This window comes from Pelophylax lessonae (genome assembly GCF_965119305.1).
Source record: "Pelophylax lessonae genome assembly, chromosome: 10".
Taxonomy (NCBI): Eukaryota; Metazoa; Chordata; class Amphibia; order Anura; family Ranidae; genus Pelophylax; species Pelophylax lessonae.
Window position 1 is genome coordinate 168816397 of NC_138777.1, and position 72089 is coordinate 168888485.

The window sequence follows — 72089 nt, forward strand, 5'->3', positions numbered from 1 at the left end:
ACCCCTGGTAATGCACCATCTAATCATTTCTATAACTGAGAAATAATAGCACCGTGTCAGCCTGCCCTTTAGCATTCTTGCAGAGAGTATTCAGTATTGGAAGCCTCCGTGTAAAGGATTATCTATCATAAGAATGACAATTAAGCATTCATTGTGCGACGCTCCACCAGTATTTACTATTTACTCCCAGACTCCCATTGCCTCGGTTTGTCTCGGCCCACTTCCGGGTTGTCATAGAAGCGTCTCAACAATACGTCATCACCCTGCGCTTCTAGCCGCTTAGGAGCCAGTGACGCGTGAGTACGTGGCGCTGACGTCAGCGAAACCCCCGGCACGGACGACGAGGACTGCAAAGGCGACCGGTGAAGCAGGAGGGAGTTGTGATAGATCAGAAAGGACAGTAAGTGTTGATAATGGAAGACTGGCCTGGTTGTTTGTGGCGTTGAACGCGTATCTCGTATGGACACGGTGTGTAGTCTCTGAGAAAACCAGGGGGGTCGTTGTTAAACAAGCGGGTGACGTCATTAGCTAGAGTCGCCGAGGGAGGAGAGACATTGAAAGGGATTAGTGTTGTGTCAGCTGTGGTCACTCCACATGAATGACTGCACTGCCCCTACTTGTTGGTGTGTTATTACTAACCCCCCTCCCCCACCAAAGTGTAAAGCATCAGCTTCATTGTAGAAGTGTCATGGGGGTCTCTAGGAAGAATGTCCCCCATTTCCTGTCTGTCATAATGGAGGTGTTCATTCCAGGTGGTTACTGGCCTCATAGTCCCCTCATGGAATGTTTATATTCCTTGTGAGATGGGGGTCACCAGCTGGAGGAAGGAGGGCCTGGTTCCCCTTTACATATCATTGGTTATCAGTAGAGGGGTCACTGGGAGGAGGGCCTGGTTCCCCTATACATATCATTGGTTATCATTAGGGGGGTCACCAGCTGGAGGAAGGAGGGCCCGGTTCCCCTATACAGATCATTGGTTATCAGTAGAGGGGTCACTGGGAGGAGGGCCTGGTTCCCCTATACATATCATTGGTTATCATTAGGGGGGTCACCAGCAGGAGGAAGGAGGACATGGTTCCCCTATACAGATCATTTGTTATCAGTAGAGGGGTCACCAGCAGGAGGAAGGTGATTCCAGTTCCCCTATACAGATCATTAGCTATCAGAGGGGTCACCAGCAGGAGGAAGGTGATCCCGTTTCCCATATACAGATCATTAGTTATCAGTAGAGGGGCCACCAGCAGGAGGAAGGTGGGCCTGGTTCCCCTATACATATCATTGGTTATCAGTAGAGGGGTCACCGGGAGGAGGGCCTGGTTCCCCTATACATATCATTAGTTATCAGTAGAGGGGTCACCAGCAGAAGGAGGGTCTGGTTCCCCTATACAGATCATTAGTTATCAGTAGAGGGGTCACCAGCAGGAGGAAGGTGGGCCTGGTTCCCCTATACAGATCATTAGTTATCAGTAGAGGGGTCACTAGCAGGTGGAAGGAGGGCCTGGTTCCCCTATACAGATAATTAGTTATCAGTAGGGGGGTCACCAGCAGGAGGAAGGTGATTCCAGTTCCCATATACAGATTATTAGGTATCAGTAGAGGGGTCCCCAGCAGGAGGAAGGTGATCCCGGTTCCCATATACAGATCAGTAGGTATCAGTAGAGGGGTCCCCAGCAGGAGGAAGGCAATCCCGTTTCCCATATACAGATCAGTAGGTATCAGTAGTGGGGTCACCAGCAGGAGGAAGGAAGGCCTGGTTCCCATATACAGATTATTAGGTATCAGTAGAGGGGTCACCAGCAGGAGGAAGGTGATCCCGGTTCCCCTAAAGGTCTTTAGGATGGCTTTACACTGTCTTGTTTGTCAGCACAGTGTACCTCCAGGTTAGCTGCGTTTTGTCTTAGACTTCTATGACATCCTGCAGTTTTCCTGAAAACGCAGCAAAGACACTGGATGCAGGACTTTTGATGCACTTTTGGAAAATGCACCAAAACTGTGGGACAGAATAAAAGTCTATAGGAAAGCGCATTTAAACTGCATCAAAACCAGCGGTACAGAGCGCCACACGTGTCATGTGGCCAGAAGACAGCGGGGCAGTATGAAGACGTCCTTGGACCTTATTTAGAATACTGTGTCCAGTTCTGGAGACCTCATTTACAAATAGATATTGATAAGAATGGGTCCAGAGACAGGCAGCAAAAATAGTGATAGGTCTAAGGGATAAAACGTATCAGGAGAGACTTCAGGAACTTAAAGCGGAACTTCACTCAAAAGGGGAAGTTCAGCTCTTCTCTTACTTCACATTTGGGACTTTACTTTTTTTTTCGGGGGGGGGGGGGGTGGAGCGGTTACCTGGTTTTGTCAGGTACCCACTCCCCCACTTTCGTCCGAATTGCTGCAGAAGGTTAGCCCACCCTGCTTCCCCCGTAGGGGGGAATGATTGCACAGTGAGCAGCCAGCTGTGAAGGTGCAAGTAGTCTTTGCCAGCTTCCCAGTTAGTATGCTGGGGACTGAAGCACGGTGAAGAAACCAGCCGGGTGGTGACAACGCTGGATCCTGGGACAGGTGAGTGTTCAATTAGAAGTCAGCAGATACAGTTTTTGTAACTGCTGACTTTTAATTTATTTAAAAAAATGACAACATCTGCTTTAAAATGTACAGTATGGAGGAATAAAAGGAAATGGGAAACATGCTTGAAACCTCAAAATACGTCGAGGGGGTGAATAGGGTTCAGACAGGAAGTTTTTTTTAATATGAAGCCAAGATCAAGAAGTATTAGTAGAAAGTATTATTTTGCTGAGAGAGTAGTTGATGCTTGGAATAGACCTCCAGCAGATGTAGTGAGGCAGACAACAGTAAGTGGATTAAAAAATACTTGCAACAAACAAATCTACATACTCGGTTAAAAAAAAAACATATATAAATTTAAAAAAAAAAAAAGCTTGATCGACCACTTGGTCTTTTTTTCTGCCATCGTTCTTCTATGTTTCTATGTAAGATTCTTGTCTCCGACAATACTGGGAGGTAATGCTTGATTCATTAGACATTGCTGTCACCACAGAGTATCCTAATTCCAATGAGTCCTTCAATGAGAGAAAGAGAAAATAGAATTCTTGTATCCCTGTGAACAGAGCTCATTGACCTTTGAATCCATTAGATGTGAGGCAGCCACACAAACACGTCTAATAAAACCCAGATTAGCCCTCAATCACACTGACGGCGGGTTTGAAATCGTGTGAGCTCAGCTGAACTCACACGATTTGAAACCCACATGTCAGTGCGAGTTTGGCGGTGATTTGACAGACATCTGTGCTGGTTCCTGCACAGATGTCTATTGAAAACGCCCCCGAAGTCACCAAAAGTAGTGCAGGAACTACGTTTGGGAATCGGTGCAGCGCCACACTGATTCGGACAGTGTTGTTGCCGGCAATAGGCTCTGATTTGTTATGCGGTTTGACACATCAAATTGGCCAGATGTGAATAGGGGCTTAGAAGCAGTCTACTTACTTTGCCCCACCTGCATGTATACTGCACATATTTCTTGGGTATACCTTTTTTAAATCTGCTCCTTTCCTGAGATGACGCTGTTTATTTCAGTCGAGGAAGGCACGTGCGCATCATCAGTTTATCTTGCATTTCATGCTGCAGTCTTTCTGTGGTGACGTAATCCTAGGTCTCTGGCATAGGCGCTTGTTTTTGTGTGTTTGCAGAAAGCTCCTAACTTTCTCACTGCTCCTTACTACCGACTGCACATGCGTGAGATTTTAGGATGACATCTATGAAGGGCGGAAGCAAACTTGAGGACATTTTCAAAAAGGCACCGGCATGAGTGGGGTGAAATGGCAGCAGAGTTGTATAAAGTACTCGAAACCCATACTTGAGTAAAAGTACAAGTGCTCGATCAAAAAGTGACTTGAGTAGAAGTACTAAAGTATTCAACATTTTTTGTACTTAAGTATTGCAAGTAGTTTTTTTAAACATTTTGCTACTCAAGTACTGAAAGTAAAAGTACCAGTAGTTTTGAAAAAAAAAAATTGCTACTCAAGTACTGAAAGTAAAAGTACAAGTACTGTGTTATGTAGGTATTAAAGAAAGAAGTCAAAAGTTTGAACATCATATTTTTTTATTATTGCAGCTTTTATTTATACATACAGTAGCATTTATTTTCGTATGCGCTGATAATACACGTTTTGAGCTTCATGAAACCTGCCATCTACTGTTCTGGCAGTGGTAATTTTTATAATTGTAACGAGTAACTATGCAGCACAAAAAAAAAATATCAGAGTAGAAGTATTGAAATCATTGAAAAAAATGTAGTGAAGTAAAAGTGGAAGTAGGAGAAAAAAATTCTACTCTAGGAAAGTACAGATACCGCCTTTCGGTACTTAAGTACAGTAGTGAAGTAGTTCTACAGTAGAACTACTTCACTACTGTACTTAAGTACCGAAAGGCGGTATCTTTCTACTTAGTTACTATACATCTCTGAATGGCAGGTAGTTGAAGTGTAAAAAAATTACCTACCGCTATGAGTCGCATGGTAAATTTTCTCAATAGAGAACTAGTTGATCTAACGCTTTGTATTACTCAATTTTCCCCTGCCTCTGTGAGTAGTAAAGGGGTCCCGACTCTCCAACAAACCAAACCCCACCCCCCCCTCCGGTAGAGATCGCCCACATCTCCTTCCTCTGTCACAGGCAGCACTGACATCCCCAGTGTTGGAGGCTTAGCGCTGACATGTTACCGATCTGTTAGCATGTTGACAGCTAGACCCTAAAGCCTCGTACACACGCACCGATTGTTGGCCGACCGATCGGCCGTCTTTTGTCCAGTGTTGTTGTGTTGGTTGAAATGTGCTCTAGACTGCACACGAATTTTGTCGGCCAACAACAACCAACTGCAGAAGTGATGTCATGTTCTGGTTTACTTTCCCTGTGTTTTTTTCTTCTCTGAGCATGCCCAGTCTTGCTCATCTGATTTTTTTTGTCTGCCGAAATCTGTACTGACTGACAAACAATCGGCCGTTCTGTTTACGGCCAACAAAAATTTTATAGCATGCACACCAGATTTTGTTCGGCCGAAAAGTCGGTTGTCGGAAGCATCATACTAACAAGCCGGCAATCGGACGATCGGACGTTGGCCGAAAATTCACGGCCAACAATCGGTGCGTGTGTACGAGACTTAACTGTGTCACATGAGAGGAGATCACATAATCCCTCATATCTGGAAGCAACTGGTATTGTCACCAGCTAAAGCCATGAAAGGAGCAGCGGTGGTGAGTTATCGGGAGGATTGGTATTTTGTACACCTTGCCGATTTAGTTTATAAGCGCACTGGTCCCTTCGCACAGGCATCATTTCAGTTACATCTTTTGCTAAGAAAAATTGAGTACTGATTCAGGTTGCTGCAGTTTACACATCTGTCTTCAGTTCAGTTTTCATCAGTTTGTAGTTCAGTTTACACCTATTTTGGAACTTTTTTTTTTTTTTTTAAAGAAACTAATCGTAGGTGAAAAAAGTATAAACCATAAACGGTTTCTAGTCTTATGCCCCGTACACACGTGCAGATTATCTGAAGACTTTTGTCTGTAGACTTACCAAAACCATATAATATGAGGTCAAACCTAAACACTTTCAATTTGTATGCAATCCGGCAGGCCCTTGCACTACATAGAAAAGGTAAGTCTGCAGACAAAAGTCTGCAGATAATCTGCACGTGTGTACGGGGCATAAGGCCCCTTTAACACTTGTGCAACCTGAAAGTTGCGTGACTTTGACGCAACTTGAAGCAATGCCTGTGTAATTTTGAGGTCTATGGATCTCAAGTCCCATCAAAGCCGGACCATAGTGCAGGCACTACTCTGAAGTTGCTACAATTTGAAGTCACACAGATATGGAACTGTACTCATTGGAAATCATGGGGTACTACATGTCATGCAACTTTGTAGTCGCAGGACAAGTCACACAAGTGTCAAAGGGGCCTAAAAAGGATGATATCCGTTCAGAAATCGAAATGAAATCGAAATGGAAAAGGACGCAACCTTGTTTCTTAAAAAAAAAAAAAAACTGACCTGAACGGACACAGATGTAAACAGATGATCATCCATTGGAATAAATTGCTGCACTTTTCTATCTGAAAACAGATGAATATAACACTCTTGTGAAAGGGCACTTATTCTTTTTGCTCCTGTGCCCTGACCAACCTACTCTACATTCCACCTCCACAGTTATTAATATTATACAGCGCCAACAGTCTGCTCAGCGCTTTACTACATGAGGGCAGATAGTACAGTTACAATTCAATACAGGAGGAGTCAGAGGGCCCCGTTCCTTAGAGCTTGCAATCTAAGAGGGAGGGTCAAGTGGTTAATGGTAATAACTGTGGGAGATGAGCTAATAAGGAACATAAAAGTACAGTTGTTAGATGGGGGCAGGATAGGCCTCTGAAGAGAGAGGTGTTAAGATATCATCTTTACATACCTGGATCTAGTGGCTTGTTTGATTATATTCTGGATGCGCCCTTGCATTACACCCCTATACATTTTTATGAGGCTGTATTTCCCACCATCTCCAGCCCCAGACCATAGCTCCATAGAAGTCTGTGGGGATATGTTGTGTGAACATGGCCAGGAAAGTGATACTTGTGGTACTTGATGTAAACAATAATGTAAGGCTATGGCCATCCGATCCGAAGTGAAGTATGCATCTGTGGAGGGGAGGAATGCTTGCTTTAGGTCAGAGCAACAGGGCAAAAATATTAAGTAAGAGTGCACTTATTCTTTAAAGCCCCACTCTAGACAACTCCTTCCAATCTCTCTCTTGCCCATCCCGTCAGGCTCTTTTGTTTCGTACCTCTTGAAGCCAGCTATACTTACCTTAGTCTCTGGTCCAGGTACCTCGCTACTGCTGTTTCCAAGGGTGAGGGACCACTAATCCACCAAAGATCCCCTCTGTTGTTGTCCCTTTTCTGGATCCTTTGAGATCCCTGTGGCTCGAATTCTAAAAGGCAGTGTCCACGCCCGCAGGTAGTGATGTGGACACCTAAGAAGAACCCATTCAGGAAGTAAACAGAAATGAAGAAGGCTCCTTAAGCATCACCTGACTGCAGCTTAAAGTGGAACTAAACCCTCCTGACAATTTTTTTTGTTTTTCAAATGTATAAAAGTAAAGTACAGTACAATGTGGCTGCAGGAGTTCAAATATTCCCAAACGCAGGTATCGGAGTTATAGAATAGCAAATAAACCTCAGGCTAAGCGCATGATAGAGTGACAACTAGGTAGGTCTGCAGTAACAAAATTAGATCACCAGTAGTGCTTCTAGTAGGAGTATGTGAGAGTAGGTGCTCAAATGCAATTCTTGTCCATACTCAGATTCTCAACTGTGAGCTATTGATCGCTGTACCAATTGTAAAAGAGAAATAGGAGATAACAGAAGATAAGAATATGAAAGGAGGGGAGAGAGAAAGGAAAGAGGCCACTTGCTGCATTGCCCAACCAAAATGAGACGACTTTCACTGTGCACCCCACAATGACCATCAACCCGAGCCACCCACAGCAGATCAGGAAGGGGACGTTTCTAGAAGGTCCCGCAATTCCCAGATCCGGTTGTTAATGTCTAGGGAGTTGTTTAAGGAAGCTGTTCAGTGTTTTATTTTCTTTATATTCTTCATCCTTGTGTGCTTTTCCATTTGAATGCGACCAAGTAGCATGCTTTTTAGAGGTTTTGGAGAATTGAGGGGGGGGGGTTCTAGAAGAAAGATTTTGGGGGTTGAAGGGGATCCAGGCTACAAAGATGGAGTGGATTAAGGAAGTGGTCCTCAACTCCGGTCCTCAGGGCCCACTAACAGGCCAGATTTTAAGTTTTACCTTGGGGAGATGCAGACTAGAATACTGCAATCGCTGAGCAGCAAATGAGATCACCTGTGATGTAATTTAGTTATCTTGCAAACCTGGCCTGTTAGTGGGCCCCGAGGACCAGGGTTGATGACCACTGGACTAAGGTATGGACCATCCGCCAGTAGGGGACAATCAGTGAGCATGACCAGTAAATGTGATGCAATGTACCTAGGCCCCGTTTATATCGCCAACCGTGGCTATCAGTATAGGGGTAGGTGAGTGGAGCAGAATTATTATACCATTTAAAATAATTTTGTACTGGTTTTCCTTGTATAGGGAGCCAATCTAGCTTTTAGACGCCTGAGACCAGATTAGTTGCCACGTCTTCAGGGGCAGCTCTTCTCCCAAGATCTGTTCCCACTTTCTCATAGAAGCATAATGAGCTGTGGGTAGAGTGGAAATAGAGACAAGGAGACTATAGACTTGAGAGAGCATACCCTTGGAGGATTCGCCTTTCAAACCTCATCAATTTTGAGAATTGGAGGCTATTCATAAGGGATTGTGTGTAGTGGTGTGAAGGCTTGTCTGGAGGGAGCATAGATGTCCTTTACGTCCTGGAAAGTGAGCAATATTCTAATTATGGCATGCACCAACTGACCAAAGTGAAAAAATGTATTTCTGTTTCGTACACCGCTCTAGAATCTTCATGACCATTAGGTTATGCTGCCCCCTACAGGAGTAAAACACTAGGCAGGAAAAAGCTTTACCATGCCTATGGGGCAGTCCCAGGGGATATACTCCCACTTTCTGCTATACGCACTCAGTTTCTTTTCTGCCTAGTCAGGAGTAAGGACCTAGTCCTTGCTGAGTTCTCTGGTCCTAGCATTTTTTTTTCCTTTTTAAGCAGACTTTTTTTTTTTTTTTGCCCTTGTGGGATCTCAGCTTGGTTGGTACTTCAGTAACCGCCATTCGAAAATATTTGCGAGATTCCTCTGCTTACATTGTCCCAGAAGGTAGCCTTCTTGGTGGCTATTTCTTCTGCACATAGGGTGTCGGAGCTGGCTGCTTTGTCTTGTCGTTCAACTTACTGGTTGTTCACACAGAGATGAAGTGGTGCTTCGTCCTTGTTAGTCGTTTTTCTAAAGTTGTTTCTGGTTTTCATCTGAATGAAGACCCTGTGTTACCTTCCCTGCATCCTAAGGAAATGACCTTGCATTCTCTGGATGTGGTTTGGGCATTCAGGGTGTACCTGGCGGCAACCAAGTCATGTAGGAAATCTGACTCGCTATTTGCCCTTACGGATGGACCTTGCAAGGGTTTGGCCGTGTCTGCCACGACCGTTTCCAGATGGATCAGACTGACGGTGCTGCAGGCCTATTCAATCAAGGGTCAGGTTCTCCTTTTTCCTCTTAAGGTGCATTCTACGTGGGTGCTTAGTGCCTCCTGGGCCTTTCGCCATCAGGCGTCGGTGATGCAAGTTTGCAAGGCGGCCATTTGGTTGTCTGTGCACTTTCACAAAATGAAAGGTGTGAGGACAGAAATAGGGATGAGCAATGTCTCCAAAAAAGGTAGAAAAGCTTGACCAAACTTATGGCCAAACAGCGAGAGTGCTTAAGCCCCATACACACGTACTGATCGTCGGCCGAACGATCGGCCGTCTTTTGTCCAGGGCTGTTGTGTCTGTTGAAAACTGCAAAAGACTGCACACGAATTTTGTCAGGCAACAACAGCTGACTGCAGAAGTGATGTCATGTGATGGTTAACTTTCCTTGTCTTTTCTGAGCATGCCCAGTCTTGCTAATCTGCTGTCTGTCGGCCGAAATCTGTACTGAGTTGACTGGCGAACAATCGGCCGTTCTGGTGACGGACAACAAAAATTTTAAAGTCTGCACGACAGATTCTGTTCGGCCAAAAATGCGCCGTCGTCTGTCGGAAGCATTATACTAACAAGCCTACAATCGGCCGAATATTTACGGCCGACAATCGGTACGTGTGTACGGGGCTATAGCCTCTGTTTGGTCTGCAGTTGCCATGGGGCCTCACCAGTGAGCTATGGCCTGACAGTTTAGTTTAGAGTAGGGATGCACCGAATAATCGGCGGCCGAACATTATTCGGCCGAAAATAGAAAAAATAGCACTTTCGGTGTTCGGCCGAATAAGTCAAAAGGCCGAATAATTTTGTGCCGAATAATAGGGCTGAACGATAGTCGATATGATATTGACCATCGTTCTGTGGCCGTAGGCGATATTCATATCGCCGAGGTCACGATATTTACAGGGGGAAGGGACTCGGAGGAGGACTCACAGACTTCCGTGTTAGGCAGGGGAAGCCCGGACACTTCAGCGATGAGCATACATACATTACTCACTCGTGCACTGCTCCGGCCGCCCCACACATTCAGTGAGTCTTACTCTCCTCCCTAGTTTTTTCAATGGCACATTCAGGAAGCCAATCACGCCGTGATTAGCTGCACAGCGAACCAATCACGCGTGCCTGCACACCTGATTGGTTCCGCTGTGCCGCTACTCACGGCGTGATTGGCTTCCTGAATGTGCCATTGAAAAAACTAGGGAGGAGAGTAAGACTCCCTGAATGTGTGGGGCGGGCTGCAGTGCACGAGTGAGTAATGTATGTATGCGGCTGTGCTCCTTTCCAGCCTCCTACTACCACCACTATGAGACTGTCTGTCACTGTATAATCTGATCGAGTCCACACTGACACTGACTGACTGTCACTGAGTAATTGATGTTACCATATTAACCCTGACCTGCCCAGTGCCCTGTATCTGCAATTAAAATTTACAAGGCTGCCTGCATGCTTCCTGATTTCCATTCCCAGCATCCTTCCCAATCCCTACAGTGTCACTAACATTAACCCTATGGTGCAAGGCTGCAGTGTGCACTGAATCCCATTCCCTACAGTAACATTTAGGGAGAGAGAGAGACATGAGAGGACAAGAGACATGAGAGGACAAGAGACATGAGAGGACAAGAGACATGAGAGGACAAGAGACATGAGAGGACAAGAGACATGAGAGGACAAGAGACATGAGAGGACAAGAGAGAGAGAGAGTGAGGGGACAAGAGAGAGAGAGAGAGAGAGAGACACACGAGAGGACAAGAGAGAGGACAAAAAATTGGCAAAATAAATGGAAAAAATGCAAAACACCGCGTTCGGTATTCGGCCTTCGGCCAAACATTTTATTATTATTCGGCTTCGGCCAAGAATTTCATTTCGGTGCATCCCTAGTTTAGAGCTCACATAGACACACTAGTAACTGTAATGGTTATCATTGAAGGCATCTCTTAAATGTAAGTGTTTTGGGAAACGTCATTTTGTTCAGTTCCACTTTAAGAAAGAGGCATTGTGTTGGGGATTTTTATTACAGCAATCCGTTGGGGAGGAGGGATTTTTCTTTATCCCGGAGATTGGCTGTAAAGTATATCTAAAGCTGCAACATTTTTTATGCTTGTTTTCCAATAGAGCGATTATCTTTCGCTTTCAGTCTTGAAAATGAAACAAGTGATCAAAGGAAAGGTCTGGTAAGTTAGGGGAAATCTCTCTTCCAGACAGTTTTTGGAACTTGTGTCCACATAGGCTGATTTCCTTCTATTTGTGTTCTGGTGACAACTCAAAACTTTAAGGCTTCATGCACATGGGGCATTAGAAAAAAACGTGCTGCAAAGCTAGTTCTGACGCCGGTAAAAAGCAGCTGTAAAAACATGCTTTCAGTTGCTTTTTCCGTTTGCGTTATTGCACGTTTGGCCACGTCGCTTTTAGCAGCGTTTTTTCTGCCTCCATTCAAAATCAGTGGTTCCCTATGGGAGCCTATTGATTTGAATGGAGGGCACCTTCCATTCAAATCAATAGGCTCCCATAGGGAACCATTGATTTTGAATGGAAGAAAAAAAAACGTATAACGTGGCTTAACGCACGTTAAGCAACGTTATAGCAACGTTATTTAGCCTTTAGCAGCGTCAGACATTTTTACAGCTGTAACGCTGGTCCTCAGAATTGCAGGCTGTGGGTTCTTCTTGCAGCTTAAAAACGCCTATGCCACTTACAGCTCAAAAACGCCTGTGTGTGCATGAGGCCATAGAATAACATGGAGGGCGTTTTTAAGCTGCAAAAAAAAAAACGCCTAATGCTACTGCAACAGCAGCTGTAAAAACACGCTGTGTGCATGAGGCCTTATTTTCTTCCTTTCAAGGACTAAAACAATGGCCATTGGAAAAAAAATAGAGAGGGTGAAGTTGCCAGTGGGGACACAGACAGCAATAAAAACCTGATGGTTTTGTTGTTCAAATGCACTATATTACCAAAAGTATTGGGACACCTCCCAGTCTTAGGCCGTAGGGTTCAATATTGAGTTGGCCCACCCTTTGCAGCTATAACAGCTTCAACTCTTCTGGGAAGGCTGTCCACAAGGTTTAGGAGTGTGTCTATGGGAATGTTTGACCATTCTTCCAGAAGCACATTTGTGAGGTCAGGCACTGATGTGGATGAGAAGGCCAGGCTCGCAGTCTCAGCTCGAATTCAGTCCAAAGGTGTTCTGTCGGGTTGAGGTCAGGACTTTGTGCAGGACAGTCAAGTTCCTCCACCCCCAAACTCGCTCATCCATGTCTTTATGACCTTGCTTTGTGCACTGGTCCAAATCATTTGGTGGAGGGGGATTGTGGGGTTGTTTTTCAGGGGTTGGGCTTGGCCCCTTAGTTCCAGTGATGGGAACTCTTAAGGCATCAGCATACCAAGACATTTTAGACAATTTCATGCTCCCAGCTTTGTGGGAACAGTTTGGGGATGGCCCTTTCATGTTCCAACATGACTGCGCACCAGTACACAAAGTGCACAAAAAATGCGCTCAGACGGAAGTTTATTGGCATTTTGAAGCGCCAGAGCCTTGTGACAGTGTGCAAACGCCGTAACTCCCGTTTTTATAAGCATTTCGCTTATAGGTGTTTTTAACGAGGATACATTTCTGACCAGCTTTTAAATGCAAACGCGGCATGTAAACACTGCGAAACTGACGATTTTAACTAGGGATAGACCGATTTATCGGCAAGGCCGATATGCACTTTCCCCCATATATCTGTATCGGTCCCGGACCCGTCTGATTTTGCCGATATTTTTGTGACGTCATTCTGCCTTCCTAGGCTGCCTCCCTCGTCTTGGACAGCCTCGTCTGAAGTCTGCCACAGCCGCTGTGCCAGCCACCCACCCACCACAGGGTCCCAGCCACCCACCACAGGGTGCCAGCAAGCCAGCCATTAAGCATTAAACAAAAATTAACATGTTCAGTACCAGATTTGTGTCAAAAATTTTCTATTTTTTAAAACATTAAATGTACAAAATATCGGCCGATACCGATACGTTGTGACCAAAATATCGGTATCGGCCCTAAAAAAAACATATCGCTCTATCCCTATTTTTAACCGTCGGTTACTAGCTGTCAAGTTCCAGCACTCAGGAGAGGTTTTCAAACGTCCCGTGTACATAAAGCCTTACTGTGGGGGGAGTGGATGCACTAGAGGACAAAAGAGATCTGTGTTTCAGCTGAAACACAAGATCACTCTTTTTTTACTCCCTGACAGAACAGCGGTCTGCCTTGTTTGCAACCATCATGCAGTGATTGTAAAGTCTCTTTTTTTTTTTTTTTTTTTTTTTAATTACCTGCTCTGTGCAGTTGGTTTTATACAGAGTGGCCTCCTCTTCTCTGCTCCTGGCCCCTCCCTCCTGTTAAGTGCCCCCCACAGCAAGCGACTTGCTACGGGGGCACCTGAATGGAGTCACAGCTCCCTGTGTCCATTCAGACACGGAGCCGCAACCGCTCCCGCCCCCTCTCTTGCTCTCCTGATTGGCTGGCTTTGATTGACAGCAGCAGGAGCCAATCACGGCGTGCTGCTGTCTAAGCAAATGAGGAGGGGAGTCCTGGGTAGCTGAGGAACTCCTGCAACATCACTTTACAATCCCTTTACCACTTCCGGATTGCCCACTGTGTATTTATGTCGCTACTTTGACGTTCAATACCGGCAGATAACTGGCATAACCCAGGTATATTTTTTACACACCGGGTGGTCCACTTTAACATTGAAGTGGTCTTAGCAACGGATTTGCCACGGGATCACTTTTATGGGGGGTGGGGGAGGTGCCCGCTTTCCAGTTGTTTACCCTGCTTTACCGGAGCTGTCGGTAGCGGGGAACAAGATCTGATCCCCTCTCCTGTTTGACAGGAAGTCGAGTGAGGGCATGATGGTCCCAACTCGACTCCATGCCCTTGGAGGACCAGAGCAACGTCAAACATCACTTCCGCCCAATGGCCTTTAAAGGGTCGATTTATTTATTTATTTTTGTTAATTTCTTTTAAGTGTTAATAGGAGATCTGAGTTTTTTTTTTTTTTTTTTTGGCCCCAAAGAGGACCTGTCCTGCTTATTATTAATGCAAGGGAAATAAAAAATTAAATCGCCCCAATCCTCTCAGCTTGCGCACAGAAGCGAACGCATACACAAGTCACGCCCACATATGTAAACGGTTTTCTAACCACACATGTGAGGTATTGTTGCGATCGTTAGGGCGAGAGCAATAATTCTAGCATTGGACCTCCTCTGTAACTGTAATCTGGTAACCTGTTAGAAATTTTTAAAGCGTCGCTTATGGGGATTCTTGAGTACCAAAGTTTGTCGCATTCTACAAGCGTGCAAAATTTTAAAGCCTGACATGTTGGGTATCAATTTACTCATCGTAATGTTATCATTTACATTATAGAAAAATTTGGCTAACTCTACTGTTTTGTAATTTTTAAAAGTGAAAAAAAAAATTGCGTTTGTAAGACCGCTGCGCAAATACGATGTGACCTAAAGATCAGCAATGTTCTGCTCTGTAGAGTGAAAATCTACTTATACATACAGTTTGGTAGATATACACACTAAATAGCAGCTAGGCTTTGTTAAACCAGTGGGGTTAATATACTAAAAGAATAGAGGCTGTTCATTTAGCAAAGTGAAGGATAGTAAAAAGGTGAACCAGTGTTCATATTAAATCGCCAGTAGCTTGCAGGAAAAAAAAAATCAGGGTTTTTAGCTAGTACCTAATTGGCAGATTAAAGTGGCCACAGCTTCTTATTTGTTCAGTGAACATTCAGCCCCGTTCACATCGGCACGATTTGACAGGTCAAATTGCAGCCTAATCCTGGCAAAGGTAGAGTCCCAGTCGGTGCAACGACGACTTTGTGGCACCGCACTGATTTCCAAAATTAGTTCCTGCACCACTTTTGGCGACTTTAGGGGCAATTGCAATAGACATCTATGCATGAAGCTGCACAGATATATTTGAAGTCTCCCCCGAAGTTGGACTGAAATGCAGATTTGAAACCCTGGACCCACACAATTTCAAAGCCGCATTCACTGTAAACAAGGGCTCAGTCTTGTTTTTAAAGGACACATACGGGCAAAATCTAAAAAAACATCCCAGCCACGACACTACCTGCCTGCAGTTTGCATGTTCTCCCTGTGCCTGCGTGGGTTTCCTCCCACACTGCAAAGAGATGCTGGTAGGTTAATTGCCTCCTGTCTGTATTGGCCCTAGTATGTGTATGAATGTATGTGAGTTAGGGACATTAGATTGTAAGCTCTTTGAGGGTAAGGGACTGATGTAAATGTACAATATACTGTATATGTGTAAAGCGCTGCATAAATTGATGGCTCTATAGGTACCTGTAATACATTTTTCCAAAACTTGCACATTTCCCCATGTTTTGTCTCTTTAACCACTTTACCACCGGAGGATTTTGCTGTCTTACGTCCAGGCCACTTTTTGCGATTCGGCACTGTGCGACTTTAACTGACAATTGCGCGGTCATGCAACGCCGTGCCCAAACAAAATTTATGTCCTTTTTTTCCCCAGAGCTTTCTTTTGGTGGTATTTGATCATCTCTGCGATTTTTAGTTTTTGCGATAGTAATAAAAAATGCGACAATTTTGAAAAAATAACATTTTTCTACTTTGACAGTTAAAAAATATCCAATATATTACATTTTTGTCATATATTTAGGCCAAAATTTATTTAGCTACATGTCTTTGACAAAAAAATTCTCATTGAGCGTATTTTTAACCACTTTAAGACCGGAAGATTTTACCCCATTCCTGACCAGGCCATATTTTGCGATTCGGCACTGCGTTACTTTAACAGACAATTGCGCGGTCGTGCGACGCTGTACCCAAATTGACGTCCTTTTTTTCCCCACAAATAGACCTTTCTTTTGGTGGTATTTGATCACCTGTGCGATTTTTTTTTTTTACTTTTTGCGCTATAAACAAAAAGCGACAATTTTGAAAAAATAACAATATTTTTCACATTTTTTTATATGAAATTCCCCCCCCCCCCCCCAAAAAGGTAAAAATCTAAATTTTTTATCATTTTAGGCCAATTTGTTTTCTGCTACATATTTTTGGTAAAAAAAAAACGCAATAAGCGTATTTTGATTGGTTTGCGCAAAAGTTATTGCGTTTACTAACTAAGGGAAAGATTTCTGTCATTTTTGGTGTTTTTTTTTTTTTTCTTTTCTTTGCGGGACTGCGACATTGCGGCGGACAGATCAGACCCTTGACTGACATTTTTTACACTTTTGGGGGTACCTGTGACATTACTACAGTAATCAGTGCTATACATATGCACTGTTACTGTAAAAATGACACTGGCAGGGAAGGGGTTAATTTTTATTGGAGAGGGAGGGGTTAATATATGCCTGGTGCTTACTGGCGTATGTGGAAAGAGGTGACTGAGTGACACAGGGAGAGATCGCAGGTTCAGCTATGCTGAACCCTGCAATCTGACCCTGCCTGTCACTTAGGAGATGTGTAAACAAAGCGGGCGGATTTCCACACTAGATCCCAGACGATCGGGGAAGAGCAGCGGCCTCCTCCCCTGGCCCGACTCCCGCTGTGACTGAATACAGCGGGAGCGACCATCCGGCGGCGCGCGCGCGCCGCCAAGAGTAGGATTGTCTGGTGACGTAGGTCTACGTCGCCAGACGATAACGAGCCGCAGTGGCCAAGTGGTTAAAGTAAGGTTGTAAGGGCTAAAGTTTTTTTTTTTTTTTTACCTTAGTGTTGCTTAACCCACAACAGTAAAATCAGTCTGTATATGCAGTTTAGCATGCTTGTTATACTCAATGTGGAACCTAAGGGGTATTCCTCTGCATTGTGTATAAAGGCTGTGCGATCATGTCTTCTCTGATCCTCCCCTTCTTCCACTGACTCCAGACCATTTCCTGATAGAACAGAGCATTTGGAGGCTGCACATGTTCAGTTTGTTGTGTATTGCTAGAGTTTTTATTTTTTTTTCTCTTGGGAGAGTTATCAGCACAGGGCCAACCAGCACTGTCCAGACAGAGGGACAGGGGAAAATGAAAACTCCCTCCTACAAGCTTTAAGCAGAAAGTGATACAAGTCACAAGACTTGTCCTTTTTTCTTTTTTTCCTTTTCTCTATATTCTTGCTTTCTTCTCCCTTTTTTCCTTTTCTTTTTCTCTTCCCCCTTTTTCTCTGGTTCTCTTGGCCCTGACACCTGGAGCAATTTTCCAGTTTCCTTGTAGGGTTTCTTTCCCTACTTACATTGTTTACATACAATTGGGATGTTGGTACCTTGTTGTTTTTCTTTAAAACAAACACTATAATCTTTTCAAGTCGCAAGACTGCTCTAACTGCTGATGAAAAAAAGGTATTTATCTGTTTTTATATTTACTAAAATAGCATTTCCATGTTCTGTGTACCGTGGGAGACAAGATATAGTGAATGCAGAGTCCTGGGTTTAGTAACACTTTAATGCATTCTTTGCATCCAAGTAAAAAACCTTTTCATATTTGCTCCCCTTAATACTTGAGCCTGCTCTCGATCCAGTGATGTGCCCGAGAGCAGCAGAGCTGCGCTTTCTCTTTCCTCCTGGCTCAGAGACAGCAGTGGGAGCCATTGGCTGTTAATCACACCCTGTGTGGAGTGAGTAGGGGGCAGGGCTGAGCCTTGCGGTCTTTGTCCAGAAACACAGGCAGAGCGGCTCGGAATTGAGCCCGCAGGTGTACCACATTAGGAAGCGGCTTTATAAGACAAGAAGTTTGTGCATGGATGGATCATTAGATGAAAATAAAAGGATAAAAACAGGAAGAAAAAAAGCTAAAGTAGTTGCCCAATCTAAGGACTGGTAATCTGCAATACATTAAATGGTATTTTGTTTTTGATGCATTTTACTTACTGTATACCATTGTATAGTGTAGGCAAAGAACATATTTACTGTCTCAAACGTCATTTGAAAAGGCCAGTTTCTTAGTTGGCAAAAAACATTTGTCTAACTTGAAATTGAAACCCCCAATTTTTTTTCCCAGTGTGCTCCACTGGAAACTGAACATTTCATTTTTCTCCCTCCACTATACAAAATCTTTTTTTTTTTTTTAATGTAATCCGTTTCGAGTAGAGCATATTGGAACTTACTTTGATCCTTTTAGATAGAAGCACAGCAGTGGTGTGACTTTTGTCCATGGATGAAAAAAATATTTAGTTTTGGGTAAAGCACATTGGAATTTTTAGAATGAAACATTTTTGTTATGGAACAACCCACCCTTGCAGGAATTTTTGCACACAACAGACGGGACATTGTGGTTTAGACAAGCTGTGAAATTAATCTCGCACCTGTTTTTAGCAGATGCTTTTCACAGGGAATTTAACCACTTGCCGACTGCCTAACGCCGATCTACGTCGGCAGTCAGGGCTACGTCACTAGCTTGTGAGGGTCTAGGGAGCGAGCGCGCGCCCCCGCTCCCGCGTGGTCACGGACCCCCCCGCGTGTGTGACCAGCGGACCCGATGTCCGCCGGTCACTCTGCGATCGGCGGGGGAGAGGGAGAATGTCAGGCAGCTTGTGTAAACAAGCCACCTGTCATTCTCCTCGCTGTAAAGACACTGATCACACGGATCTAGTATGTAGATCCGTTGATCAGTGTCCTTACAGTTCAAGCCACAGCCAATCACAGTAGAAAGCACGCCCCTAGGGATACACACAGCCCCTCCCTCCCAAATAAAGTTAACCCCTTCACTACCAGTGTATTTTTACAGTAACCGTGCATATGTATAGCACTGATTACTGTAGAAATGTCACTGGTAACCCCAAAAGTGTCACAAATGTCAGTCAAGGGTCCAATCTGTCTGCCCCAATGTCGCAGTACCGCAAAAAAAATCGCAGATCGCCGCCATTACGCGTTAAAAAAAAAACAACAAAAAATGACAAAAATCTTTCCCTTTGTTAGTAAACGCGATAACTTTTGCACAAACCAATCAAAATACGATTTTTGCGATTTTTTTTTTTTTTTTTTTTTTTTTTTTTTTTTTTTTTTTTTTTTTTACCAAACATATGTAGCATAAAACAAATTGGCCGAAAATTTTAAAAAATTTTGATTTTTACATTTTTTTGGGGGGGAATTTCATATAAAAAAATGTGAAAAATATTGCTATTTTTGCAAAATTGACGCTCCTTTTTTTGTTTATAGCACGTGATCAAAAAATCGCACAGGTGATCAAATACCACCAAAAGAAAGCTCTGTTTGTGGGAAAAAAAGGACGCCAAATTTGTTTAGGTACAGCGTCGCACGACCGCGCAATTGTCCGTTAAAGTCACGCAGTGCCGAATCGCAAAATACCCCCTGGTCGGAATGGGGGTAAAATCTTCCGGGGCTTAAGTGGTTAACCTTCCCTCCACACTTTTTTTTTTTTTTTTTGATCTCTCCAATTATGGCATACAGCCGCGGTCCCATTTGGTTTACAAAATATTGTTACACAGCCCTCTCCCTGAGAGCACCTTATTAATGACTCCTCCCACTCTAAACTTTTTTTATTTTATTCTTTATTGCACTCCAAGACTGATAGGCTTAGCAGTACAGAATCCTAATGGCGCTCAGATATACCAGAACTCTCAGAGGAAGCGTGGCAGCAATTTCCTTCCCCTGCAAGTTCTCGCATTTCTCTCCTCTAGGGATAAAGTTATACAGGTCATACTATATATACACCATGTCTTCTAAATAAGCTGTCTTCTCCTGTTTGCACTAAATGCTCCTCAGATCATGATGGCATATTTTATCATATGGTATGGGAATGTCCACTGGTTAGAGAGTTCTGGTTGGAAGTCACCGTTTTTATCAGTTCAATTATCCCAATACCTAATCTGTAACCCTTCCTTGGATATGTTGATGATAAATCCCTTTTTTTAAACACTCCCAACTTTTTCTGTGTTACCTTCTATTGTAAAAAAAAATCTATAACTAAGAAATGGAGGTCTCCAATGAGTACTTCTATAACTTTCTGGCTTACCTTGGTCAATCAGGCACTACCGATGTATAAAGTAACATATGAAGCCAGGGTTTGCCCTCATAAGTTCCAAAGGATATGGGACTCACGGGTGAGTTCAGAACGTATTATACCTTATACATAAGGTACTGACTAGAGATAAAGGGTTTTCTGCAGATCCCTCTTTCTCTCCTTTCAGATTGCTATAGTTATATACACTATTATACTAACATTCTATAGTTTGTATTGATGGCTGAGGGTATATTGAAAAACTTGCATATTTTGTGTACAATAAAGTTCCCTTTAAAAAAAAAAAAAAAAAAAAAAAACAATTTTTGTAATATTTATTTTATTTATATTGCTTTTATTAAGTAGAATTGTAACCTTTACATTTAAAGTGGATAACTTCCAAAGCCATTACTATATGGATATTTTTCTTCTATACTTTTTGTGTGATTCATATTTTAAGTTCTTTACGGATTTGAGCGTTTTTCCTTAGAATTAATGCACAGACACTTTATTGTTCTTAAGCACTTTTTTTTAGCAAATAGCACTTTATGAAAAGTTTCACATTATTTGGTTTGAAACTGTTTTTAACACACCAAAGGTAGCAGCTTGTCATTAGCATCCCAGAGGCACTGAAGGTCTATTCAGACAACTGAGCTAGCGCATCATTTCCCCCTAAATGTATAATCTATAGTAAACTGAGAAACTTAAAGAAGGGACATGGCCGTCCACCTAAACTGACAAGCCAGGCAAAGAGAGCATTAATCAGAGAAGCAGTCAAGAGGCCCATGGTAACTCTGGAGGAGCTGGAGAGATCCACAGCTCCGGTGAGAGAATCTGTCCACAGGACAACCATTTGTCATGCACTCCACAAATCTGTCCTTTTTATAGAACAGTGGCAAGAAGAAAGCCATTGTTAAAAAAAAAAAAAAAATCCTGCTTGCAAGAAGCCATGTGGGGGGCATAGAAAACATGTGGAAGAACGTGTTCTGGTCAGATGACATAAAAATTTTAACTTTGTGGCCTAAAAATCAAAAACGTGGTGAGGCAGAAAACTAACACTGCACATCACCCTGAACACACCATCCTTGCGTGGTGGTGGCAGCATCATGTTGTGTGGATGCTTTTCTTCAGCAAGGACAGGGAGGCTGGTCAGTTGATGGGAAGATGGATGGAGCCAAAAACCGAGTAAATTTTAGATGAAAGCCCATTAGAGTCTGCATAAGATGTGAGACAGGGGTGGAGGTTCACCTTTCAGCAGAACAACGACCCTAATCATACAGCCAGAGCTACAATTGAATGGTCTAGATCAAAGCATATTTATGTGTTAGGATGACCCAGTCAAAGTCCAGACCTAAATCAAATTGAGAATCCGTGGCAAGACTTGAAAATTGCTGTCCAATATGACAGAGCTTGAGCTATTTTGCAAAGAAAAATGGGCAAACCTTTCCCTCTCTAGATGTGCAAAGTTGGTAGAGACATACCCAAAGATATTTGCAGCAAAAGGTGGTTCTACAAAGTATTGACTTTGGGGCGGCGGGGGGGGGGGGGGGGGCGGGGTTATGAATACTTTTTCATGCCACTTTATATCAATTTCTTGTCTGGAAGGGTGGCGTTTACATCTACCAACCCAGATTGAAATGTAGGGGGGGGAAGTGCCTGCATCCAGTTGCGTGCAAGTCCCATTTCTCGCACAAAGTGTCTAATGCAGAAATATTGTCAGAAATTTATGAATATCAGGGAGAAGGCCAAGTTAGCATTGTCAAAGGGAGCCCATTTTGGTCATGAAGAAATTGTACAACCTGGACCCAGAAATTGTATTACTGGGCATGCCTACAGTAGGTGGAAGGTGCCGGACATGTTAGAACACGGGGCATAATGGCTATCAAAAGGGACAGTACCTGGATACACGGACTAGGGTCAGAACTCTTATAATTTATTGAATTGTTTAGTGACCAGGTGCTTGCCCTACTGATAAATTAAATGCTGCCTTTTCCAAAGAGCCTGCTCCAAAACTAGTCACCTCCCCTTGTTGACGTCAATTCCGCCCTCTGTGTTCCACTGTGGTTTCAGGAAGGATCATCTTGGAGGGGACTTCATACATTGATCAGCCTGTTTACTCTTTAATCCTGTAAGGTGTTTTTTTTTTTTTTTTTTTAACCATGGCCTTTTAGTAAAAATTGCTGACCTACTCCACTTAGAAGCACCGTTCTCTCCATATCTTTGTCTATCCAGAGCCTGTTTCCTGTAAGTTCTGCTCCAATGCCTGTCTGCTTGCTACCTTGCTATCTTGGGTGATCCTGAATGTGTATATACCCGGAGGACCCTTCTAGCAGAAGCGCTCCTACTTACAATTCTCCAGTGCCACCATAGGAAGCAGCTTCCTTTTCTGGCACACAGAGGAGGGGTCAAGAGCGCCGGTAGTGGAGCACAGAGGAAGAGGTTCCAGGCTGCTCTTTGCAATACTATTGCACAGAGCAGGTAAGTATAACATGCTTATTATTTTAATAAAAAGAAACCCTTTACAACTGCTTCAAGTTGCTCAGGCAAGAGATAAGGGGATTACAGCTGATGAGCAGTGTCCACAGCTCAAGACTGCAGGATCCAGTGGCCAGGAGGAAGGCATTTTCAAGTCCTAAAGAGGTGCCAAGGATATGTTTCATATAATGCTTTGGCTTGTGAAAGAGGATCTGAAGTAGGGAGCTGTGATCGGGGCTGCCATCAGGGGGGTACAGCCAGTACTCCTGTATGGGGCCCCGGCACAAAGGGGGGCCCGGACAGCAGGAAGATCGGTAGGATGACAGCATACCTCCCAACCTGGGCAGGACTGTCCCGCTGTCCAGAGGCTTTGTCCGGCATAATTCTGGTGATAAATGTTACCTTCTAGCTCAGAAGGACCTGCAGCAGTAGGAACATTTAGAACAGCCAGGGATTGGCTAACAAACCAGCTGGGTGTGCACTATGCAGCCACAATGAGAGACTGCACCTGTCAAATTCATGCTGTGATGTCGGTAATGGGCGGGACTGCTACTCAGACCCGCCCCCTATGTCAAGCAACACGTGCATAGGGAAGAAGGAGAAGGAAGATATGGCAGCCAGCAACAGAAAGGTATTTTAGAAAGGAAATCATGTGGAAGATGGGGACCCTTTGGGGAAGATAAGGGCAGAGGAGAGGTGTGTGTGTGTGTTGCAGAGTTTGTAGCAGCTGGGAAGAGGTGCAGTACAGAGGCATTTACGTACATTCGCTACTATGTACAGCTTGGTATGGCACTACTCCTGATTTTTAACATTGGCCTCAATGGAGAATCTTGGTCAACTTGGTATGGCACTGCTCCCTGTCTAACATTTGCATCTATGGGAAATCTTGGTCAGCTTAGTAAGGCACTACTCCCGATCTAGCACTCTCCTGAACCCTGTGCATAATGCACTCCAGAACCCTGCATTCTGTATCTAGCATTCTCCTGAACTTATTCCTGACCCCTGCACTCTGTATGTAATGCATTCCTGACCCCTGCACTCTGTACGGGGATGGGGTTGTCGATTTGGGGGATTGCGCTGTGAGGGGTGATTGGTAGGGATTTCTGCTAGGAAGAGGGATTGGGGGAGGGGGTGATAATATGATTGATATTTTCGGTGGAGGGGGGGGGGGGCCCGGTCAGGTAGGCTGTATGGGGCCCCAGGATTTCTAGCGGCAGCCCTGGCTGTGATGTTCAAAGGAGCCTGCTTGCTTCTCCTACTAAACTCAGAGTAAAGACCAGTATACAGATCCAGTGATTGATGTCTCAAAGTAGATATATGCTAAAAACAAAATGATTTGATTGAACATTTTTTATTCGTGTTGGTCGGGAAGGGGGACTGGAGTAATATATGCATACATTGCACTTCAACTTTAGATTTGCATAGATTAATCTTTGTTTATCTTTCAGCTGGCCCAGGACTCATGAACACTCGTAAACGCCACGGCTCCCGTAACACTGATAACGGAGTTTACGTAGGACCCCCTCAGACTCAAGTCCTGCCCTCCACTGCGACTGAAGTTTTCTCTCCACCGGTTCCTCCTCCAATTGACGTGATGTCCTGCCGGGACCGCACTGCCGAGTTCATATCTGCTTGCAAGTCTCTACGTGGACGCCAGGTTAGCATAATAAAGCGTGAAAATTTAAAATACAGAAATCTTTTGTTTCCAAAAAATATTGTATGTCGCTTTCTTAAAGGCACACAGAAATGTAGAATGTCTTAGATGTTTTGGTTATATGCTGCTGCCTACAGGAGTTTTGAACAAAGTCCCCAGCCCCTGTGTAACCCTGCTCTCAGCCATCGTGCTTCAGTTTTTGATGGTGTCCTAGAATGTTGGACACCTTTTTTCCTCCGCTTTGCTGAGAAATACTTTGACTATATTTTTGCTAGCTTTTATTCTTTTCTTCGGCCAAGTTATTTGTGTATCTTCTGTATATAGAATGCTGTTGGAACTAGCTATCCAGATTGGTGTATTCCTCAGCAAACGCTTTGGGGGGGGGGGGCTGCTCCCAGACTCCACTGGACTAGAGAATTGTAGGGCTAGGCTGAAATTTGGCCTTCAGGCACTGGGCTCTACTTGTGTTGCTTTCCAGACCTTTGTCTACTGTGTTAGTTATATGCAGAGTGCTGTCCAGGTCCAGAGCCATGACACTCCTTTAGGGGCGATTCAGTCTTTGAAGATTGACTCTGTCAGTGGGCCTTTTGACTTGGCGAGGCTAGCCTAGAATGTGACCTTTTGTTACTTAAAGTGATATTAAAGACTTGTTTAGCAAACATGTCATATTCACCTCATCTGTGCAGCGGTTTTGCACAGAGCAGCCCCGATACTCCTCTGGTCCCCTGCCGGTGCTCCTGGCCCCTCCCTCCTGCCGAGCAAGCAGCTTGCTGTGGAGGGCACTTGAGCAGGCTCGCTCCTGGGCTGCTGCTTTGCGTGTCTATTCACACGCAGAGCCACGGCTCTGCCCTGCCCCTTTCTCTCCTCATTGGCTCACTGGCTGCCCCAGCCGCTGAGGAGTGAGTCCCCGAAGAGCCGAGTCTGTTGCACACATTGCTGGATCCTGATGGGTCTCAGGTAAGTATTGAGAGGAGGGGGGTGGCTGGTGCACAGAGGTTTTTTACCTTCATGCATGGAATCGGATATGATGGTGCAGACATTGTCAACCCTCCTATGTGCAGAAACCATTGTGATCGTCCAAGTTATTGTAAGCATAATATGTGTTGGGGTAATGTGTTTAAGACATGCAAACGAAGGTCTTCTGGATGTGGCCACACAGCTCACATTTGACAATAACTGATGCATAGAAATACATTTATATAGAGCAATAATTACCTCATAATGTCATTTTCACTCTGATCTAATTTATACTTTGCAGAATGGTGTTCAGCTGTCCAACCCTTCTCTCAATGCTGTGAAACAGAGAAGTGAATTTACTCTAATGGCCAAGTAAGAAACACAACTTGCACTATTTTTCCTTCTCTGCCCATAAGTTTTTTAAAAAAAAAAAAAAAAAAGCACCACCAGTAGGTATTTGCCTTTTGATAAAAGTAAGCAATCTAAGTTTATCCACATCCTAAGTGCTTACATTCTATGGCATGATAGAAAAAGGCTGACCTAATAAAACTTACCACCTTAGAGAAAGTACATTTTGGTGATGTTGGCAGTCAGTTTTTTGGTTAATAGTCTATAGAAGAGTTAGGCCAGCCATACATGGATCAATAATCTGCCAGTTCAGCAGGAACTGGCTGAGTTTCAATCCATGTATGGGCAGGCTGGTTGTACGGAAGTCGATCTACCGATCCTAAGCCTAATTGGTGCTACTGGCTATAGCTATAGCCGGCAGCACTGATCCGTGTATTCTGATAGCAGGGAAGTCTCCCCGCCATCAAAACAAAAAAGCTCAGCTATAGATGGGGAATAGAGTCTTTTCTTTTTTCCCATTCAACCTGCTGGTTGAATAAAAATAAAATAAAAATATTAACCACTTGCCAGGTGGCAGGTAGACTCTGTTACGCGAAACAACGTACATGTACGCCGTTTCATGTAGCAGTTAGTGTGGGGGCGCACACTCCGCCGGAAGCGCACGCATGCGCCGTTTGGCTAGAGGGGTAGCCAATCAGCAGGTCCGATGGGCGTGATGTCCACTGGGCACCCGCGATCGCTCCCCATGGAGACAGAATGGCGGTCTGCCGATGTAAACACGGCAGACCACTGTTCTGTCAGTGATGAACACAGGGATCCTGTGTTCCTCCTATTTAGGGAACACAGGTCTCTGTGTTCATCCAGTGAATACAACCCCCACACAGTTAGAAAGCATCAGGCCAGTGATAGCAATCCTTGGGCCCCCGGAAATTTTGGAACTACATTTCCCATGATGCTCAACTACACTGTAAAGTGCATAAGCATCATGGGAAATGTAGTTCAAAAACATTTGGGGTGCCAAGGTTTGTCACCAGTGCCCCAGGCACACACTTAACTCTTTTCTCACCCCTGGTGGTAACCCCTTCCCTGCCAGTGTCATTAGTACAGTAACTGTGCATATTTTTAGCACTGATTACTGTAATAATGTCGTTGGTCCCCCCAAAAAGTGTCAGTTAGGGGTCCGATCTGTCCGCTGCAATGTTGCAGTCCCGCTAAAAAATCGCTGACTGCCGCCATTACTAGTAAAAAAAAATAAATAAATAAAAAATTACTTAAATCTCTCCCCTAGTTTGTAGACGCGATAACTTTTGCGCAAACCAACGAATATACACTTTGGGATTTTTTTTTTTTACCAAAAAATATGTAGCAGAATACATATTGGCCTAAAATGATGAAAATTTTTTATTTTTTTAAATTATTTTATTGGGAATGTTTTATAGCAGAAAATAAAAGATTGTTTTTTTTTTCTTCAGAATTGTCGCTCTTTTGTTTTTTATAGCACAAAAAAATAAAAATCGCACAGGTGATCACATACGACCAAAAGAAAGCTCTATTTGGGGGGGGGAGGACATTTTATTTGGGTACAGTGTAGCATAACTGCTCATTTGTCAGTTAAAGTAACGCAGTGCCGTATCTTAAAAAAGGGCCTGGTCATTAAGGGGGTAAAACCCTCTGGTCCTTAAGTGGTTAATCTATAGCCAGCTTAAAGGATAAGTTCACTTTTTTTTTAAAAAAAAAAATGCACATTTTCTAGGAGGTAAAAAAACGTGCATTTATTTGTTTTTGGAACCTGTAAAATATTGCACCAGCGATTAGCAGATCACTGATGCCATGCAGGTCTCCTTCAGATGTGTCAGCGTATCTGTGTTACCGTACAGGCAAGCATATACAATCTGACAGGAAGAATCAATGAACTACCACAGCGCCATGGTAGTTCATTGAGAACTACAAGCCAACAGCCGCAAAGGATATCTGGGTTTGTAATTCACGCACAGAGCTGTGCAAATGAATGACGTGGCCGTGTTGATTTTAAAACGTGACCGCTAGTACTGGGGACGTTTCCTTATACTGCCCTCACAGGGAGAGGAGGAATCGGCAGTGGCTGCAGCATTGGAAACTTGTTTACATTTTCCACCCTAAAAACGGATGGAACATTTTCCCAAAAGTTAACTTATCCTTTAAACTATTCAAATATACAACTTTTCAAGAACAGGAAGTGTTGCAAGTGATCTAGGTAGGACAAAGCTGTTATTTCTACCATACTGCCCTATTTTAGTACCTATCACTTCAATATTGTATTTAATGTTTATTTTTAAATTGGTGATGTATTCATGCACATTGATGCTGAATCGATACCATTTTGGTTTACTATAATAAAGCAAGAATGTACATCAGTTTTATTATGCTTTCAGTCTTCTGCCTCTTTCAGTTTCTTAAAAAACAAAATAATAATTTACTTGATTTTTTCAAATTGTTTGCACGTTTCTGTCTTTTGCAGACGAATTGGAAAAGATCTTAGCAACACATTCAGTAAGCTGGAAAAACTGACTATATGTAAGTCTAATACATTTCTATTTACTTTCTCTTTGACTGCTCAAAATTATAAAATATCCATCTAGATGTTCCATCATGTGGTCTAATGACATCAATTTCTAGACTAGTAAAAACATATTTGTCAACCATTCTGTATGCCATTATTCTGCTTTAACGCTTTCCCTTCCACTATGATACAGCAACATCAGCATGTAAACAAACACTCAGCTGCTATTGCAAGAAAATTTTAAAAGCCCACTCCCCCTTGTGCATGGGTACGCACACATACAAAAACGACAATTGTGCTGTACATATTGGTTATTGCCACACACATATCGGAGTGAGAGCAATAATTCAAGGCCATCATTTACTGTTAACTCTACATCAACAACCTGTGAAGGCTTTTAAGGAGCCACCTATGTACAGTTTTGGGTGCCTTCATTTTTCTCTATGTTGCATGTTTAAGGCTTGAAATTTGGTGTCTATATACTTAAACTTTTCCCAAAAAACTGAAAAATCATTGTGTTTTGTATACACTAATATGCATGTGTATATTTTTTTACTAAAAATATAGCCTTGATGAACAATAGTGCAATTAGCATGTGACATAAACTGTAACCTCTACCATTTCATTCTCCAGGGCCTATGCTTTCAGAAAACATATTCATTAGGGGGATTTAAATATAAGGCCTAAAATTTGAATTTTATAGTGTGCAAAAAAAAAAAAAAATGCTCCTGTAGCAAAAGGGTTAATAAATATGCACAAACCATTTGATTATAATCTTTTTTCTGTCTATAAACAACAAATGGTGCCAGATATATAGTTTCTTTGATTATTCTCTTATTTTCCTTAGTGGCTAAAAGGAAATCTCTGTTTGATGACAAAGCAGTAGAAATTGAGGAATTGACATACATTATTAAACAAGTAGGTGTCAATAGATTATGCTGATTCCTTACATGTCTTATGTTCTAATTATATATTGTTTTCTAATCTCCACCTGTCTGATTATGCAGGACATTGGAAGCCTGAATCAGCAGATTGCTCAGTTACAGTCCTTTGTAAGAGCACGAGGCAATCAGAATGGGCGTCATGTTCAAACTCACTCAAATACTGTGGTGGTCTCCCTTCAGGTGAGGTGATCCCAAGTGTCTATTATGACAGTAGTAATGCAGCAGAACGAGTGGCAAAAGTATTGGATCAAACAAGTGTGATGCTGAGACAAAAGCAGATGCCAGATCCTAAACATCTCTACTATAGCAGATCAATCCATGAAACACATGGATATTCAGTGCAGTCACTGAGATGAGTTTCTTCCAAAATGGCACGCTGTGGCTGCCTGCTTACACTTTTCCTATTGCATTGGTTGTCTGTAGGTGGGCCAGTGCTGCCTGCTGTAAAAGAGAATGTTTGTTTGAGAGTTAAGTCACGCTTCAGCTTGTATTGATTGACAATGCCCCTCTTGGTGTCCTAAATTTTTTTTTTTTTTCGCCAACTGGTTAAAGATAATTCAACTCTGATTTATCAATAATTAGAGGTTACGTGCAAGTTCAGCCACCCTGCGGTTTCTTATAACCTTTTCTGACCATTAACTTGGGTGAAAATCCTGTCTAATGCTAGGTTTAAACCTATGCGTGTGGCTGTGGGAATTGCAGCAAGTTCCCCACCCGCAGTGAAAACGCACTGCTCTGCCGAAACACACAAGGCCACCCACGCATGTCCTGGAAAATATCTGTATGCGGAGACTAGTAGTTATAAGCATGAAAAGCAAATGAGCATGCAAGACAAATGCAATGTTTAGCATAGCATTTAATAATTATCTGTGGAATTTAAAATATAGGTATTAAGACCAAATCCTTTTTTCGTGTTTCAGTAATGCGAGCAATGCGTGTTGTATTGCAGTTCATGTTGAATGATACTCCTGAATAGTAAGGCAACAAAGTTATGTTGTAGCGCATTGCAATACATAGTAGAGATCGACCGATTATCGACAATGCCGATATATCGAGGGCCCATATGCACTTTCCCCGTATATCGGAATCGGCCTTTTGATTTACCGATATTTTGGGAAAGTGCATGTACCGGGGTGATGCCTGCAGCTAGAGGCTTCACCCCGGTACCGGTGTCCATAGCCGACGGTCGGCTGTCTTGTAATGACAACCGATGCAGCTGAGAAGTGGCTCGGCTGTCATTCCAAGGATTTCCCCAAACCCCCCCTCCCGCCGCCTTCCGCGGCTCGCCCGGGTCTCCTGTCCCACCGGGAGTCCCAGGCATCCTACCTTCGCTGCCGCCGTCTAATTGTGTCTCCATTTCTTTGAATCCGGCGCCGCTGAGTACCCGGAAGTGATGTCCTTACATAACATCACTTCCTGGTACTGGTGCCGCCGAATTCAAAAACGTACAGCATTCAAAACAGCCAAACTTGGCGTTTTGAATGCTTTTAAGTAAAGAGGAGGGGGTTGGGGTCTTTTAGACCCCCAGATCCCTCCACCACAGTACCTGTAGACATTTAAAAAAAAAAAAAAAAAAGATCGGCCGATATCCGATGACTAAAAAATTGGTATCGGCGGTAAAAAAACGATATCAGTCGATCACCAATACATAGTTTTGTGTTGCATTACAAAGGTCATGTGCGAGTGTGGGGCCTAATGTTCAAACTACATTCTAGCAAAAGGAGCAAAAATCACTCTTTAACATATTGGGTAGTATAGACTAAAAGGTGAAAAGCCAGAAATAAGTGAATGCATGCAAGTGAAAGTGCTTCATCTCCAGGCTGCTGCACGTACAAACACATGAATGAAGTGTTTGAGGGTGGTGTAAAAGAGTAGTGATAGAACTTCACAACTTTAGAAAACATATATGTAGTGTTGGTACAACACAGACCATACATGGTCATTTTATGGCCTTTATTAATCAATTCACTGTGACAGCATAAACAATCTTCCTAACCATTTTCGTTAGCCGTGTTCTTATTTTCAGAAGGTAATCCTTTTATTATTGTCTTTCTAGTCAAAGCTGGCATCCATGTCTAATGACTTCAAGTCTGTACTAGAAGTAAGAACAGAGGTGAGTTTTTTTTAAATTGGTTGCACCAAATTAGAAAAAAAGTCTGCCTCATTTGGAGCAGCTATCTGATTGTTTGTTTCTACTTGATTGGCCCATTACTCCGCATGCATATTTACTATTCAGGTCATACAAGATTATCTTCTCATCACTGCGGCACTCTGAATAACCCTTTGAGATCAATGTTTTATTTTTCGGCAAAGAAATATAGATTTAATATTACGACTTGGGTGTTCCCTGCAGTGCTAATTTTAGTAACCTGAGGCTCCCCAACAGAATTGTTTGCACTATGAAACTATTGCATGATTGAGTGGAAATGATTGTATCGTGTAGGTTTTATCTCATGTTTGCCCCCCCAGCTACTTATCTTTTAAAATTCCAACATTTAAACCTTTTTGTTTTCCTCTCTAGAATCTAAAGCATCAGCGAAGTCGCAGGGAGCAATTTTCTCATCATCAGGTCCCCGCTCTACAACTCCATCACAACAACATGGGTATGTGTGCCATAGTGTATTTTTATATTTGTCTTTTAGAACTTTATCGACTGACACCTTTAGGGTTATCCATTACATATGCAAAAACATATGGCAACACTACAAAACCTCTTTATTTACAGTAAAATTGGTCCATTGGCAGAAGTTACGACTCTAACATTGTTCTTTGTACACCTTCTATCTTTTTTGGAAAGTCCATCAAGCATGTTCATTTTCCAACCAGCAGAACTATTTTTTGTTTTTTCTCTTCTTGTTTCCATTTCCTATTATTTAGCTCCGCTTTGCATTCTTAGCTATTTCTTGCATCTTACTGCAGGTCCCTCTGTCCTCCTACAAGATGACTCTCGCAGACATGGGGATGTGACAATAGACATGGATTCAAAAGTTAGTCAACAATTGCAGTTAATAGATGAGCAGGTAAGAGCAGTGGACGTTGTTTTAAGAGGAAAAACTGGACTGTTGTGGTCTGCAGCATCCATAAAGTTCACAAATACAACTTTGTCAATTCTTTCTTTAGGATTCCTATATTCAGAGTCGAGCAGACACTATGCAGAATATAGAGTCCACCATAGTCGAACTAGGTTCCATCTTTCAACAGCTGGCACACATGGTAAAGGAGCAGGAAGAAACTATACAAAGGTGAGTACCTGATCCATCCGCTGATTTATCCAGTGGAAATCGCAAAAAAATATATTGTAATTGAATGTTATTAAAAATTACCTTTTTTACTTTTCAATCTGCTGCATGATTTTCTAAAAAATACAATATGGCAACCTGGAGGCAGTCTGTTTACAGATGGTGCACAGAACGCCCCCCAGAAATGTAATTGCCAGCTTGTGTGATTGACTTGCTGATTTTCCCAAACGTATGCGCTAAGATACAAGTCAGATTTTTGGTATCCCCCGCAACAAAAATGTATTTTTTGGCGAGATACTTCCAAAGGGAAATCACGTTTAAAGGAATGCAGGCCCTGCCACTTTCCTCATTAAAACCCTGCAAGTGCAGAAGCTGATTGATAATTTATAAAAATCAATCCTATTCACATACACTTTGCACATGAAAACAGACAGTCAAACAGCTATTTCTTTAGAATAACAAAAGGTGGGAATCTGCAGCAAACTTTGTTAAAATATCTGCAATGATCACCCAGAGGGAAATATTTTACGTCACTACTTTGATCTTAAATACCGGTGTTATGGCAGCCGGTATTTTCTTACAGGGCGGGCAGTCCTCTTTTTTTCACAAAAGTGGTCCCAGCGGCGGATTCGCCATGGGATCACTTTTATGGGCAGTGGGAGAGGTCCCCGCTTCCCGATCATTTATTCCGCTTACCGGAACTGTCGGTAGCGGGGAGAACGACCTGGTCCTCTTAGGTGCTGTGCAGGAAGTCGAGGGAGGGCAAGATGGCCCCCACTCTACTCTATGGCCTTGGAGGACCAGAGTGACGACATATGTCGCTTACTCCCAACGGCTTTTTTTTTTTTTTTTGCTTTTAAGGGTAGATGTGAGATCTGAGGTCTTTGACCCCAGATCTCATATAAAAGTGGACCTGTCCTGCTTTTCTTTTACAAGGGATGTTTACATTCCTTGTAATAGGAATAAAAGTGATCAAATTTTTTTTTTTAAAGGGACAGTGTAAAAATAAAAGGTAAACATTTTTTTTAAAGCGCCCTGTTTCTCACGCCCATATATGTAGACGGTGTTTAAACCACACATGTAAGGTATCGCTGTGATCGTTAGAGGGAGAGCAATAATTCTAGCCCTAGACCTCTCCTCTGTAACTGTTAACTGGTAATCTGTAGAAATTGTTAGTGTCGCCTATGGAGATTAAGTACCAATGTTTGTTGCCATTCCACAAGCGTGCGCAATTTTGAAGCATGACATGTTGGGTATCTATTTCCTCGGCATAACATTATCTTTTACAATATAGAAACAAATTGGGCTAACTTTACTGTGTTTTTTTTTTTTTTTTTTTATATTTTTTATTTTCCAAAAAAATTGCGTTTGAGACTGCTGTGCAAATACGGTGTGACATAAAGTATTGCAACGGTCTCGGCTAAGAAAAAAAAAAAAAAAAAAAAAAATATATATATATATATATATATATATATATATATATATATATATATATAATTATATTTGTGTGTATGCATGTATGTTCCAAGTAATTTACTAGCAAAAGATAACTGATTTGAACTTGTAAACAAGTGTCAGAAATAGGCCTGGCCCTTACCTTAAGTGGTTAAATCCACATTATAGCTGTTACATGTGTTTGCTTTTGTTTTAACAGAATTGATGGGAATATAGAGGATACACAGCTGAATGTGGAAGCAGCCCACTCTGAAATCCTGAAATATTTTCAGTCCGTTACATCAAACCGCTGGCTCATGATCAAGATTTTTCTTATACTTATCGTTTTCTTCATCATATTCGTAGTCTTCCTGGCTTGAGGCAACCCCCAGAAAATCCGTACAATGGTCCACACACACTCCATGCTACCTCCAGACAGCTCGATCCTTTGAAACCACCGGAACATTGCAGTGCTGTCATTTTTGTATGCATGTGGATCGTGGCTTTTGTGTGAGGGACATAAATTGTGTGTGGCACTTGTTCTCCTTTTTTTTTTTTTTTTTATATAAAGAGGCAGGCCCACTATGGTACCAGCACTGCTGTTTGGTGCCATAGAAAGGTTATCCTTGAAATATAAAGTGCACATATTTGATGGTTTAATGAAAGAATATACAGTGGATGATTGTGTGTGTATGTGTAAATAATATATATATCGAACTATATATAGATTTTAGGCTTTGTAAATATATATGCCTGCACACACAGTCATAAGCGGATTAGGTAGTGAAAGTGGTGTATGAGTGTTTGTATATTGCTTATGAATGGCAGAACGGTTGACACATGTATACAGATGCTATGTTATTTGCCAATGTATGTGAAGTGAATGAGTGAGAAGGGTGTGGCTACGATTGTATGAAAGTTAGGTTGACATTTCTAAGGTGTCTTACTGGAACTCCCTAAAATGAACCCAAGGCATGTGAAAGGATCAGCCAGCCTCCTCCAACATATACAGACTTCTCTTTCTTATTTTAATCTTTTGTAGACTGTTTTTTGCTTTTAAATTATTAACTATTCCTTAGCATTAAAAAAATTGCTAATACGCAGGTTTGCCCTCTCTCAAAGGGGAAGGTCCCATGTAGATGGATTAAATGACCCGGGAGAGACGGTTATATTTTTAACACATTCCAGAACTCAACCATGGAGGACTCTAACCCATCTCTCCCCAAATGCCTTAGGATAAAGACTGTGACCTTCATACGATGTACACATTGTATATAATACAGATGAGTAATACACATTTCAGCTGAACAGTTTGTGTTTGTCCTGTTTATTTGTACAGATGCAGGTAAAGAAAATAAGTGCACCTTGTGATAAAAAGCATGTGGTTTCTCAATTCCTAGTTTATCTAGGAGTACCAGGTTTCAGACCTGGAAATTCATTTATCTTTTCATATAAAACAGATGTTCCTTGTAATCTGTTTGAGAAAACAGAGGGATGCAGTTAAAGAATATGTAAAACCAACATTTCATATGCCTGATATGTGCCTGCTGTACTTGTATGACAAAGTAATCCTGTTCTCTTTGCATTGCTTCCTTTGTGTGCAATCCCTGCTGTTCCTGACAGTCCCTCTGCTTTCCTATCAAAAACCGACCACACTAGGCAGGAGAGCAACCTGTGGTCAAATCTTTAGCTGTGCTGAGAGCTCAGCTTGCTCTCCTCAAATGATTAGACTTGTGCTGACATGCACCCCTACACACACACACACACACACACGGAAGACCAGTGTGCTGCTACTTCTCCTCCCCTACTTCCTTAGAGCTCTCATCGCATTCAATTGAAAATAGAGAGGAATGTATAATGTGTGTATCTAGATAGATATACACAGACCTACATTGGAGATTATAATTAAAGAACAACCTACAATTTCCTAGATTTCAAAGTCACTGCTCAGTCCTATTTGAAAAATAGCAGTTTTGTTAAGCATATTTCATGAGTTACATATATTTTTAATAAAAAACTTCAATGAGATTTGAAAAAGAACATTGATCAAAATTAGAGAACACTTTCCGATTTACTCCCAGTTATTGGTGTTAATCTGGCACCTTGTGCTAATTGATTTAATTATCTGACAAACCTTATTAAATTGGCAAGCTAATTTTCCAGTTTTCACTGATTTTAAAAGATGGTGAGCCGTTCTAAAGTGACTGAAGCCCTCTGGCACCAGGTTGTCCAGATGAAGGCCAAAGGGATGACCCTTTCAGCCATAGCAAGAGAGGTTTTGTCATTTCAAATCTATGATTTCTACAGTTGTCTGTCCAGGACAGCATAGGAGAGATAGGCTCCACCTCCAGAGGTAGGAAACACAAAGCATCAGATGTATAAAGGGGTGGTCACCATCCCACTTCCCCAGTCTTTTGTGTTTCCTAAACCGGAGGAGGAGCAGGTGACTTTGTTTAAAGTCTTGCAGCAGTGATGAGGAGCCATCTCTCTGCAAGAGAAACCGGGGGGGGGGTGCATGCGCAGGCCTTAAGTTCTGGCCTTTGGAGCGCATTAGGAGGAAGGCGGGCCTCGAGGCGTCACACTTCCTGTCCCGGGTCTCGCAGTGGCGAGGACGCTGGAACTGTGGCAGGTTATTTAAAAACGCCAACCGCTGACAGAGGACGATCCACTCCTACACGAGCACAACGGTGCTATGATGCAGGAGAATAAAGGATCCGTGGCGCCGGCCTGGCTCAGGTAGGAACCACAGGGATGGCTAACCTATAGAGCTGGGTGTGAGGGAGAGGGGGGGAAAAAAGCAAGCTTCAAAAGGGGTTGATATTTTTAGCCTTTGACTCTCTCTCGGCCTGGATCCAGGCTAGAGAGCCCTGGATCCAGCACCATTGTTTTTTCACTGGTGATGGTGCACCCTTTTTTCCTTTTTTAAGGTGTGATGTTTTTTGCCTTTCTTCCTTTCTTTTTGTTTAGGCTCAGCTTAAAGAAGCGGAGAAGCCAGGGGGAAAAAGATGTTCTGCCTGTGCTTCCAAATTTAAGGAAGGCTGGACTAAGCCACTCTGTAAACCCTGTATAGACAAACTGGTTTACAAAGAGGCAACTGGGGCATGCTGGGGTAGGGAAAGGGAGGAGAATTTGGATTCCCTGGAAGAGCTGAGTGAAGTTGCTTCTTCCAGAGATGTCCTTGAGTCTGGGACAAAATCACCTAGATACAAGCTTTCACTTGAAGAGGTGGAAGCCCTGCTAGGAGTAATTTGTGAAACTCTGGACATTAAAGAAAAACAGGTTTTATTGTCCCTGCATGACCAAATGTACCAAACCCTGAAGGAAGGTCAATCTAGGGTTTTTCCGGTGCCTAATGCTTTATCGGACTCCATCAAAAAAGAATGGTTGGAGCCGGAGAAAAAAATCTTTCTCTTACGTCCTCTGACAGTCGCCGCCCCTCATATAGTCTTCACCAATGGGTATTGACCTTTTATCCACAGGAGCAAGCTAGGCATAAGACTTGTTAAAAAACACAAACAATTTGCATAGACACACCTGTAGGGGGCTTTCCCACTGGTCCAATACCCCCCTGCTATCAGCATTCCCAACCCAGTTTGTCTTTTGCCTAGTTAGGAGTAAGATGGGCTTCCCTATGCTGGGGCTACAGTCTCAGCCTTTTCTTCTGTTTTCCTACATCTTTGCACTGTTAGCTTTTTTATTTGTTTCCTGCGCTAGTTAGTCAGAACTTCGGAAGACTACAGCGTTTGTGGAGCTGGGAATCGGACTGGTTGTACTAGAGCTTTACGGAATCCCAGCCCGCCATCGAGCGTTTAGCAGTCTATGCTTACGCCCTGGCCTCGCAAACGTCCTGTCCTCAGGGACAAAAGCCCGCGAAGTGGCCACTTCACTAGGATGTCTCAACTGTGTCCTCCCGCGTGTTACTAGAATCCTGTTTTGGCTGACGGCACCCCCACCACCAGGGGTGGGAGGCTTCCCGTCGCAGAGAGGCACCCACGTCATTGTGGATCGGTAAGTAACCATGATACCACCTCTGGGATTTTTTTTTTTTTTTTGTGACATTGCATGTCCGGGGTGTATGTGGGGCCTCTGTCAGGGGGACGACAGTCTGCTGGAGTCTGTGTTATCCCCCTCATGTCTGTGTGTCTGGGCCCTGCCTTTCCTCCCGGTCCCTGCGGGGGTGCTATTGCGGCTGCACTGCGCTGTGGGGGGTTTTGGGGGTCCCTGAACCCTTCGGCACTGTTTAGTTTGAGTTTGGGGGTGCAGGCATGCGTGTGGGGGCCGCTGCGGTGAAAAATCGTGGGGCCGCCATTTTGGGTGTGGGCAGGCTGTTCTGGCTTCAGTAAGGGCATTCAGCAGCCATTTTCCATGTAGTGTATCTCGCACTTTCGGGCGCCATCTTTAGTGTGGCAAGGTTTTTGTACATGTGTTCGGGGGCCATTTTCCAGGAGCCTCCCCATGACTTTCTATTGGCAACCTTTTTTCCTTGGCCCGAGTACTATTTAGCCTCTAGCAGTGTGACATCACTTCCTTTCTTCATGCAGCCAGATCGTTCAGCAAGCGTGGTAACTGTATAGCTACACTTCTGGGGGACTTTTTATGCTATCGGTTATATTCCTCCCTGTGGGGTGTCTCAGGCTAGTCCTCATTGCGGTGGGATTCGCCGCTATCGCGGTTTTAAAGGGCAAGTGCCATAAAGTTTTATGGAGTCCCAGGACAGCAAATTCCCCCCAGCTCTGGTGGAAGATTCAGGTACGCCTGAATCGTCTGCGATTACTGCTGCACTTGCGACTTTAGCGTCCAACGTGGATCTGTTGATGTCTGAACGGGCTTCTAGAAAAAGGCCTAGGCTTTCTCACTCCTCTGATTCTGAGTCGGATATGGTTGCCATGGACAGCGTACCCCCTGAAGGGTCTCAGTCCTCTGTCGGAACGGGGAGGCGGAGGATAAGGAGGGGGATATTCCCCCCCCGGGACGGCCAGAGAACGCGCAGCTATGTCTGCGCTTATTAGTTCGGTTAAAGATGCACTACATTTAGAGGATGAGCCCCACCCGCCGGGTAAGCGGGCTTCTTTTGTTACCCGCAGAACCCAGAAAGCGGCACAAGTGTTTGCTTGTCCCGCTGAATTTCACAAAACGGTGAACGAACAATGGCGCAATTTGAAGCGCAATTTTGTGGTGCCAAAGCGGTTTTAGTACCGTTATCCCTTTGCGTCTCCAACGGATTCGTGCTGGACCGTGGCCCCTAAGGTGGATCACACGGTGTCCAGGTTGAACAAGAACACTCTGATGCCCGCGGAGGATTCTCCGGTGTTTAGGGACCCTACTGATAGGCGGGTGGAATCGCTTACTCGCCACTCCTATATGGTGGCGGATTCTTTGATGAAACCTGTTTTCGCCTCTGTAATGGTCTCTCAGGCTGTGGTAGAGTGGGCCAAGGTGCTCTGACGCACCCTTGTGGCTGATTCCGCCCCTCCTGCTACTTTGGAGATGGTGGACCAGATTATTCAAGCTGTTTTATACCTGTGTGACGCGGGCCTTGGATGAGGCCCCTTTAGTCTCCCGACTATCTGCTTTCGCAGTGATGATCCGTCGTATGGTATGGCTAAAGAGCTGGTCGGCTGACCAGACATCCCTTATGCGGGGAATCGCCTTTTTGGGGACTCCCTGAATGAATTGGTTAAGCCCCGGTTCACACTACTGCGTGTGCGGGGTTCGCATGTCATGTCGGAGCGCACTGCTCCGACATGACATGCGATCAGCTGTGCGGTGCGAGTTTAGCCATACAGTTTGTATGGCTAAATTCGCATCGCACCCGCAGCAAACACGCACAGGAGGCATTTTTGCTGCCGCATCAGGATCGGATCGCACAGCGGTTCACACTTGTGCGATCCGATCCTGTGCGAACTGCACGATCGCACTGCGATATGCGATCAAACTGGGGGTGTCGTTAAGATTACATTGACACCCCCAGCGGATCGCATATGGCAGTGTGAACTGCCGGGGGTGCGTGTGCGATGCGGGAACAGGCTGCGAATTCGCAGCCTTCCCGCATCGCATCAGTGTGAACCGAGCCTTAGGGGGTCACTGGGAGAAAAAACACTCTGCTGCCCCAAGCTCCCATGGGTAAGTTTTTCCGCGGTAAGCAGGGCCCTTCCTTTAAACCAAATCGGGGGTCCTTTTGTGCCTTCAAGGCACAGGACAAGGGCAAATCCTTCAAGGGCCATGGTGGCCAGAAGAAGCCTTGGGCGAACAAGTCCAAAGCCACCCACGCTGGCACGGCGGCCCAGTCCGTCTCGACCTGAAGGGGCGCCCTCACCCATTCCAGGGGTGGGGGGACGTCTGCTCGGTTTTCCCGAACCTTGGTTGGTCCGGATTCAGGACAGGTGGGTTCAGGAAATCATTCGATCAGGATACAAGATCGAATTTCTATCGGGCCCAGCGAACAGGTTCTTTCCCTCAATTCTTCGTTTGACCCCAGATCGTTTACAAGATCTTCCAACAGGCGGTTTAGGATCTCCTTGCCCAAGGGGTGATCGTCCCGGTGCCGCATCAGGACAGATTTCAGGGGATTTATTTGAATCTGTTCACTGTGCCCAGAACGGAGGGCAAGGTATGTCCGATTCTAAACTTGAAGGCTCTGAACCGCTTCGTGTGGGTTCAGAAGTTCCGTATGGAATCACTCCGTTCAGTGGTAGCCTCCTTGAGCCAGGGAGATTTCCTGGCTTCAATCGACCTCAAGGATGCGTATTTGCACATCCCCATATTCGAGGGTCATCAGAGATACCTCCGATTCACAATCGCGGAGGAACACTATCAGTTTGTGGCGTTACCTTTTCGGTCTCGCTTCGGCTCCAAGGGTGTTAACCAAAGTGTTGGCTCCAGTTCTGGCCCTGTTGCGGGCACAGGGGATTGCGATCTTGGGATACTTGGACGATCTCCTGTTAAGATCGAGTTCCAGTCCGAGTCTGTTGTGCGATCTGTCAACCACAGTTCAGACGCTCCAGGAGTTTGGGTGGACCATCAACTTTCAGAGGTCGACTTTGTCCCCTTCTTTTCGCCTCCCTTACTTGGGGATGGTCCTGGATTCCACCCAAGCAAAAGTCGTTCTGCCGGAGGACGAACTCCGGACTCCGCAGAACGAGATCAGGTCCCTCAGGGACAACTAATCCTCATCGCTCTGGACCTGTCTGCGGTCCCTGGGGTTGATGGTGTCAGCCTTCGAGGCAATACCATTTGCACAGTTCCACACACGATCTCTTCAAGCGGAGATCCTGGCCAGATGGTACAAGCATCCTCATTCATTGGAAAGGAGGATATCTTTGAGTCACCAAGTCAGAGAGGATCTTCTGTGGTGGCTCCAGTCTCCGGCTCTAGAGGGGAAATCCTTCCGGCCGTTGTTGTGGACAGTGATCACCACGGACGGCAGCCTGTCGGGCTGGGGTGGCGTTCTGTGCACTCGGTCTGCCCAGGGCACTTGGTCGGAGGAGGAATCCTCCCTGCCAATAAATATCTTGGAACTGCGAGCGATCAGACTACGCTTGCTCTGTTGGTCGGATCATCTTCGGGGCCGCCCTGTGCGGGTGCAGATGGACAACGCAACTGCGGTGGCTTACATCAATCACCAAGGGGGCACCAGGAGTGCCTGGGCGGCCCAGGAAGTGACCAAAATTCTGTCTTGGGCCGAGACGCAGGTCCCGGCGATTTCAGCAGTTCACATTCCAGGTTTGGATAACTGGCAGGCTGATTATCTGAGCTGCCAGACCCTGGGCCAGGGGGAATGGTCCTTACACCCGGAGGTGTTTCAGATGCTGTGTGCGCATTGGGGATCCCCGGATGTTCGCATCTCAGCTGAACAACAAGGTGGGAATGTTCGTGGCAAGAATGTGCGATCCTCTGGCGGACGCCGCGGATGCGCTGGTGGTGCCTTGGAATCGGTATCAACAGATCTATGCCTTCCCCCCGATTCAGTTGTCCAGGTTCCTTCGCAGGTTGGTCTCGGAACCGAAGTTGGTGATTCTGGTGGCCCCGGACTGGCCGCGCCGGTGTTCCGTGAGAATTACCTACCCGTGAGAAAAACCTACCCCTCGTCACTTCCGGTGCTCGGCACTATATGTAACGCAGCTTTTACACTAAAACAGCTGTGCTGAAATACGAGTCATCTCCGCTCCTGTGCCTGCCACTTCCCTGATCTCGGATAGTAAATATAAAAGCGGCGGCGGGTGTATGAAAACATAAATCACGGAGCCGAGAGCCGCTTTTATATTTACTTGCCGAGATCAGGGAAGTGACAGGCACAGGAGCGGAGATTACTCGTATTTCAGCACAGCTGTTTTATGTAACCGCCGCCTCGGTAGGTTTTTTTCACGGTACACCGTGATCGTTTCATACTAGTGTGCATGCGCACTAGTAAGCTCCTCAGTTCTTCCATTAGGTATCCGCGGCTCTGAGCATGCGCATGCTGCGCTGCTCAGCTGTTTCTGCCCGGAAGTGATGAGGGTAGGTTTTTCTTACGGGGTAGGTAATTCTCATGTTAAACCGGTCTTGGTACGCGGACATCATGCAACTAGTCGTCGAGCCTCCCTGGTGGTTCCTATTTCGAGACGATCTACTGTCTCAGGGGCCGATCTTCCATCCTTCTTTACAGTCGCTGGCTTTAACGGCGTGGCTGTTGAAAGCCAGGTCTTGAGAGATCGGGGTCTCTCGTCGGCGGGGTCTCTCGTCATTCCTACCCTGCTCAAGGCTAGGAAGGCCTCGTCTGGTAATATCTATTACCGTACCTGGAAGGCTTGTTTTGCCTGGTGTGAATCAAGGGGCTTCCATCCTCACTCCTTTTCGGTGGTGAGTCTGTTGGCTTTCCTGCAATCTGGTGTGGACCAGCGTCTTGCGCTAACCACTATTAAGGGTCAGTTGTCTGCGCTGGCAATCCTTTTCCAGCGCTGTTTGGCGTCAAACTCTTTGATACGCACCTTTATTCAAGGGGTGCGTCATTTGGCTCCTCCTAGGAGAGCGCCTTTACCTCCTTGGGACCTGAATTTGGTCCTGTCTGTTTTGCAACGTCCTCCTTTTGAGAACATCAGGGAGATTCCTCTGCCTGTGCTATCACGGAAGGTTGCCTTTCTGGTGGCGATCACGTCTGCCCGCAGAGTGTCGGAGTTGGCGGCCCTGTCTTGCCGCTCTCCTTACCTGGTTGTTCATAGGGATAAGATAGTCTTGCAACCTTTTCTTCCTAAGGTGGTATCCGATTTTCATCTTAACGAGGATATTGTCTTGCCTTTGCTGTGTGCGAATCCTAAACATCCTAAGGAGTTTGCCTTGCATTCCTTGGATGTTGTCTGGGCGATCAGGGTGTACCTGTCGTCTACTGAATCCTTCCGCAGGTCGGATTCTCTTTTTGTCCTTCCCGAGGGCCCTCAGAAGGGTATGGCTGCGTCTGCGGCAACCATTTCAAGATGGATTAGACAGACAATTGTGCAGGCCTACTCGATTAGGGAACGGGTACCGCCCTTCCCTGTCAAGGCGCACTCCGGCATCAATCTTCGGTGGCCCAGGTGTGCAAGGCAGCGACTTGGTCGTCCGTGCACACCTTTTGCAAATTTTACAAACTTGACGTTTTGGCATCGGCAGATGCCTCCTTTGGCCGCAAAGTCCTGTACGTGGCCGTGCCTTGAGGGGGACATGGCGTTTACCTGTCCCTGTCTGTTGGGGTTGTTTTCCCCTTTGTTGATTTGCTTTCCTGGGTTGTTGCTCCTGTTGAGCTTTCTTGTTACCCAGAGTTTACCTTTCTGGTTCAGATAAGGTTCCTTTCTCTGACCTGGGTGCTGCGTTGCCTTTGTGACGGTTGCGCTTCCCACCCCTCATGTCTACACTGCTTTGGGACATCCCATTTGTGAAGACTATATGAGGGGCGGCGACTGTCAGGGGACGTTAGAAAATGGAATTTTTGTAAAATGTGTGGGTCCCTGACTGTTGGGGTTGTTTACCCCCTTGGCTTTTTGCTTTCCTGGGTTATTGCTCCTGTTGAGCTTTTTTGTTGCCCAGAAGGTTCCCTTGCTGTTCATGTAAGGTTCCTTTCTCTGATATGGGTACTGCGTTGCCTTTTCTGATGGTTGCATTTCCCACCCCTCATGTCTACACTGCTTTGGGACATCCCCATTGGTGAAGACTGTATGAGTGGGCGGGACTGTCGGAGGACTCAGAGAAAGGAATTTTACGGTAAGATTTTACAAAAATTCAGTTTTTTCTGATCCAGTTCAAGAACACTCCACCTGCAAAGAGGTTCTTGACACCCCCCCCCCCCCCCCCCCAGAGATCCTCGGAAGGCGTCTGCACTTCTGTCTCAAATTGGCAAACCTGATGGATCAGCGGGTCCTAATTCTGGTGCCTCAGGAAGAGACAAATCAAGGTCTTTTATTCACACGTTTTTGTGGTGAAGAAACCATTGGGCAAGTTTCATCTCATTCTGAACCTAAAATCTCAAAACAAATGGGTAACCTACAGGAGGTTTCGTATGGAAACCATTCTTTACGGTAAAAGCAATTCTCCCCCCCCCCCCCGATTGCTATATGGCTTCCCTCGATTTAAGGGACGCTTATTTGCACATACCGATTCACCAGGAATAGCAAGAATTTTTGAGAGTAGCAATCAATTGGGGAAAGGAGGTATGCCATCTTCAGTTCAGGGCTCTACCATTTGGCCATTCTGCTTCTTCCAGAATATTTATGAAGGTCCTCGCAGAGGCATTGGCCCCCCTGAGACTAAAAGGGATCTCAATTATCCCATATTTAGCTAACCTTTTATTTTTCGCTCAGTCGTTGCCCCATTTACAGGAGGATTTACGGGTAGCCATTCTGTTGCTAGAGGATCTAGGCTGGTTAATAAATCAAGTGAAATCAAACCTAATCCCAACACAAAACCTTTGTTATCTGGGGTACAAAATTGACTCGGTGGCGCAAAAATTTTTCTCACGGTAGAAAAAGTAAAAGCTACAGCGGTTGCGTTTCAAAACAATCAAGGATTGTCCCTCAGTACAGCCATGTCGTGCCTAGGGCTCTTAGTGGTAATGATTCCAGTGGTTCCTTGGGCAAGAGCCTACTTCAGCTGTCTCCAAACAAACCTTAAATGTTTGGGACAGAAGTCAACAGTCTTTGGATGAAATCTTTTGCCTTTCCCAGAAGACCAAGCGGACGCTTTGGTGGTGGAGGAATGAGAAAAACCTTTAAAAAAGTCTTTAAGTGGTCCATCCCGGTGACCATCCGTATTATAACAGATGCCAGTACCTGGGGATGGGGAGCCCATTGGGGAACAAAAGTGGCCCGGGGGGCTTGGTACAGGATAGAATCCCTAAGCTCGGCCAATTGGAGGAGTTACGAGCGATATGGGAAGCCCTGAGGGCATTCGCAAGAGATCTGGCAGGTCATCAGTAGTGTATATCAACAAACAAGGAGGGACACGGTGCTCTTCCTTAATGTGACTGGCCGGCACCATTTTTGTTTGGGCAGATGCAAACCTAAACTCAATTTCCGCAGTCCACCTCGGGAGTGGACAATTTGCTGGCAGACTTTTTAAGTTGCCACTGAGTGCACCAATCAGAGTGGTCTCTGAACAAGAATGCCTTCCAGATAGTAACTCAAAGGTGGGGCCTCCCAAATGTGGACTTGTTTGCCAGCAAGGTGAACAACAAAGTCCCAATATACTTCCCACCGGAGAAGGATGGTGGGGCCAAAGGCATAGATGCCCTGGCACAAAAATGGACCTTTCACTGGTGCTACGCCTTTCCCCCGTTCACTCATTCCCCCTAGTCCAAAGGAAGTTTGCTCAGGAGAGCACCAATTTGATCCTAGTGATCCCATATTGGCCAAAAAGGCCTTGGTTTTCAACCCTCTTGCACCTGGGGTCAGAACCTCCCCTTTTGTTACCTGAGAGGGAAGATCTGCTGGCTCAGGGACCGATCCAGTTGCCGAAAGCTCAGAGGCTAAAGTTATCGGCTTGGTATCTGAGGAAAGTCTTTTAAAGTCAAAAGGACTTTCAGATGGGGGGGTTCTCACAATCCTATCTAGTAGGAAAAAAAGTTACTCGGACAATTTTATTTAAAATATGGGAAAGTGTTTTTGTTCCGAGTTGGATACCAAAATAGCAGGTGTCCCAACCATCCTGGATTTTTTGCAAGAAGGAGCAGACAAAGGACTAGCAATTAGTACATTAAAAGTCCAAGTGGCAGCCTTGTCGGTATTTCTAGAACAATCTCTGGCACTGGAACCCCTAGTGTGCAGATTATTTAAAGGTTTGGCAAGAATTAGACCAGTCCCATTTAAAATTTTACCTAAATGGGATTTGGCAATAGCGTTACAAGGATGTATAAAACATTCGCAGTAGGAATCCATGTCCTTAAAGTGGGTTACACTCAAGACAGTATTCCTGGTTGCGATTTCTACAGCCAGACGCATTAGCGAGCTGCAGGTGCTTTCAATAAAGGAACCATTTCTACAAATTTTTGAAGACAGACAGGCAATGTTTACAGATCTGGGGTTCTTACCGAAAGTGGCCTCTAAGTTTCACAGGGCCCAAGAGATTGTTTTACCTTCTTTCTGTACGTCTCCAACTAATTCTAAAGAAGCAGAATTCCACCTTGTGGATGTGAAAGCTTGTGGCTTACACTATTTACAATTATCCAAAGGCTTTAGAAAATTGAATGCTCTTTGTTCTACATTATGGTAAAAAATTGGGACTTCAGGCCTCAAGGAACACAATTGCTCGATGGATCAAACAAGTAATTATAGAGGCCTATAAAAGCCTTAGAAAGGAATGCCCTTTTTCCCTTTTAGCTCACTCTACATGGGCACTATCTGCTTCTTGGGAAGAGCAAGCTGGGGTGACACCAGAACAAATATGCCGAGCAGCAACATGGTCTAGCTACTCGACCTTCATTAAACATTATAGACTGTACATCCTCCCAGTGCAAGATTAAGCATTTGGGAGAAAGGTCCTCCAGGCGGTAGTTCCCTCCTCCGCCCCCCCTAAATCTGGTAAGCTCTCGTTGATCCTCTCCTATGCTGTCCTGGACAGAAGTCTGGAGAAAAAAACAGATTTAGACTTACCAGTAACTCTGTTTCTTGGAGTCATCCAGGACCGCAGGGTTTCCTTCCCTATATACTAATTATATCTTGGACGAGTGTTTTTTCTTGTTTCAGAAACCGTTTCCGGAGGAGTTCTCGAGTAAAAAAACTGGGGAATTGGGATGTTGACTGCTCCTTTATACACTTGATGCTGTGGGTTTCCTACCTTCGGAGGTGGAACCAACTCTCCTATGCTGTCCTGGACGACTCCTAGAAACCAAGTTACTGGTCAGTCTAAAGCCCCGTACACACGTACCGATGGTCGGCTTACAAATGTTCCTCTTTTCTCCCCGGGATGTCGGTGTCTGCTGAAAAGTGCAAAGACAGCACAAGGACAGCACAAGAATTTTGTCCGCCGACTGCAGAAGTGATGTCATGTAATGGTTAACTTTCCCTGTGTTTTCTATTTTCAGAGCATGCCCAGTCTTGCAAATCTGCGGTCTGTCGGCCGAATTGTGTACTGACAGGCGAACAATCGTCCGTTCTGGTGTCGGCATACAAATATTTTCATGTTTGCACGAAAGACTTTTGTCCGCGGATTGTGCGCAGACATCTGTCGGAGGCACCATACTAACACGCGTACAATCGGCAGATCCTTCGTCCACCGACGTTTGTATGCCGACGATCGGTACGTGTGTACGGGCCTTAACTCTGGTTTTTCTAGAATATTTACAACGTCACAAACTTATCCAAGTCCCCTAAGAAGGCTGGTTGTCCACACAAGACAAATGCAAGAAAGGACAGGATAATGTGGAGTATCTCAATGGGCAATTATTGGTTCAACACTGCAGCTGCGATTGCTCACCAGTTCAGCTCAGCTCCGCTGATTAGAGCAAGGATCTGTCTTTGAACTTTGGACTAAAAGCCCACTCTGAAGTGAGCAAACCTCTCATTAGCAGAAAGAATCAAAAGGGTAGACTAAAGGCCCGTACACACGTACCGATCGTCAGCGAACGATCGGCCGTCTTTTGTCCCTGGGCTGTCGGTGTCTGTTGAAAAGTGCAAAGACAGCACAAGAATTTTGTCCGCCGACTACAGCCGACTGCAGAAGTGATGTCATGTAATGGTTAACTTTCCCTGTGTTTTTTCTTTTCTGAGCATGCCCAGTCTTGCAAATCTGCGGTCTGTCGTCCGAATTCTGTACTGACTGGCGAACAATCGGCCGCTCTGGTGTCGGCATACAAAAATTTTAATGCTTGCAAGACAGACTCTTGTTGGCAGAATGTGCGCTGACGGCTGTCGGAGGCACCATACTAACAAGCGTACAATCGGCAGATCTTTCGTCCGCCGACGTTTGTATGCCGACGATCGGTACGTGTGTACGGGCCTTAACCTTTGCTAGGAGCATGTTGTGTGGACAGAGGCGAACTGGTTCAAAGTTCACTTTAGTAATAAAAGCAAGTTTAATTTATTTGGGTCAGTTGAGAACATATTCATCGTAAAACTGGGGAGAAACTAAACCCAAAGTGTATATACAAGAGGTTGGTGAAATTCTCGCGCTGTCACTATCTGCAAACTATTTATCTCCTTTAATGCTGCAGGTACTGTTATTGGTAACCTACACAATACAGATACTAATAGCAGGGGGGGAGTACCGCGCTTTAAAGGTGCTTAATAAAATTAATTAATACGTATTGATCATGCTAAATAAAAGTGCTTTAGTGCTTCCAAATATAATAATCCTATATATCCCTATGTGCATCCCACCATCATTTGTAAAATAATTTTAATTATTAGTGATAAAATTGATTTCTCTTCAATACATAAATAATCTCTTATAGGTGATGTAACTATAGTGCTTAATAAAATCCACAATCCATATATAAACTGGTAAAAAATATTAAAGTGCCAGTGAGCTCATAACATAGGAAGTAATAAAATAATAGAGCTCTTGAGTATTAATTTTATTAAGCACCTTTAAAGCGCGGTACTCCCCCCCCCCCCCCTGCTATTAAACCCAAAGTGTGTAAAGTCAGTAAAAAAGGGAAGGGGGAAGTGTCATGGTTTGGGGGGGGGATGTTTTCTGCAGAAGGAGTTGGGCTTCTTTATATACAGCTACTTTGCAGAGTGAATGCTACTGTTTCAGAACGTTCTTCGATAATATGCAGTTCCTTCCCTGCATTCATCACCCAATCAGCCAGCAATCTTCATGCACGACAATGCCCCCTGTCACACAGGAAAACGGGATAGGCAGTTCCTTGAAGTTGAAAACATTGGCCAGCCCAGAGTCCTGATCTAAACCCAATAGAAAACCTCTGTAAAATCCTTGGCGAGACAGTTATGGCCAAGAAACCCACTACAGTCAGTCACCTAACTGGAAGAAAAGTAGAACGTAATCACACCAGAGCAGTGTGAGAGACTAGCGATGTAATGTGGCCGCAGATGTGCTGAAGTCATTCAAAGCAATGGCCTGTACACTTCCTACTAATTGTTGATTTTTGTAACCTTCAGAAATTTTAGTTGTAATCTTTCTCTGTGCTACAGTCACTGCTGTTCTCTAATTTTGATCATTGTGTTTTCTACAAAATAAAGTTATTTTTTTTAAGTGCTTTGGTTATTTTAAAAAACACTGTTCTATTAGCCTGGTGTAGCCACTACAAAAATTCCATCAAATGTTGAGCAATGAAGATTGTTATTCCTGAAAAAAAAAAAATCTAGTGCTCATAAATTTTCTAATTTTGATCTCCAGTGTGTGTGTACTATATTAACAAAAGAATTGGGACGCCTGCCTGTACATGCACATGAACTTTAATGGTATCCCAGTCTTAGTCTGTAGGGTTCAATATTGAGTTGGCCCACCTTTTTGCAATTTTAACAGCTTCAAGTCTTTTGGGGAGGCTGTCCACAAGGTTTAGGAGTGTCTAGGGGAAAGCGCATTTGTGAGGTCAGGCACTGATGTCGGATGAGAAGGCCTGGCTCGCAGTCTCCGCTCTGTTTCATCACAAAAGTGTTCTGTCAGGTCAGGACTTTGTGCAGGCCAATCAAATTCCTCTACCCCAAACTCCCTCATCCATGTCTTTATGAACCTTGCTTTGTGCACTGGTGTGCAGTCATGTTAGAACAAGAAGTGGCCATCCCCACAATGTTGGAAGCATGAAATTGTCCAAAATGTCTTGGTATGCTGACGCCTTAAGAGTTCCCTTCACTGGAACTAAGGGGCCAAGCTCAACCCCTGAAAAACTACCCCACACCACACCATAACCCCCCCCCCCCCCCAGCAAATGGTTTGGACCAGCCAAATTTGGCTGGCACCAAAATGAGTATCAGGTCTGAAAGAAGAGGCAGAGCCGAGTGCAGATAATCTCTGTCTGCAGCCAGAACGGAGCTGTATTGCCTTATGCTTACTCCGTGGCCACCCTGCTTTACTCCCACAATGTCTGTGGCAGAGGTGCCGGAGCACCGCTCTGGCATGTTCTGCCAGAAAAAAAAGACTTGTGTATATTTATATACAGTATATCACAAAAGTGATATATAGTATTTTGAAAATATTTATTAGGTCTTTTCATGCGACAACACTGAAGAAATGACACTTTGCTACAATGTAAAGTAGTGAGTGTACAGCTTGTAAAACAGTGTAAATTTGCTATCCCCTCAAAATAACTCCACACACAGCCATTATTGTCTAAACCGCTGGCAACAAAAGTGAGTACACCCCTAAGTGAACATGTCCAAATTGGGCCCAAAGTGTCAATATTTTGTGTAGCCACCATTATTTTCCAGCACTGCTTTAGCCCTCTTGGGCATAGAGTTCACCAGAGCTTCATAAGTTGCCACTGTAGTCCTCTTCCACTCCTCCATGGCAACATCACAGAGCTGGTGGATTTTAGAGACCTTGCGCTCCTGCACCTTATGTCTGAGGATGCCCCACAGATACTCAATAGGGTTTAGGTCTGGAGATACACTTGGCCAGTCCATCACCTTTACCCTCCGCTTCTTTAGCAAGGCAGTGGTCGTCTTGGAGGTGTTTGAGGTCGTTATCATGTTGGAATACTGCCCTGCGGCCAGTCTCCGAAGGGAGGGGTGATCATGCTCTGCTTCAGTATGTCTCAGTACATGTTGGCATTCATGGTTCCCTCAATGAACTGTAGCTCTCCAGTGCCGGAAGCACTCATGCAGCTCCAGAACATGACACTCCCACCACCATGCTTGACTGTAGGCAAGACACACTTGTCTTTTTACTCCTCACTTGTTTGCCGCCACACGCGCTTGACACCATCTGAACCAAATAGGTTTATCTTGGTCTCATCAGAGCACAGGACATGGTTCCAGTAATCCATGTCCTCCTTAGTCTGCTTGTTTTCAGCAAACTGTTTGCAGGATTTCTTGTGCATCATCTTTAGAAGAGGCTTCCTTCTGGGACGACAGCCATGTAGACCAATTTGAAGCAGTGTGCGGTGCTTGGTCTAAGCACTGACAGGCCTGTTCTGAGTGGAACCTGTCCTGTTAAACTGCTGTATGGTCTTGGCCACTGTGCTGCAGCTCAATGTCAGGGTCTTGGCAATCTTCCTACAGCCTAGGCCAGTGATGGTGAACCTTGGCACCCCTAATGTTTTGGATTTACATTTCCCATGATGCTTATGCACTCAGCAGTGTTGTTGAGCATCATGGGAAATGTCGTTCTTAAACATCTGTAGTACCAAGGTTCGTCATCACTGGCCTAGGCCATCTTAATGTAGAGCAACAATTCTTTTTTTTTTTTTCAGATCCTCTGAGAGTTCTTTGCCATGAGGTGCCATGTTGAACCTCCAGTGACCAGTATGAGAGAGTGGGAGCGATAACACCAAATTTAACACACCTGCTCCCCCAGTCACACCTGAGACCTTATAACACTAATGAGTCACGTGACACCAGGGAGGCAAAATGGCTAATTGGGCCTAATCTGGATGTTTTCACTTAGAGGTGTACTCACTTTTGTTGCCAGCGTTTTAGACAATAATGGCTGTGTGTTGAGTTATTTTAAGGGGACAGCAAATTTACACTGTTATGCAAGCTGTACACTCACTACTTTACATTGTAGCAAAGTGTAATTTCTTCAGTGTTGTCACATGAAAAGGTATAATAAAATATTCACAAAAATGTGAGGGGTGTACTCACTTTTGTTGGATACTGTACATACACTGTATGTCATGCTCCTGAGCCCTGGAATAAAACAGAAAGATAAAGTACTGTGCAAAGGCAGGTATGAAGAAATGCTGTAAAGTAAGAATGCTTTCAAATTATAGATTTTAATTGTTTATTTTTATCAATTTACAAACTGCAAAGGGAACGAACAGAAGAAAAATCTAAATCAAATAAATATTTGTTGTGACTAGCATCAATACTTAACACTTAAACAAAGTCAGAGATTTTGCAGGAGTCAGGTATATGCTTAACCAATTATTATATCAAGCCTGGGCTAATAATCACCAATTTCATATGTAGGTTGAAACACAGTCATTACCTGAAACAGAAGCAGCTGTGTAGGAGGCTTACAACTGAGTGAGGAACAGCCATAAGGTGAATTTGTGGAAGACAGTTTCAGGTCTCAAATCGTACACCATGGAAAGATGAGCACAGCAACAAGACACAAGGCAGTTATACTGCATCAGCAAGGTCTCTCCCAGGGAAGGATTTCAAAGCAAACTGGGGTAGTGTTCAAGCTCTTTTGAAGAAGCACAAACAAACTGGCAATATTGAGGACCTTAGATGCAGTGGTCGCAGTGCCATCTTAAGAGCCTTATAGGCCCCTGGGCAATGCAGTGCACTGGGGCCCCCTGCCTACACAATCACCCATGAGAATACACATTACAGGAACCCATATATACTACAAGAGAGTACAACTACCTTGAGTATATACCTTACTATATACATATTACAGGAACCAATATATACTACAAGAGAGTACAACTACCTGGAGTATATACCTTACTATATACATATTACAGGGAACACTATATACTACAAGAGTCTCTTGTAGTATATAGTGTTCCCTGTAATATTTATATACTAAGGTATATACTCCAGGTAGTTGTCTCTTGTAGTATATATTTTTCCCTGTAATATGTATATAATAAGGTATATACTCCAACCTGAGCCTAGTTGTACACTCTTGTAGTATACAGGTCCCTCTCAAAAAATTAGCATATTGTGATAAAGTTCATTATTTTCTGTAATGTACTGATAAACATTAGACTTTCATATATTTTAGATTCATTACACACAACTGAAGTAGTGCAAGCCTTTTATTGTTTTAATATTAATGATTTTGGCATACAGCTCATGAAAACCCAAAATTCCTATCTCAAAAAATTAGCATATCATGAAAAGGTTCTCTAAACGAGATATTAACCTAATCATCTGAATCAACTAATTAACTCTAAACACTTGCAAAAGATTCCTGAGGCTTTTAAAAACTCCCAGCCTGGTTCATTACTCAAAACCGCAATCATGGGTAAGACTGCCGACCTGACTGCTGTCCAGAAGGCCATCATTGACACCCTCAAGCAAGAGGGTAAGACACAGAAAGAAATTTCTAAACGAATAGGCTGTTCCCAGAGTGCTGTATCAAGGCACCTCAGTGGGAAGTCTGTGGGAAGGAAAAAGTGTGGCAGAAAACGCTGCACAACGAGAAGAGGTGACTGGACCCTGAGGAAGATTGTGGAGAAGGACCGATTCCAGACCTTGGGGGACCTGCGGAAGCAGTGAACTGAGTCTGGAAGAAGACTGGGGAGAGGGAAATGCCAAAATGCCTGAAGTCCAGTGTCAAGTACCCACAGTCAGTGATGGTCTGGGGTGCCATGTCAACTGCTGGTGTTGGTCCACTGTGTTTTATCAAGGGCAGGGTCAATGCAGCTAGCTATCAGGAGATTTTGGAGCACTTCATGCTTCCATCTGCTGAAAAGCTTTATGGAGATGAAGATTTCATTTTTCAGCACGAACTGGCACTTGCTCACAGTGCCAAAACCACTGGTAAATGGTTTACTGACCATGGTATTACTGTGCTCAATTGGCCTGCCAACTCTCCTGACCTGAACCCCATAGAGAATCTGTGGGATGTTGTGAAGAGAAAGTTGAGAGACGCAAGACCCAACACTCTGGATGAGCTCAAAGCCGCTATCGAAGCATCCTGGGCCTCCATAACACCTCAGCAGTGCCACAGGCTGATTGCCTCCATGCCTCACCGCATTGACGCAGTCATTTCTGCAAAAGAATTCCCGACCAAGTATTCAGTGCATAACTGAACATAATTATTTGAAGGTTGACTTTTTTGTATTAAAAACACTTTTCTTTTATTGGTTGGATGAAATATGCAAATTTTTTGAGATAGGAATTTTGGGTTTTCATGAGCTATATGCCAAAATCATCAATATTAAAACAATAAAAGGCTTGCACTACTTCAGTTGTGTGTAATGAATCTAAAATATATGAAAGGCTAATGTTTATCAGTACATTACAGAAAATAATTAACTTTATCACAATATGCTAATTTTTTGAGAGGGACCTGTATATTGGTCCCTGTAATATGTACATAGTAAGGTATATACTCCAGGCAGTAGTTGTACTCTCTTGTAGTATATAGTGTTCCCTGTAATATGTATATAGACTATATACTCATTACAGGGAACACTATACTACAAGAGAGTACAACTACTACCTGGAGGATATATATACCTTACTATATACATATTACAGGGACCAATATATAGTAAGGTATATCCTCCAGGACAGGTAGTTGTCTCTTGTGTCGATCATCATCATGCCATGGAGAGAGAGAGTTAAAAAAAGAATATCAAGCAGCCTGGCAGCTGGGCTGGCTGCCTTACCTTTTTCACAACGGCTGCACATGGGAGGAGGTGGGTGGAGTCGGAGGCGGAGCCAGTCTTCTAGGCGCGGAGACCGACGGAGAGGAGAGGAGGACGAGCCGACGAGGAGGAGGATCCTCCTCCGAGTCCTCCGCTGCGGCGCTGTGCATCATGGGTCTGCTCTGCTAACGTCACTGGTTGCTAGATGCCAATCAGGTTGGCCTTAGCAACCAGTGTCTGTGCAGTGCAGACTCGAGCCACCACGGCCACCGCCGGGGGACAACAAGGGGGGGGCCCAGGCCGGTGGACAACAGGGGGGCCCTAGACCACCAGGGACAGTAATTGCCAGTTTGCCACCATCCATGTGGGGCCCCTTGGCAAGTGGGGCCCCCTGGGCAACCGCCGGGCATGCCCAGGAAACTAGGAAACAATGCAGCAGGTGAAAGACATCACACCTTCTTTCCTTCGATATCAGATGATGTCCAGCAGTGCCATCGGCACAGAACCAGCGAGGCCCAGGTACACCCATCTACTGTCTGGAGAAGTCTGGACAAAAGTGGTTTTCATGGAAGAAAGAAGACCAAAAAGCCATACCTCAGACTTGGAAACATGGCTAAATATGCATGATAACACGAACTGGGGTGAGGAAAATGGCAGTGGGTGCTCTAGACTGATAAGTCAAAATCAAATATATTTGGCTGTAGCAGGAGGCAGTTTGTGTGCTGAAGGGCTGAAAAACGGTACAATAATGACTGTCTGCAGCCAACGGTGAACCATGGTGGAGGTTCCTTGTAAGTTTGGGGCTGCATTTATGCAAAGGGCGTTTGAGACTTGGTGAGGATCGGTGGTGTCCTCAATGCCGGGAAATACAGGCAGATACTTGCTCATTATGTCATACCATCAGGGAGGCATGTGATTGGCCCCCAATTTGTTCTGCAACTGGACAACCGCCACAAACATACAGCCAATGTCATTAAGAACTATCTTCCGCATAATGAAGAACAATGAGTCCTGGAAGTGATGGTCCAGATCCCTGATCTCAACATTGAGTCTGTCTGGGATTACATGAATCATATACGACCTAAATAAATTAGAATTATTAAACAATCCTCTTCATAATATCAGAGACTACTAAAAAATCAAGTTTATCCATTGACACTAGCTATAAGTCACAGTTTGTCATAATGATAGGGTTAAAAGGGTTGTAAAGTCAGAAAGTTTTTCATCTTTATGCATTAGGCTAAAAAAAAAACCTTTTGTGTGCAGCAGCCCCCCTGATGCTTACCTGAGCCCCATCTCGATTCAGCGATGTGCATGACTGTCTCAGTCATCTGGAACTCCCCTCCTCATTGGCTAAGACACAGCAGCGGCCCCATTGGCTCCCCCTGCTGTCAGTCTAGGTCCACAAGCCAACCAGGAGAGTGGGGCAGGGCCGAACCGCAACTCCGTGTCTGAATAGACGCATGGAGCTGTGATTCGGCTCGGGTGCCCCCATAGCAAGCTGCTTGCTGTGGTGGCACTCAGGGAGGGAGGAGCCAGGGACCTGAGAAGAGGAGGATCCAGGCTGCTGTGTGCAAAACCAACTGCACAGAGCAGGTAAGTATAACATTTTGTTAATTAAATGGGGGAGGAGTATTGCTCTACAAGGGGATGGTGATAAGTTAGCAGAAAATTAGCATAAAATGACTCTATGTCTGGTGATCAATAAATAATTATAAATAAATAAAACTATAAAGTGTGCAGTATATCAATATTAAATAAACCTTATCAATATCTAAAACATGATCCTTGTGCATATATCTAAAAATACACATGTGATGGGTCATAAATAAATCAACATAAATTTAAATATTAAATATATTCAACAAAAGTGCTCTGTGCTCCAAACTGTATGTAGATGAGACATTAAATATATTCAACAAAAGTGCTCTGTGCTCCAAACTGTAAATAGATGAGTGATAGTCTCTCAATATCCAGTGTTAGCTTAAAGTGCGTAGTTGTCCAAATTAAACTTCATCAAAAAATGGGGTGAAATTCTTCTACATCCAAGTGATGGACCTCCACCATACACAGTGAAAAACAAAGCAGGGTGATTTTCTGCTCCTAATCACCCTTCTGGATGTGCTAGCCGCTCACCTTCAATTAGATAATATTGTGCCTTTATTATTATAGTCCTTGGATCCTCCTCTCCTTCCTCTTTACTCTATATCCTCTCAAAGTGGTACTTGGTTTCAGTCTCTGGATCGGGGTATCCCTCCTCACACCGGGGTCCCAGATATCTCAAATAAAAGTGCTCACATAGTGCAGTATTGCCATAGACTTCAAACATTTATTACAATAAAAACACACTTACAAACAACCGTGGTTTCTCCGCTTGGTTTAAGGTACAGGGAATCGCGGACCTACTTCCGCAAACAAACGTCACTTCCGGCTCTGACCCAGACTCTGAATCCCAGATAGCTCAGCAAGAAGAATCAACACTAGCCGCAGACACCAAACAGGTCCCAGGCTCAAGCCCAAGTCCTGACAGGGTCCTGACAGTCCTGAACCCGATCCAGAGACTGAAACCAAGTACCACTTTGAGAGGATATAGAGTAAAGAGGAAGGAGAGGAGGATCCAAGCACTATAATAATAAAGGCACAATATTATCTAATTGAAGGTGAGCGGCTAGGACATCCAGAAGGGTGATTAGGAGCAGAAAATCACCCTGCTTTGTTTTTCACTGTGTATGGTGGAGGTCCATCACTTGGATGTAGAAGAATTTCACCGCATTTTTTGATGAAGTTTAATTTGGACAACTAAGCACTTTAAGCTAACACTGGCTATTGAGAGACTGTCACTCATCTATTTACAGTTTGGAGCACAGAGCACTTTTGTTGAATATATTTAATATTTAAATTTATGTTGATTTATTTATGACCCATCACATGTGTATTTTTAGATATATGCACAAGGATCATGTTTTAGATATTCATAAGGTTTATTTAATATTGATATACTGCACACTTATTTATAATCAATTACAAATAATAAAACCAAATTATAATGGTCTTTATTTATAATTATTTATTGATCACCAGACATAGAGTAATTTTATGCAAATTTTCTGCTAACTTATCACCATCCCCTTGTAGCGCAATACCCCTCCCCCATTTATTTATATCTGATACTGTATGGTCTACAGAACCGGTATTTGCAGCAATAAGGGGCACCATAGAGACATATATTTATACATATATTCAAACCCTCTAGACAGCGCAAGACTCACACCAATACCTCCATATAACATTTTGTTATTTTTATTGGAAAAAAAAAAAACAAGACTTTACAATTGCTTTAAGAATGTCCAGACTGCCAACCTTATGACAGAAAATTGGTAATGTATTGACCATTATTGCGAAAGTACATCACCTAACTCCAGTTTCTAATAAATAAGATATTGCGTGTACTGGTGCTGGGGTACAAATATACATCTTCTGATTGTCAGATATGGTGGCCCAAGAAAGTAGAAATTTCCCTTTGCATGGTCCACAGCACATCTAAATGGGCAAAATAGCACCATGTGTTTTAATACTTTTAATCTCCTATAATTGGTTCTGAAAATACAGTGTTAATAACAAACTGAAAAAGATGACAGTGTAAACTTTCAGAGGACTGAGGTCGCTTTGTCCTATGGCACGTTTTGAGGGCAGAATGAAGTATACAGTCAGGTCCATAAAAATTGGGACATTGACACAATTCTAATCTTTTTGGCTCTATTCACCACCACAATGGATTTGAAATGAAACAAACAAGATGTGCTGTAACTGCAGACTTTCAGCTTTAATTTGAGGGTATTTACATCCAAATCAGAAGAACGGTGTAGGAATTACAACAGTTTGTATATGTGCCTCCCACTTTTTAAGGGACCAAAAGTAATGGGACAATTGGCTGCTCAGCTGTTCCATGGCCAGGTGTGTGTTATTCTCTCATTATCCCATTTACGAGGAGCAGATAAAAGGTCCAGAGTTCATTTCAAGTGTGCTATTTGCATTTGGAATCAGTTGCTGTCAACTCTCAATATGAGATCCAAAGAGTTGTCACTATCAGTGACGCAAGCCATCATTAGGCTGAAAAAAAAAAAAAAAAACATCAGAGAGATAGCAAAAACATTAGGTGTGGCCAAATCAACTGTTTGGAACATCCTTAAAAAGAAAGAATGCACCGGTGAGCTCAGCAACACCAGAAGACCACAGAAAACAACTGTGGTGGATGACCGAAGAATTCTTTCCCTGGTGAAGAAAACACCCTTCACAACAGTTGGCCAGATCAAGAACACTCTCCAGGAGGTAGGTGTATGTGTGTCAAAGTCAACAATCAAGAGAAGACTTAACCAGAGTGAATACAGAGGGTTCACCACAAGATGTAAACCATTGGTGAGCCTCAAAAACAGGAAGGCCAGATTAGAGTTTGCTAAACAGCATCTAAAAAAGCCTTCACAGTTCTGGAACAACATCCTATGGACAGATGAGACCAAGATCAACTTGTACCAGAGTGCTGGGAAGAGAAGAGTATGGAGAAGGAAAGGAACTGCTCATGATCCAAAGCATACCACCTCATCAGTGAAGCATGGTGGTGGTAGTGTCATGGCTTGGGCATGTATGGCTGCCAATGGAACTGGTTCTCTTGTATTTATTGATGATGTGACTGCTGACAAAAGGAGCAGGATGAATTCTGAAGTGTTTCGGGCAATATTATCTGCTCATATTCAGCCAAATGCTCCAGAACTCATTGGACAGCGCTTCACAGTGCAGATGGACAATGACCCGAAGCATATTGAGAAAGCAGCCAAAGAGTTTTTTAAGGGAAAGAAGTGGAATGTTATGCAATAGCCAAGTCAATCACCTGACCTGAATCCGATTGAGCATGCATTTCACTAGCTGAAGACAAAACTGATGGGAAAATGCCCCAAGAACAAGCAGGAACTGAAGACAGTTGCAGTAGAGCCCTGGCAGAGCATCACCAGGGATGAAACCCAGCATCTGGTGATTGCTATGCAATCCAGACTTCAGACTGTAATTGACTGCAAAGGATTTGCAACCAAGTATTAAAAAGTGAAAAATTTGATCTATGATTGTTAATCTGTCCCATTACTTTTGGTCCCTTAAAAAGTGGGAGGCACATATACAAACTGTTGTAATTCCTACACCGTTCACCTGATTTGGATGTAAATACCATCAAATAAAGCTGAAAGTCTGCAGTTAAATCACATCTTGCTTGTTTAATTTCAAATCCATTGTGGTGGTATATAGAGCCAGAAAGATTAGAATTGTGTCGATGTCCCAATATTTATGGACCTGACTGTATATCCAAATTACAAAAAAGAAATTATTGATCATTTTGAAGCCATTGTAATTTTCTTTTTTTAGTTGGTTATTAAAAGCAACTACTTTGCACTTTCTCACCACTCAAAGTATTTTCCATTACATATTTTCCTGGCTGCCATAATGCTAAATTATCTTTATGGGAACGTTAAATGTTTTTTCTCTTCTTCCTTTATGGGACTGTACCTCTGTTTTAGGCATTCCTTCTTAAGTCAGCTTAAATCCTAAGTGCAGCCAAAATAAAAAAAACATACACAAAAATAAGCACAAGGGACATTGTTTTCTGTCAGTAGGATATGTCCCTTGTGCTGATACCTCTTCTGTTAGGTGAAATTCTCCTCTGCCCATACCCCCCTCCACCCCTGCTGCTGCAATCTTTTGTGATCTATGAGTGGAGTATGGGTGGATATTTGAAAGGTCCACCCTCTTAATTCATAGACCACTTTTCATAGAAGCTGTAGTATGGCTTCTATGAATGGAGCAGAAAGAGCGAGCATAATTGGCACGCTTTTTTTTCTATTAAGTTGGGTACACATGGGCCTGAAAATCGGGCAAAAACAGCATGACCTGGCCAACTTTCAGCCTGTGTGTACAGCTCCTTGTCAGACAAAAGCCGGTCTCAAGAGCACTGATCACTGTTCTGGCAGGACTGGAATGCCAAGTTCATGTGCATGTAAAGGCAAGCATCCCAATAATTTTGACAATATAGTGTATATACAACATAAATGGGAGACATTTACTAAAACTGGTGCACACAAAATCTGGTACAGCTGTGCATAGTAACCAGTCAGCTTCTTGGTTTTATTGTCAAAGTTGCGGACCGCTCTACTTACATTTACTGCGGCAGGGGGGCCGCTCTGCGCCAGATCACGTGCCTAGTACATGTTCTGACACTTCCGGGTCTTGTGCGCGCACGACGCCAGCAACCTGCTCCCACTATGATCACACACAGTGGAAACCCAGCGGCGTGTACCGCAAACTCGATGTCCGCTGGCACCCACCGATGACACAGGCAGAAAAAAAATCTGCCATATATAAACAAGGCAGATTGTTGCTCTGTCAACGAAGGCTTTGATCCTGTGCTTCTGCAAAGCAGGAATATGGATCTTTGTATCCCCTAGCCAAAGCACCTCTGCCACAGTAAGTAGGCACATAGTTAAACCTTTGATTGCCCCTGATTTTAATCCCCAGCCCCGCCAGTGTCTTTAGTACAGTGACAGCGCATATTTTTTTAGCACTAATCACTGTATTAGTGTCACTGGTCCCCAAAAAGTGTCAGTTAGGTGTCCAGTTTGTCCACCCCAATATCGCAGTTCTGCTATAGCTTGCTGATCGCCGCAATTACTAGTAAAAAAACTAAATAAATATCCTATAGTTTGTAGATGCTATAATATATTATGTAGAAGAATATATATTGGCCTAAATTGATGAAGAATTTTTATTTTTTTACATTTTTTTGGATATCTTTTATAGCCGAAAGTAAAAAATATTGTTTTTCTTTTTTCAAAATCGTCAGCTTTTTTGGTTATAATGCAAAAAAAAAAAAAATACACAGAGGTGATCACATACCACCAAAAGAAAGCTCTATTTTTAGGGAAAAAATGACAAACATTTTATTTGGGTACAGTGCAGTGTCGCACGACCGCGCAATTGTCAGTTAAAGTAACGCAGTGCTGTATCGCAAAAAATGGCCTGGTCATGAAGGGGGCTAAACCTCCCGGAGGTCAAGTGGTTAATTGAACACGCTGAAGTTAGAAGCTGGTTGGTTACCATGCAAAGCTGCGCATAAATCTCTGTGCACAAGTTTTAGTAAATCTCTCCCTTATATGTAAATACAGGTGAATCCCAAAAAATTTGAATATCATCAAAAAGTTTATTTATTTTAGTAATTCAACTCAAAAAGTGAAACTCATATATTTTATATAGATTCATTCATTGATCTATTTCAAGGATTTCTTTAGTTTCATTTTGATGATTATGCCTTACAGGTACTGCAAACTGAAAAGGGAAACATGAAGTGTTCTAGAATTTCCTGGTAGAGGGTTGCGCTGACTTTGGACTTGACTTTATGGACACAGTGGACCATCACCAGCAGATGACATGGCTCCCCAAATCATCACTGACTGTGGAAACTTCACAATGGACCTCATGCAACTTGGATTCTGTGGCTCTCCACTCTTCCTCCAGGCTCAAGGGACCTTGATTTCCAAATGAAATGCAAAATTCTCCACAGTCAGTTATGATTTTGGGATCCATGTCATCTGCTGGTGTTGGTCCACTGTGTTTTATCAAGTCCAAAGCTAGTGCAGCCCTCTACCATGTCATCTTCTGGTGTTTTATCAAGTCCAAAGTCAGCGCAGCCTACTCTACCAGGAAATTCTATAGGACTTTATGCTTCCCTCTGCTGACCAGCTTTATGGAGATGCTGATTTCATTTTCCAGCAGGACTTGGCACCTGCCCACACTGCCAAAAGTACCAATACCTGGTTTAATGATCATGGCATCATGTGCTTGACTAGCTAGCAAACTCACCTGACCTAAACCCCATAGAGAATCTTGGTTGGCCTGTACAGAGTCCTGTCCTCAACCCGATAGAACACCTTTGGAATGAATTTGAGACTGCAAGCCAGGCCTTCTCTCCAACATCAGAGCTTGACCTCACAAATGCACTTCTGAAAGAATGGTCAAACATTCCTATAGACCAGGGGTGGCGAACACGCGGCTCTCGAGCCGCATGCGGCTCCCGGCCAAACTGAATGCGGCTCTTTGGTTATCATTATTATTTGGTATACTGTGGCTCTAGTAGTCTTTGCCAAGTTTGGATGCTGCGGGACCTCTGAGGAGAGATCTCCAAGCGCGTAGTCCCGCCCCCAGGCTGCGACATCACGTCTCCCATCTCCCAACACTGCACGGGCCAGAGAGCGTGGGGACCCGTGTGTCTCCCTCCCACCTCAGCTGCCTGTCACGTGTCTGAGTGACTGACGAGAGCTCAGCTCAGCCGAGACAGCCGCCCGCTGACATCTTCCCCTGCGCATATCAACAGCAGCAGGTGAGGAGGGGGGGTCTCTGATGGGGGACATTTATGTGTGTGGGGGTCTCTGATGGGGGACATTTATGTGTGTGGGGGTCTCTGATAAGGACATTATTGTGCAGGGGTCTCTGATGGGGGACATTTATGTGTGTGGGGGTCTCTGATGGGGGACATTTATGTGTGTGGGGGTCTCTGATAAGGACATTATTGTGCAGGGGTCTCTGATGGGGGACATTTATGTGTGTGGGGGTCTCTGATGGGGGACATTTATGTGTGTGGGGGTCTCTGATAAGGACATTATTGTGCAGGGGTCTCTGATGGGGGACATTTATGTGTGTGGGGGTCTCTGATGGGGGACATTTATGTGTGTGGGGGTCTCTGATGGGGGACATTTATGTGTGTGGGGGTCTCTGATAAGGACATTATTGTGCAGGGGTCTCTGATGGGGGACATTTATGTGTGTGGGGGTCTCTGATGGGGGACATTTATGTGTGTGGGGGTCTCTGATGGGGGACATTTATGTGTGTTTGTCTGTTTTGGCAGGTCACTGCGTGGTGTGGCTCTCTGACTCTCACATTTTAAAATTTTGGCTCCTTTTGTCTAACTTGTTCGCCACCCCTGTTATAGACACTCTCCTAAACCTTGTGGACAGCCTTCCCAGAAGAATTGAAGCTGTTACAGCTGCAAAGGGTGGGCCAACTCAATATTAGCCCCTAAGAACTAAGACTGGGATGCAGTTAAAGTGCATGTAAAGGCAAGTGTCCCAGTACTTATGGTAATATAGTGTATATCACTCTGTGTGTAATGAATCTATATAATATATGAGTTTCACTTTTTAAATTAAATTACTAAAAATAAATTAACGTTTTGACGATATGCTAATTTTATGAAATGCAACTGTATTGTTACTGTTAAAGCGGAGTTCCGGGCACAAAATCGGTATTTTTTTTTTGTGCCCCTCCGCTAGCTACACATAACCTGAAAAGGAATTGGATAGTTATTTTTTTTTTTTTTGTACACTCACCTTGTAATCGAAGATCGTAAATACTCACCTCAGGGTACTTCCTCCTCCAGCGCCGCGGCTCACCCCGTCACTTCCTGCCTCGCGATGATTCCTGGGAGCTGAACGTCATCGCTCCCAGGAATCAATGCGACGGCACCGGCCCCGCACGTCACTTCCGGGCGACGCCGCATTCCCCTGCTAAACAGCTTCTGGGCATGCCCAGAAGCTGTTTAGGAATGCGGCGCCGCACCGGAAGTGACGAGAGGGGCCGGTGCGGCGCATTCTGGGAGAAGAAGATGCGGAAGAAGACACCGAAGAGGACCGCGCCGGCTTCAGCTGCCCACAAGAGAGATGGAAACGCTGTGGAAGAAATTTTCAAAGTAAGTATTTCTTCTTGCAGGTAAGTGCGAACCGGGACAGATCAGAGGCTAGCCATTGTGGAATGTGCTAGCCCTGACTGTCCCGGGGGTATGTTCAGCAAAAAATGAGATCTGTGCCCGGAACTCCGCTTTAATCAATATTAGCAGTTAACAGTAACAATACAACATTTTTTGGGGGGATTTACTAAAACCTGGTGCACACAGAATTTGGTGCAGCTGTGCATAGTAACCAATCAGCTTCTAACTTCAGCGTGTTCAATTATGCTTTGACAATAAAACCTAGAAGCTGATTGGTTACTTTGCACAGCTGTTCCAGATTCTGCGTGCACCATTTTTGTTAAGCACAACAAAGCAAAAAAGTTCCCTATAGCTCACTTCTGATATTGCTCACTATAGCCCATTGGTTATTGCAAGAACTTCAAATAACTCAAATGTTGTTTTTCCTTTTGTATTGATCTAAAGCGCCTGCTTTATCATCCATTGGAAAATCTGTGTACATTCTTGTCTTTCCTGCATTACTATGGCAAATGTGGATATGGAAACCTGTGGTTTGTAGTCCTGCAGATGTTGGAAAGCACTATGTTATACGTTTCTTCTATAAGGCATATGAAAGACACATGCATGGCAAAATCCTGGAACTTTTGTTTTTTCAGATTGCAATCATCTGCACATCCTGGAACTTTGGCTTTTTCCTGTTTCTTCAGGTCTGTCTGTAGGCGAGTGTGAGATAGTAAAATAGAAGCAAGATATTGTTTTTTCTACATATGGCACTCTTAACATACTTAACATTGCTACGGTGTTTATTCACTGTCAACTCAAATTTTTCCTGTACATGAAGGCTTAGATCTACAGGCTTAGATGTTGGCACATCTATTGTGTATGTAAACTATAACAATAATTAATTATTCTCTCCCTTTTGGTCTATTAAAGAAGAATTTCAGGGATGGCATTTTATACATAGTTTAGTTCAGGGCTTTTTTTCAGGCGGAACATGAAACTGTCTTTTAGATATATTCTGGTAAAATAAATTGACAATGCTGCTGAATGGGTTTGTGTGTGCACTGTCTGGTAATGCTGCCTGGATGTGGACCTGTGCTGTGACTGTCTCTTTGCTGGATTGGGCTCCTTGCTGGCTTGGGCTGTCTCTTTGCTGGCTTCGGGGGGTCTCTTTACTGGATTAAGCTGTTTCTTTGCTGAAAATTCGGTGCTGTCTTTTTGCTGAATATTTGGTGCTGTCTCTTTGATAGACTGGGCTGTCTCTTTGGTGGATGGGGCTGTCTCTTTGCTGAGTATTTGGGGATGTCTTTGCTGGATTCGGCTGTCTCTTTGCTGAATATTTGGTACTGTCTCTTTGCTGGATTAAACTATCCCTTTGCTGGATTGGGCCATCTATTTGCTGGATTGACATCTCTTTGCTGAATATTGTAGGATGTCTCTTTTTGCTGAATATTTGGAGGTCTCTTTGCTGGATATTGGTATGGCTCTTTGCTGGATTAGGCTGTCTTTTTGCTGACTATTTGGGGCCATCCTTTTGCTGAATATTTGGGGATGTCTATTTGCTGGATTGGGCTGTCTCTTTGCCAGAGTAAGCTGTCTCTTTGCTGAATATATGGAGCTGTCTCTTTGTTGGATTGGGCTGTCACTTTTCTTTATACTTGAGGATGTCTCTTTGCTGGATTGGGTCATCTTTTTGCTGAATGTTTAGGGCTGTCCCTTTGCTGGATTGGGCTGTCTTTTTGCTGAATATTTGGGGCTCTCACTTTGCTGGATTGGCCTGTCTTTTTGCTGAATATTTGGGGCTGTCTCCTTGCTGGATTGGGTTGTCTTTTTGCTGAATATTTGGGGCTGTCTTTTTGCCCGATTGGGCTGTCTCTTTGCTGAATATTTAGGCATGTGTCTTTGCTGAATACTTTAAGAGGGCGGTTCTAGGGGGTGGTCCTAGGGGCAGTCCTAGGGACAGAAAAGACTGAAAAAAAGACCTGCTTTTATTGGTCCAGCCTGGAGCAATGTAACTACATATACAAAACCTTTGGGATCCTCCTAAAAGATGGTAATCACTGGAAGAGGGAACCGCTACTCCAGCGATCACCACTAGCTTCCAAAGCCCATGCTGAGCAGCTGCATTGTGGACACAAGAGATCCCCTGCTTGCCATGGGCGCCATTCACAGAATATGTGGCATTTTCTCAAAGAATGCAAAGCATTCTCTGATTATATAAGCTTGAGAGACGTGACGGTGACAAAATCTGAACTAACATAGTGTTATGGATTCCTAACACATTTGCTTTCCTAGGGTGACAACACTGCTCTGTTCAGTTGTCACCCTAGGACAGGACTAATGCAGCCACTACATCTAAGGACCTGTAAGCTATAATACTATCAATTTTTGTTCTTGGGTTTGTATACAGTTTACATACAGCCTAATTGGCTCCTTTTTTTGCAGGCCATTCTTCTTGCAGTTTGAATGCTGCTGCATAAAACATTACAGTAGGCAAATACTGAGACATTTTCAGCTGCTTACATTAGATGTAACAAAAACCCGATAAGTGTTTGGACTGCACATGATTCAAAGACCTATCAATATAAGTCTCCAACTTACAAGCAAACCTTAATGCACTGTTTAAGGCCGCGTTCACATATGTGCGGCTGCCTTTTCCAGCCTGGGGTCCAGTGGGTTTCTGTTTTTACCGGTTCAGGTGCGATTCAGGTTTGGAGTTTTGCCTGAATTCTCACCTGAACCTGACCCAAAAATGCACAGGACCCTTTTAGAAACCACACCGCGCCCGCCCCCTACATGTGTAAAACGCGAATTGAATGCGGTGAAAACCGCATCCAATTCGCACATATGTGAACCCGACCTATTTGGGAAACTGTGGCAAATGAGTTTTAATATTGATAAATGTAAAGTTATGCACTTGGGGGCTAAGAATATGCATACATCACACATACTAGGGGGAGTACAACTGGGGGAGTCAATGGTGGAGAAGGATCTGACTTTATTGTATTAGGAGAGGTAGAGAGAGAGATATAATTTTTCCCCTGTACAAATCATATGTAAGACCTCACCTGGGATATGCCCTTTAGTTTTGGGTACCAGTTCACAAAAAGGATATGGGGGAACTGGAGAAAGTGCAAAGAAGAGCAACCAAACCGATAAGAGGCATGGAGGAGCTCAGTTATGAAGAAAATTTGGAGTAAGGTAAGAGCTGTGAAAATGTGGAATAGACTCCCTCAAGAGGTGGTTCTGTCCCGTTCAGTAGTTTGCTTTAAAAAAGGCCTGGATTCTTTCCTAAATGTACATAATATAACTGGATACTAAAATTTATAGGAAAAGTTGATCCAAGGAATATCTGATTGCCTCTTGGAAGGAATTTTTTTCCCCTGCTGGAGCAAATTGGATCATGCTTTGTTAGTTTTTTTGCCTTCCTCTAGATCATGGCTTCCCAAACTTTTTGGGGCCGAGACCCACTTCTGAATACAGTTATTTTTCGTGACCGACTTGCTTGTAATTTAATATTGTAATGCGCTACAGAATTTGTTGGCACTATATAAATGCAAATAGTAATAATAATGCATATTTTAAAGGGAGAGGGATGTTAAATTAAAAATAGAAGCTGCCATGGACTCCTGACACAGCCGGGCCACCTGGTCCTCCTATGACACAGAGGCTGCCATCTCTGCCCACTATAGCTGAAAGATCCTGTTGCCAGTATAGCCACCACCGCTCCTGCCAGCAGGACGAGGAGCTGGCTCTGCACCCCATGAACATATCCTACAACCTACATAACAGCCCACATATGTACTCACTGATGCAAGTATCCTCCTCGCAGAAAATGCAGACCAGCCTCCGTAAACTGCGTGGGCAGGGACCTGAATCCATTGAGATTTGACTGCTCTGGCTCTCTGTATTTTGCGCAGGCTCGCACAGCACAATTTAAGCAGGCCCGCTCTCAGTGATTTCCGGCTCAGCGCGACCCACTCAAACACAGCTCGCCACCCACCAGTGGGTCCCGACCCACAGTTTGGGAACTCCTGCTCTAGATCAACTGTGCGTATAGAATTGTGTACCTATTATAGGGTTGTATAATTTTTTTCCCCTTTTATTGATTGAACCAGACTAACTATGTAACTTTGAGTTTACATACATGGTGCTATGTAAGTACCTGTAATAATAATGTATTCATAAGGTACTTTGTGTCCATAAAAAATGCTAGACAATGTGTTTTATTGTAAACAAATGTAAATTTATTTAAAAAAAAAAAAAGTTACAAAATAATTGCTTAACGTTGAGGGATTGCAGCCGCACAGGCTTACAATTGCATCTAGATATAATTACATTCAAATTATGGGCAGTTTATATACATGTGCATATATATTTGTAGAAGTTGCCATCGTCTCTTCAGCCAGTTAACAGTTCTTCTTTCCACAATGCTTAGTCACCATCTTGGTCTATGCAAATGTGTATCTAAAATTCCCAAATCTTCATAAAGTCACAGCATACAGTACATGGGACCTCCATTATGAAGGAAAGTAAAGTGATGTGTGTATTGTGAGAGTGATGAATAGAGTTTTCCTTTTTTTTATATATATATGGCCCATGACAACTGCGTATCCGAATTGGCACATAACCTGTGCCATGCAGAGCTCTCATTACAGCAGACAGCTCTTTTAAAACTCACATGCTCCCCTCTGTGCTGGGTGCAAGCTTTCATTTGTGAATATGCCTATACATGTAACTGCGAGAGCTTAAGGTGCATGAACATGTGCATAAGGTGCATGTAGGATCTTGCAGGGATTTTGATGCCAGTGACAGTTATATAGTAATGAAGAAAATCTAGAAACCAATAATAGGTAATAACATTTTCTATAAAATACTGCAATGGTTGGAATGCATTTCCCTAATTTTTAATTCTTAAGGCTTTGTTCACATATCTTCTGATATGTGAGTTAAAAAAATCTGTGGTTTTCAAAGCAAGCGCTAAGATGTCAAAGGGGGATAATTTTGTTATAAAGCGTACCCAGATTGCTACATACAGACATTTCAATGTGTTTCCTCTAAGCACATAGGCTCATACTATTATACTATTGCCCACATGTGTCATTCTCACTTAAATTTGTCTGGATAGGGATATGGGAGCTGCCTTTGCTGATGCAAGTTCTGGGGCTTTCATGCTTATTCTTTCTTCAGTGTTCATGGATCCAGAATAAGTATATTAGAAGACATGACACCTGAAATGCATACCTCCCAACTTTTTGAAATGGGAATGAGGGACAACTATTAGTAAAAGTATGTAGGTATAGGACACCCCCGCCACGCCCCATTAAAGGAGAATTAACCACTTCCCGCCCACCCTATAGGCAAAGGACGGCGGGAAGGTGGTTACATTATCTTGACCGGACGTAATATGACGGCGGCAGGATAATGCTGCCGTGCTGCCGTGTGTCACTCTGACATAGGCTCTTTACCATGTGACCAACTGTGTCCAATCACAGCTGGTCACATAGTAAATAGGAAGTGCCGTTGATCGGCTTTCCTCAGTTCGTGCCTGACAGGCACGAGTAGAGGAGAGACGATCTGCGGCTTTCCTGACAGGGGGGGGGGGGTCTGCACTGGTAATCAGAGCATTGATTACCAGTGCAGACCCTTGGGGGGGTACCACTAGAACCACAAGGGATGCCCACCCATGACCCCAGGGATGCTCACCATGGCCACCAGGGATGGCAATCAGGGCTCAGGGAGCCCGCCAGTGCCCTCCCCATCAGTGCTGCCCGCCAGTGCCCTCCCCATCAGTGCTGCCCACCAGTGCCCATCATTGCCATCTATCAGCGCCGCCCACCAGTGCCCATTATTGCCCACCAGTGCCGCCTATCAGTGCCGCCCATCAGTGCCCACCAATGCTGCATATCAGTGCTAGCTATCAGTGCCCATCAGTGCTGCATATCAGTGCTGCCTATCAGTGCTGCATATTAGTGCCACCCCATCAGTGCCTCCTCATCAGTGCAGGAAAAAAATTATCTATTTACAAAATTTTATAACATAAACAAAAAAACTTTTTTTTTTTTTCAAACTTTTCGATCTTTTTTTATTTGTTTAGCAAAAAAAGAAAAAAAACTTGCGGTGATCAAATATCACCAAAAGAAAGCTCTATTTGTGGGGAAAAAAATGACATAAATTTGGTTTAGGTACAGTGTTGCATGACCGTGCAATTGTCATTCAAAATGCAACAGCGCTAAAAGCTATAAATTGGCCTGGGCAGGAAGGGGGAAAAGTGCCCGGTATTGAAGTGGTTAAAGAAAAAAATGGTTCGTTAAATCAACAAGTGTTTTTCTTAACGCTATTATTCCTTGATATTTGCTTTTAACATTTACAAATGCAGCAATTTAGAAATCGGATGAAAGGTTTAGCAATGGGAAACACTTTTTGGATAGATAAAATGTGAATTTTATATACAACTATATAGACCAGACCAAAATAAGGGACAAATGAGGAGGAAAGAGAGACTTTGTTCCAAATCAGGGACAGTCCCTCGAAATCAGGGACAGTTTGGGAGCTATGTGAAATGCACATGCATGTGCCAGGTCAGTGATTTACCAAGTAGTAAAAGTAGGGCTTTTTTTCAGCGGGAACGCAGGGGACTGCAGTTCCGGCACCTCTAGCACTGAATGTATGCCATGGCAAGGGTATGCTAGAGGGTCTACTGATGCTGGATCTATTGATGCTGGAGGGGATCTATTTTTGGATGGCAATCTATTGTTGCTGGTGGAGGATCTTTTGATACTGTGGGTTAATTGTTGCTGGAAGGGATGTACTGTTTGGGGAGGGGGTCTACTTTTGCTGGCTTCCAGAGAGTCTATTGATGCTGGCTGCTGAGAGATCTTTTGCTGCTGCTGGGGGTCTATTGCTGCTGGCTGTGGGGGATTAATTTTATTGCTTTTCTTGTTATCATAACCAAATTCCATACATTCCACTACAAAATTATACTTGGCTCTATATTCTCTAAAAGGGTTTGTACTGGAAGCTGGGTAGGGGGTGGATCCAAGTGTCGGTGCTCAGAGGTGGGTAGGGATGGAACCAAGGGTTAGTGCTCGAAGGTGGGTAGGGGGCGGAGACACAAAGTAACTTAGAAAGGGGAGTTCCCGCACCTTTTCTCTGAGAAAAAAAGCCCTGAGTAAAAGGAAAGACAAGGACAACAGTCCCTCACCCTCATATTTAGAGACAAATCAGCAATGGCATCTTCCATGTTTCTATCCTAACAGGTTCCTTTTAACAAGGGACAGTTTTAAATAATTTAAATACTAAAATGATATAATTAATCTGTGTAATCGAGAGCTGAAGTGTTTCATTGCAACCCATTTCTTTTAACTCAAACTTCACTTTGAATGACAGATCCTTCTTCCTACACAACAGAAAATTGGGTGCAAATTTTACCGATTGACAAAATGAAATCAGCATAAATTGGCTTTAAAAAGTAAAAAGAATAAAAGTCACTCTAACTTTTACGTATGTACACATAACAGGTGGAGATGATCTTTACAGGAACTCCAGGAATATACAGTCTGAACACTGTTGTAGTCAATATGCATTGCTTTTTGACATATACTGTACTGTTAATAAGAACCTGTGCAATGACTGTATGTTACACCCTTGGAGGTACACTAGCTTCAAT

The 72089-nt window shown here is 43.8% G+C and overlaps 2 protein-coding genes across 2 annotated transcripts in view; one reads left to right on the top strand and one right to left on the bottom strand.

Annotated features, from left to right (window-relative positions):
- The first annotated feature begins 268 nt into the window (after positions 1 to 268).
- STX5 (syntaxin 5) lies at positions 269 to 35060 on the top strand. The gene is made up of 11 exons (XM_082269890.1): positions 269 to 400; positions 24086 to 24294; positions 25550 to 25620; positions 28094 to 28149; positions 28983 to 29053; positions 29143 to 29259; positions 31136 to 31192; positions 31601 to 31682; positions 31999 to 32099; positions 32200 to 32321; positions 33973 to 35060. The coding sequence occupies exons 2-11, from the start codon at positions 24100 to 24102 to the stop codon at positions 34130 to 34132; spliced, it is 1032 nt and encodes a 343-aa protein (XP_082126016.1). The 5' UTR covers positions 269 to 400; positions 24086 to 24099; the 3' UTR covers positions 34133 to 35060.
- A 36784-nt stretch (positions 35061 to 71844) lies between these two features.
- The window catches only part of LOC309565114 (protein RD3-like), a 10242-nt gene continuing 9997 nt past the window's right edge, over positions 71845 to 72089 (bottom strand). Inside the window, exon 3 of the mRNA XM_082269891.1 lies at positions 71845 to 72089. This exon is cut by the window's right edge and continues 308 nt beyond it. Within this exon, the coding sequence (XP_082126017.1) occupies positions 72085 to 72089 (5 nt within the window). The 3' untranslated portion in view covers positions 71845 to 72084.

Excerpts from the sequence above, each read along its gene's own strand:
- STX5 (XM_082269890.1), top strand. The coding sequence starts at position 24,100 with ATGAACACTCGTAAACGCCACGGCTCCCGTAACACTGATAACGGAGTT. Across the intron at positions 29,054-29,142 it reads TGACATACATTATTAAACAA|GACATTGGAAGCCTGAATCA; the intron begins GTAGGTGTCAAT and ends CTGATTATGCAG. Across the intron at positions 31,683-31,998 it reads ACTCCATCACAACAACATGG|GTCCCTCTGTCCTCCTACAA; the intron begins GTATGTGTGCCA and ends ATCTTACTGCAG.